The 50,901-nt window shown below is 36.1% G+C and overlaps 2 protein-coding genes across 2 annotated transcripts; one reads left to right on the forward strand and one right to left on the reverse strand.

The window, feature by feature from the left end:
• The first annotated feature begins 23,033 nt into the window (after positions 1 to 23,033).
• LOC135154603 (nucleolar and coiled-body phosphoprotein 1-like) lies at positions 23,034 to 30,376 on the forward strand. Its single transcript, XM_064101344.1, has 4 exons — positions 23,034 to 23,106; positions 23,694 to 25,774; positions 27,260 to 27,325; positions 29,199 to 30,376. Exons 1-4 carry the CDS (start codon positions 23,034 to 23,036, stop codon positions 29,214 to 29,216), a joined length of 2,238 nt encoding a protein of 745 aa, XP_063957414.1. The 3' UTR covers positions 29,217 to 30,376.
• A 5,368-nt stretch (positions 30,377 to 35,744) lies between these two features.
• On the reverse strand, positions 35,745 to 47,481 carry LOC129265097 (basal body-orientation factor 1-like). Its single transcript, XM_054903087.2, has 10 exons — positions 47,210 to 47,481; positions 44,887 to 45,124; positions 44,089 to 44,154; positions 43,590 to 43,733; positions 42,998 to 43,149; positions 40,803 to 41,016; positions 39,925 to 40,128; positions 39,006 to 39,226; positions 38,577 to 38,759; positions 35,745 to 38,047 (listed from the first exon to the last, which is right to left on the reverse strand). The coding sequence occupies exons 1-10, from the start codon at positions 47,266 to 47,268 to the stop codon at positions 37,924 to 37,926; spliced, it is 1,605 nt and encodes a 534-aa protein (XP_054759062.1). The 5' UTR covers positions 47,269 to 47,481; the 3' UTR covers positions 35,745 to 37,923.
• Between the last annotated feature and the right edge of the window lie 3,420 nt (positions 47,482 to 50,901).

Raw genomic sequence — 50,901 nt, forward strand, 5'->3', positions numbered from 1 at the left:
TCAATATGAGGTTTAAAAAATAACTTTGGTCTCCACAAAACTCAATGATGTTTTTAATAATCCAAGTAGATTGTTGAAAATAAAACATTGTTGAGAATGTAAACGTGATCATATTTATACTCTAGACACATGAGGTTTGAAGGGGTATAGGATATAGCATACTGTTTGGCTGTTGGTACATTGCAAATCTTACAGATTAAACAACTTCCTCAGTTTTTGCCTAACGCTCACAAGGTGTGGTATATACATTCTTTGAGTAAAGTCAGGCAATACACTTTTTTAATGTAGCAATTACTGTGTTACCAGGGTAGCAGCATGTTATGGCATCAAACTTTGATCAATCTTGCGGAGCGAGCTATTTTTTGCCTAATGCTGTATAATGAGACTAATACACACATTAATATTGCATAGGGAAACTGTGTTGTCATGGTAATCGCATATTACCATTATTAATACGTGTATGTACCTCTCATCAGGCCATTGGGTTAGGATGGGGGTATTAATAAATATTTCTAGTCCAAATTACACTGTTTATTTTAAATGATTGTAGATTGCCTTCTTTGTAACCATATTCAAATCAATTTAAACACCTTTATGCTGCAAGCTTTTATATTTCCTTGAAATGGTGGTGGTTGATTGTAAAACCATTATAGCTTTATTAGCTTTATTAATGATTATTTCTATTTTGATAGAATGGGAACCTTGAAAATCTAAAGGAAATATAAGGTATGGAAAAACTAGATTATGAAGAATGTGAAAACACAATCTGTCAACATTCTTCATACTTTTTATTTCTTACACATTATTTGTGTCAAATATTGATTGTTCAGCTATTTGATCATGATGGTGTTACATTGGGCAAACAGGTGGTTTCTATATGTGGGATTTTATTTTTAAATTCATATTAAATAAGGTGGAACGCTAATGTATTTTTAACCGAGAAACACAGTTAGCGTTGGAGGTATATAATTTCATTAAAGGTATGTCATACCCCTCCCTATTTTTATGTTGCATTTTTTCTTTCCAAGTTATCTTTTGGCACTATTTTCTTTCTCATCAGTCTTAGCTAGTGGTAATAATTTACAATTGCAGAATAAATGTGACCATAATTTTGTGAGATATTATTTTTGTGGTAATCATTTTACATCAGAACCATTCAATTGATTTAGATGAGCATGCCTCCTGCATCATATAGAATGTGATAGCTATTGATTTCTATGATGAGAAAAGTGTATGTGGTCATCCAAATTGAGATCAAGGTTATCACTTTTCTGGAAGCAGAGGAGGAAAAAGTCATGCTCAGAGGGAGTAATAGGTCTGTTCACACCTACACAAGAAAATACTCACAGGGTATGAAGACTTCAAACCTCATTTCTGGTAGGATGGGATAAAAATGATAGTATCTAATCATTGAAAAACTGTTTTGACATTATCTCCTTTTTGATACACGATTTCAATGGATCAATCAATAGATAGCTATAGATTTCATACGGTTAGACTTTATTTCCTCTATTAGTTTCACTAGTTTTGAAATGGCTGTTAAAAAAAAAAAATGAAGCATTTCTTATTGTCACAACTCTGTTGGAAGCCAAGTTTGTATTTTTTATATAATTCTTTGTAATACGTTTCATGCAACCTATCAATAAGCACCATCATAAAGTGAATATGAGCCCATAATATCAGATTTGGAAAACAAAATCAGCAAAATGTCACGTTTTATAACAAATCAATACAAATTTTTGAACTTTCAAACTGGCCTCTTCATTTTTCCCGGCGAAAGTTGACGGGTGATTTCACTTCCCCGGCGAAGAAAAATTTCTACCCTTTCGCACTGACTTCTCTTCCCCGGCGAAAGTTGACGGGTGATTTGCTCGGGCGGAAGTAAGTGCAGACCCGGTGTCAATGAAAGCGCACGCTTTTTTAAATTTGAATTTTAATCGTACTCTTCCCTTATCAATTGCAGATACCTAATTAATTTCATCAGTGAAGTTTTGGAGATGACGGCTGGGAAACACTTCTCAGCTGCTGCTGCTGCTGATCAGCTCACTCGGCACATGCATGCAGAATTAGAACTAACAAAAAGAAAATTGTAAACATCGCTTCTTACCGATTACAAAAAATTGTAAAAAAAATTAATTGCAACATATTCTAGAAATATTAGAAGCAAAACAAAAAATCAAAGTATTTTGATATTTTAAGCGCATTTTTAGCATGTAAAATAATGCTTTTATAATAAATATCGTTAGTGAAAAAAACAAACTGTATGTTCGAGGGAATAATCGAATCGCTCATAAAGCATGGCCTTCTACATTTATCCACGGAAATAATAGCTAGCTAGTGCGCAGAATCTCAGTTCAGGGAATTTTGGGGAGAAAAAAAATGACCTCTGACGTCATTAAAGAGAAGTTCTCTGGTTTGCTTTTATACTGGCTGTTTCACCGGCGAACTTCGCCGGCGAAATAGTTTCACCGGTGAAGTTCTCCACCTCTAGAGGTGGAGAAGTTCGCCAGGGAAGTTACCTTTCATACTGGACACTGTACTTTTCATACTGGATACTGTACCTTTCATACTGGACACTTTCCCCTTCGCTGGCAAACTTCACCGGCGAAGTTCTCTGGGGAAAAGCGCAGTATGAAAGGGGTATAAATGTAGTGAAGACACAGAAAGAGAGAACAATCATAGATAGTATAGATTGTTATAAATTATGTAGAGGCTGTGTAACAAGAGACAGTATTGACTTAAGTCAATGAACTCAAACATTCAAATGGTATCTACAGTACCCTGGTTTACAAAATTCAGTATGGTGCTGTTGTGTGAATGGGGCTAGTGTCTCGGTGCTGTCTACAAAATCATCCTCTTTTTCAGGTTTCATTAAGCTGTGTCACAGATATATGCTTATTGATCTAGGTCGGGTCTCAGATTTACTCCAGAAAAATCTCTGATTTGCCCTTTTATACTGCTTTGAAAGTAAAGATAAGCATTAGCTGTGTGACATTACAAGATTTTATGAAGCGGTTTGCCTGAGTATGGTTGAAGAGATAAATTCAATCAGATGGAAAAAAAGAATGAATAATGTGAAGGTCAGTGGAATATCAATGTTTGCTATCATGTTTGGAACTGAAAGGGTGCTAAACTATGGATTATCACATAGCTGCACTTAAAACCCTCTGCTTCAGACATGTATTGAATACAGTATTGATTAGTCAAAATTATTACAGACTACACCAAACAAGCATTTTCCAATAAGGACTTAATCATTATGATTTACACCAAAATTTGTACTGCACTTTTAATTTGTAAATCAAAAGTCATAGCTATCAAGACTAAAAGTTTATGAAAGGACCCCCACTTATGTGATGTTGTGACTATGTTAGAGGACAGGTCCCCTTTAAACCTTTCTACTGATGTCAGGCTGAGTAAGTCTGTTATGAGGATGAATAAAATCAATTTTAAAGATCTAGTTCACTTTTTGTAGTGATGTAATGATTCTGACAGTAACGTTATATTCCTTTTCATTTGAAACAGTATTCACAAAGACAATGCCTCATAAATTCTTCTTTTGTTCTATTAGATAAACTAGAACAACTAATATACAGTGGCCTAATTTTCATGATTCATTAGTTTTCATGTCCTGTTATGCTGCGTAGAATGAATAGATATCCTGGCAGAATTATTGTTTCATGGAGCAATAATGTATAGATACCATGGCATCACAATTGGAAGAAAGGCTTTATTCTTGCTATCTCAGTTGACTGGTTTGTTCATATTAGCATGTAAACACAAGAATTTCAAATGTTTAGGAATTATACACACTTATTGAATTCAATGGTTTTTAATTTGATTTTTTTTTTCGTATGGGCTACAGGTTTCAGATTTATTTAGTTTACTGGATTGATTGATTTCAATAGAGATATTTTTTTGGAGGATTGTTTTTATATTTCCAATAGGCACTAAAATTAAGTAAGAAGGGTAATTTCCAGTATTCTGATCTTGATTGATTACCTCAGTATAAATACATTCACAGATTGGACAATAATTTTTTTCTTATCCTTGCAATATACATATTCTTTCAATAATTAAAAACAAATCAAATATTTTTTTGTGATAGTTTAATCAGAAAAGTTCATCAGAGAATCTCCAGGATATAGGCCTAGTGATTCTCATGACTTGAGACAAATGATTAAAATACAGTACTGATATATATGTACTGTGTATTTGAATCTGATCTAGGGCAGGTCCAAGCTATTGTCCCCTCTGAAGCCAAAATTAAATCTTTGCCTAAATCTAACATATTGTATATCATTTTAAAGCTTATACTCTGAAGTTTTTTGCCCTATATTTTTTTTCTTCTGAAAACGCAAAGTTAATGAATGCCAAGGTCACGATTCCAAGAAATCATTAATTAGCGTGACGTACGGGACATCACATTTTTTGATCTGCAGATAATGCAAATTATATATTTGAAAATATATCTGTGGGGAGTTGTAGTGCTAAGTTAATGCAAACATTTGAGAGAAAAAGTTATTTTAAAAATTAATTAAGTTAATTATCTGGTGTCCAACAGGCAGTGCCCTGTACGTCACAATTTAGCATATGTTTTTTTAGATTCTAATTAAAGGAGAATGAAACCCTTGAAACCAGCTTAATCCATATCAAAGAGAAAAATCAAAGAAACATATTGTTGAAAGTTTGAGGAAGATTGAATGAATAATAAGAAAGTTATGAGCATTTGAATATTGAGATCACTAATGCCATGTAGATCCTCCCATTGGCAATGCGACCAAGATCTGTGATGTCACACATGTACGACTCCCTCATTACTTTAGTACTTATTTCACTTATATTCTCACTTTTATAGAGTCTATCACAAGGTGAGGTGTTCTCTTTATGAGAGGACAAGTACAGAGGTTTCACAATATTATATCTTTGATGAATCGTTTGTCATATGATTAGAATGAGCAAAAAGAGATGTTTTGGGGTATATTTTCAGTGTCCAAAAGGGGAGAGTTGTTCATCTGTGACATCATAGATCTTGGTCGCATTGCCAATGGGAGGATCTCCATAGCAATTAGTGATCTCGACATTCAAATGCTCATAACTCTTCTATTGCTAGTCCTATTTTACTCAAACTTTTGTTGATCTTATTCTTTGATTTTTCTGCTTTCACAAAAGCTAACTTGCTCCAAGAGTTTCATTCTCCTTTAAGGAAAAGTTGATAAGTTTTCTTCACACTTTGGATAGTTCTAATTTATATTACTATACATCAAAAAATTAAAGTGAATTTACTGAATCAATTACATGTTTAATTATATCAGCTAATTAAGCTTTGTGACGTACGGGACACACCATACTTTATACATAGGATTATCTCAACCCAGACAAAATACACGAGAGGCGAGTAAATGCATTTTCCGTGGAGTTTAATAAAAATTGTTTCTGAAAAGCATCTTCCAAATGATGTATACCAAAATGTAAAATGATGTGTTGTCAAATAAAGCCAACATAATATAATGCAACAATCAAAACATAATAATATAAACGTAAAGCCTCCTGAGATGTGTCATATGCGAAAAATTAAAGTTATTAAACCAATCTCCTCAATTGACAATTAAAACAGTCCATCCACATTCATGACAAAGACACCAGTTTGTCATGTTGGCCAAATGTGGGCAACGTAAAATTCCATCTGCAAAGCTACGAAGCAAAGATTCCCGTTTGCAACACGAGCTTATGCAGGAAAACTTTTAAAACAGAAACTAGTGCTCAGAAGCCCCACCAACGGCCCTGAACTAGAATGTGAACGAGGCAACGTTAATGTTCGGTCCGAAATGGAATTCGCTGGTGGCCTCATCCAAATCGGGTGACGAACCAAGCCCCGTTCACATTATAACATGAGGAGTGGAATATACGAAATTGGTCTAAATAAATGAAAAATATTATCTCAGGAAGCCCAAAATAAGTGAAGAATCATAATGTGATAGGAAAAGGCCGAGCTCCAGCAAGGGCGAAAACACCCCCCTGAACACCTGATGATAAATTAACTAAACTGGTAAACCAAAGTAAAATACAAAAAGGTATCCAAAATTAGGTGAACAGGTTGGATGGAATTACCTTGCGGCCCACTTTGGGTGTGCGACCAGGCTTAAGGCCCGAAGCTCACATTCAGGTTAGAATGAATAACATGAAACAAAACATCTTGACGTTGAAAATTAGTGGGGGTGACAAGGGGATGGAGGAGGGAAAAATACAGGAAGTATGTTGCACAAGACAGGTGAATTGAGATGGAAGATGCTTTCAAATCGACTCCACGAAGAAGAATGCTAACTTGTTAGAAATTGGCTTTTGCCCCCTCCCGAAATTACCACGTCAGCTAACGCGACGTAGCATTTTTAGCCACGCCTCCTTGTAATGTCCGAAAAATACCAAAATTCGCAACGCAACATTTTTTGGCCACGCCTCCTCGTGAAGTCCGACAAAATACCATATTTGGCATCGCAACATATCTCCGCCAGGGCAAAGGAATTCGCCTGACCAGGCCCTTTCCTTGTAAAACACCTGTTACGTACCGCTGGCGGGCTATGTTGTTGTCCAGCTAGTCTGACCTGAGATAACCTCTCATTAACTCGCTGCGCGCGTTAAGAGGTATTATCTCAACCCAGACAAAATACACGAGAGGCGAGTAAATGCATTTTCCGTGGAGTTTAATAAAAATTGTTTCTGAAAAGCATCTTCCAAATGATGTATACCAAAATGTAAAATGATGTGTTGTCAAATAAAGCCAACATAATATAATGCAACAATCAAAACATAATAATATAAACGTAAAGCCTCCTGAGATGTGTCATATGCGAAAAATTAAAGTTATTAAACCAATCTCCTCAATTGACAATTAAAACAGTCCATCCACATTCATGACAAAGACACCAGTTTGTCATGTTGGCCAAATGTGGGCAACGTAAAATTCCATCTGCAAAGCTACGAAGCAAAGATTCCCGTTTGCAACACGAGCTTATGCAGGAAAACTTTTAAAACAGAAACTAGTGCTCAGAAGCCCCACCAATGGCCCTGAACTAGAATGTGAACGAGGCAACGTTAATGTTCGGTCCGAAATGGAATTCGCTGGTGGCCTCATCCAAATCGGGTGACGAACCAAGCCCCGTTCACATTATAACATGAGGAGTGGAATATACGAAATTGGTCTAAATAAATGAAAAATATTATCTCAGGAAGCCCAAAATAAGTGAAGAATCATAATGTGTTGTGGCAAAAAATGGAATGCCGCCAAACGGGATGACTCATCGTCAGCCTGCCGCTACAACACAATATGATGCCAATAGTTCAAACCATGCTGTATTTACAAGGTCCACGCTAAGAAGCTGGGAAAAGGGGGGGTGCATTAAACGAACAGGGTTGCACAATTAAACCATCTAGGAGGATTCATGCTCATTCAGTCCACTTGCGAAGAGTCTAGTGCCCTAAGATAAAGGAGAGGCGGGGGGGGGGGGGGCGGGGCCTAGTAACTAAATAGTGAAGTTTGTAGTAAGGACATGAGATCTGATGATACCACGTGTGAGTTCTGGATAAGGTATTCAGGTCATAACATCTGCTCATAAAAAAGTTCCAACTGTTCGCGACGTCCGAGCCAGCGAGTCCTCGACGGAGGTAAAACAGCTGTTACTCTAGTGATTTCGCTCCGCGACAAAGAAATCAAGTGTTCTCCTGTTCGCGGATGTATTGAGTTTTAGGACCCGGCCACGTGCCGAGTAGTGAGGGCCCGCCCCCAACTAGAGCGGGACTGCCCGCGTCAGCGAAACGTGAATTGACCCCTTCCTCTTTTACGATTCCGTGGAATGCTGACACAACCCACGTTGAGACTCCAAATAACTGCACATGGAAGAGAGAAAAGGAAAGAAACTGCGGCACCAATTGTACATTCTAAAAAGGGGGGGGGTACATAGTTACCATAAACACGATAAGTGTAGCAAAGACCACAATCTACTAACAGTGGGCGAGCAATTCTGCCTGCGCCCATGGAACTATTAACGGGTAAGATAACCATTGCGTCACCATGGCAACAATCGAGAGAGAGAGAGAGAGAGTAAGGTTAATATTTACTGCTCGTTAGGGGTTGTCAAAAAACAAAAACAAATAAACATTAGGTCGATATTAAATTGTGCACAAACTGGTATTAAACATAGAAGGGTGATAAACATACTGGCAAAATTGCTTAAATTAAGGGGGGAGAGGTTGTCGAATATACAATCTGTGTGTGTTGGAAGCCCAGCGCCCCATATTTTGAATGCAAACATCGGGAACACCTGCCATGGCTGCAGAAGTTGCCGCCCCAATACGGAAAGAATGGGAAGAGAAATGAGCAACGGGTAGCCCGCAAAAACTAATGGCACGCTTTAAAACTTGGCCAAATTGGTGCCTCGTTAGGGGTGACGAGTCAAAGTGACGGAAAAAGGCAGAGCCGACCGAGCTCCGCAGAGCGAGGTAATCATTTACAGCGCGAAGTGGGCATAAATACGAAACAACATTCTGTGGAATTAAAATCGAGCATCCACGTCCAGTTTGATCTGTTTTAGACCTCGCAATCACAATGCGCAATTTTGCTTGATTACCCATCCCTTGAATAATAACATCTTTTTCTGATAAAGGAACGGGTTCATGTCTAGATCGAGACGTGAACTCCCCTACTCGAAGAAAACCAAAGAAAGCGATTAGAAAGGCAGCCCGAAACAATGCCAGATCATACGTATTAACGCATACGTGAGTCAATGAATTTAGGATGGATTTGAGAATAGGCAGGGTTATGGGACACCGGGTATCACGGCGAGCATTTTTCCGCCTGCACCCGTCTACCAGCCGCCGGATTACAAACGCGTCAGTCACATCAGGCCAACCCAATGTTTGCATCGTAAAAGCCAGGCCTGATATATATGTACTTATTGTTGCCCCCGCATACCCATTCCAGGAGAGATAAGCAATAAATTGAGCGACCTGCTCAACGTCAGGACGTATACTTATATCATAATGATATTGCAGCCGAAACTGCTTAAACACAGACCAAGCGTTCCTATAAGTATGATGAGTGCCGGGCGCCCGCGAAGAAAACAACAGATGCTCTCTCTCTATATGAAGCTGCTCCAAAGATGGGCGGGAAGCTTGCTGCCAGCCAGATCTGCGCCTGGTGCTAACCTGCGAAACCTGTCCATCTGAAAACGAGAGAGGGCATCAGCCTTTTCATTGCGAGAGCCTGGCACGTAACGTGCTTTGAACATAATATTATGTTTCAAACAAAGAACTACAAGCAAACGAACCAGTTTCATTACACTAGGACATTTCGAAGTTAAGGAATTAACAACATGAACAACTGATTGATTATCTGACCAAAATAAGACCTTAGAATTAGCTAGAAGAGCCCCCCACATACGTATACCGACTACTATTGGGAAAAGCTCTAGAAAAGCGATGGAATAATTCTTCTCCAGTATTTCAGCTGGCCATTTCCCTTGAGCCCACTTATCCTGGAAGGATATACCAAAGCCAATGCTACCCGCAGCGTCAGTAAAGAACTGAAAATGAGCATTAGTTACCCATGTTGAGTGTGAAAACATAACTGTGCCATTGAAATCAGACAGAAACGTAAGCCAGGCCTGCATGTCCTCTTTTGCGCCGCGTGAAAGCCTTATCCGGTGGTTTGGGTGCGGACCCCTTTAGTAAGATCGATAAGTCTCCTTAGGAAGGCTCTTCCGGGAGCCACGGCTTTACACACGAAATTAAGGCTGCCAATTAGCGACTGCAACTGCCGCAACGAGAGCTTATCTTTCTTAACAAAATCAATGAGCATTGCCTGTAACACGTTTACTTTCTCCTTGGGTACCCGAACTCTCTGCTCAGCCGCGTCGATTTCAAGCCCTAAAAATATGATAGTGGGAACGGGCCCCTCAGTCTTCTCCTCCGCTATCGGGACGCCAAAAACCTCGCACATCGCCTTAAAATGATACATCAAGGAACGACATTCCTGCCGTGTTGCGCCAACGAAAAAGAAATCATCCAAATAATGCAAAATTTGCTCTGAATTCGCAATTTCACGGCAACATGACTCAAGAAAAGTGCTAAAACGCTCAAAATGGGCACATGAAATTGAGCAGCCCATTGGCAAGCATTTATCAAAGTAATACGCGCCATCAATGCAAAACCCCAGAAGGTCAAAATCGGAGGGATTCACTGGTAGTAAGCGAAAAGCGGATTTTATATCGGTTTTTCCCATGAGAGCACTAGCTCCCAAGCGAGCAACGAGATCAACCGCCTTGTCAAATGAAGTGTAATTCACGGAACATAAATCGGAATCAATGTGGTCATTAACCGAAGCCCCCCGAGGAGAAGATAGATGCTGAATTAGACGGAATTCTCCCGGATTTCGCTTGGGGACGAGCCCTACCGGGGAGCAGCGAAAGTTATCGAAAGGCGGGTCTTGGAAAGGACCTGACATTCTCCCTAAACTAACTTCCTTACCAACTTTCTCCAACAGCATGTCCCTATGCTCCCTAGCTGATTTCAAATTACGCGAGAACACAGAGCGACGCTCGCCTGTGAAACCCAATGAAAAACCCAACCTAAAACCAGAAATCAGCAAAGCTGCATTATGTTGATTATGGTGCCGTCTAAGAAATGGGAGCATGCTGCCAAGTTTAATTGGAGTTGGAGCTAGGCTTCTGTTTGGTGATTGCAGCGGCAGAGTTGCAGGCGTGTGAGCCATGCGCTGCTGAGGAGCATTTTCCGCACCGGTGAGCATAACGACAGGCGGTGCGTTGGCATGACCCAGCGTTAAAGGCGAAACAGACTGGTGAGGAGCGGAAGGGGGCAGGCGCCAGGGGCCCGAATTGCCCCTTGTCTGTTGGCATATCCTGAGGATGGGAAACTACCCCGCCGAAACGACCGGTCGTATGGCCGAAAGGGCTGGTTACCCCCAAAAGACGAAAACGCTGCTCGACCGGGCGTCGAAGCTACTGTCAGCCATAGCTCGGTGTCTATGACAGCCCAGGAACGATGTGGATGACGGGCCTGACGTAACCGAAATTGAATGTCATAGGCCCGCCAATTGAAACCCCCAAAACGCACAATAGAGCGAACGATATCCATATACTTGAGGAGCTCGCGCGCACGCATACAGTGTCGCTCCAAGTATATAGAGGCGTAAATAATGAACGCAGATGTCCACTGTTCTATGCTGGCGATCACCGGAGCCTTGCTTTGGGGGCGAAGCATTAAAGCGGACCCGGTGGCACAAAGGCTGAAGGCCTGCAACTGGGAACTTTCCTCACTTAAGCTTTCCCTTTTTAGTAATCCACCTAACTCTACAAATTCACCTTTCCAAATCTTCTCCTTAACACTGGAAGGCACCTCCCCGCCCAAATCATCACACACACAGCTAAGCATATCTGGCTGCGCAGACAGCGTAGGAAAAGGAGGGCTGGGGGCTGGTGTAAAATTATCATGACTATTAATCCCCTCAACTACAGGGGCAGGAGGGATAGAAGGAGAAGCTTGGGATTGAATTTGAGGAATGACCGGCTCTTGTGGAGAAGTCACAAGAGGCCAGGAGCCCCCCATTGTCCCGAACTCACCGTTGGTTGTCGACGCCGAACTTCCAGCAGCTGGGCTCTGCGTAGAAGTAAAAACTTGGCCGACGTCTGTCTCGAGGTCGACAGGAGAAGGCTGGCTGGCGGCATCTCGGACCGAACGACGAGTAGACTTCCTCTGACTTAACTTTTTGCCTGGCTTAACCTTGGGCATGATTGAATAATGCAGGGGTGGCGAAATTGAAAGGTCCTTAGACTAGAGCAAACTGTGACTCCTAACAGCTCAAAAGTCCAACAAACGGATATAACACAAATATACAGGTATGTTCCCAGATAAAAGAATAAATTCTCAACTGCGAAGCGTTCTTTAAGATATATGAATGGGTAAGAAAGACAATTAGAAGGATCACAACTAAAGAGTTCAACGAACGAATAACAAAAATACAGGAAGTATGTTGCACAAGACAGGTGAATTGAGATGGAAGATGCTTTCAAATCGACTCCACGAAGAAGAATGCTAACTTGTTAGAAATTGGCTTTTGCCCCCTCCCGAAATTACCACGTCAGCTAACGCGACGTAGCATTTTTAGCCACGCCTCCTTGTAATGTCCGAAAAATACCAAAATTCGCAACGCAACATTTTTTGGCCACGCCTCCTCGTGAAGTCCGACAAAATACCATATTTGGCATCGCAACATATCTCCGCCAGGGCAAAGGAATTCGCCTGACTAGGCCCTTTCCTTGTAAAACACCTGTTACGTACCGCTGGCGGGCTATGTTGTTGTCCAGCTAGTCTGACCTGAGATAACCTCTCATTAACTCGCTTCGCGCGTTAAGAGGTATTTCTATGTAATTCTAATTAGGGTTATTTTTCAATTAGGAGCAAAGATAAAGTAAATTGAGATAAATGATATTAGTTCAGTGGTTGAATATTGTTAAAAGGCTGATAATAAAGTTATGAGCTTTTGTCTGGTCCCATACGTCACAGCGCATACTAATTAAAATATTACATCATAAATGGAATTGTAGATCATTAATTTTTTTACTGAATAAAGAGGGCACAACTGGCCTTCCAAAATCCATAAAAGATTCTCTGTTGTGCATTTATTTTACACAACTTTAAAGTCTCTAAATGTCCCATACGTCACAAGTCAAATAGCTTGGACCTGCCCTCTCTAGTAAATATCAAAGTTTAGAGTCCTTTTCAGATGAAATGAAAAATTAAATCTTTCACCCTTATGTTACAGAGTAGACTGATACTGATATAAAATAAGTAAACTTAATAATCTTAGTATCTTGAATTATATCAGGGACAGATGATTTGCATTTTACCCAGTTTTGTAAAAAACCACTTTTCAATATAAACTGTGCATTTAAACTTAAAAAGTCATAACATAATTTTCCATAATTTTCTATATTAAGAAGAATAGTGACATTACAAGAGAATGTGATAAATTTGATCTAAAATTCAAACTCAAGTTTCCAGATATTGTTACAGAAAATGACATGACATCCTTTAAGCAGTGTTAAGATTTAAGTTTTTATAAAGAGCCAGTATGATTCATATATATTGATTGATCTTTATAAAGCACTAACATACCAGTATTACAAGTAATATTAAAAAAAAACAGTACACAATTTTCAATTTTTTTATTTCATCAATATAGATATAAAGTGATTTCTGCTCATGCTTTTAGAGTCATTTTTGTTCTCTCTTCATCATACTATTGAAAAAAATCTTGAATAAAGATATAACAAGCCGGTCAAATATGTAGATTGTTCAAAAATTAGACCAAATATGCATCTACGATGCAATGTAGAATGGATAGATAGAAAGATATGTAAATGATATATATAAAAAAATGAAGAGATATGTGTAATGTTTTTAACCTTGTTTATGCAAACATTCTTTGTCCATTCTCATCCTGCAGTACCAGTATGTGTGATAAGTGAAAAATGCCTAATTTGATGTTATCTTGTTGCTTTATACTTATATTGATAAAAGCGTGTGATGTACTAAAGCTGACATTTCTAGGATGATATTTAGGTATATGTACATGTGTTGAAAGAAAACATGTTATATGTATAAATATAAATGTTGGGATATTCACTATTGATTGAATAGATGATAAACTATAAAAAAACAATCAGATTAGCAATTATTCATAGACAGATAAACACATAACCCAGATAACAAGTTGTTATCAGAATGTGTCATTAGAGCTGTTCAAACCCACCTGACAAGGAAAAATTGATATGTGATTAGCCAACCCAAAACCAACAATAAGTCGCCCAGAGATTTCATTGAGCTTGAAAAAACACATATAAAGATATTAAATGATTTGAAACTCAAATTTGAAGAAATTCAACAAGAGCTTCAAACAATAAGGAGACAACAATGTTTCAAGTTCAGGGTTCACTGAAGCATGAGTGTGCATATAGTCCACAAAAATTGGTGTTAAAAACTATTCTATCTTGTCTTTTTTTAATAATCAACTTTACGATTTCATTTTTTTGACTGCAAGAAGAAGAATTACTCTTTCTGGGCCCTATTGCATAAAAGTTAGTATTATGGTAACTACCATGGTAACAAAAGTGACCCAACAGCCAATCAAAATCAAGAATTTCATGAAAGATACAATTGGATGGCAAAGATACCATAATAGTAACTTTTATGCAATGGGGCCCAAATAAGCAAATTTTTTAGCTTTTGCTTTTGAAGGCCACAGATTACTATTTTCACTACAGAGAACCTTATTGATGGTTTTAGTGTGGCTGGTCACAAATGTAAGATAAAATAAATCATTCAGACCTCAAAATAACAAATTTAATTATTGTAATTGTGCATTCAGACCTGTCTGAACCCAGAAAACGATCTTGTTTATGAATTCTGTTTTTGTCTCACCTGCGAAGCAGAGTGAGACTATAGGCGCCGCTTTTCCGACGGCAGCGGCGTCAACACCAAATCTTAACCGAAAGTTAAGTTTTTGAAATGACAGCATAACTTAGAAAGTATATAGACCTAGTTCATGAAACTTGGCCATAAGGTTAATCAAGTATTACTGAACATCCTGTGCAAGTTTCAGGTCACATGATCAAGGTCAAAGGTCATTTAGGGTCAATGAACTTTGGCCAAATTAGGGTATTTGTTGAATTACAGCCATGAATTTGAAAGTGTGTTGGTCTAGTTCATAAAACTTGGACATAATAGTAATCAAGTATCACTGAACATCCTGTGCGAGTTTCAGGTCACATGATCAAGGTCAAAGGTCATGTAAGGTCAAAGAATTTTGGCCACGTTGGGGGTATTTGTTGAATTGCCATCATATCTCTATAAGTGTATTGGTCTAGTTAATAAAACGTGGAAATAAGAGTAACCAAGTATCACTGAACATCTTGTGCGAGTTATAGTAGTTTTCAAAATCAGCACTGCTGCTATATTGAATCGCGTGATGCAGGTGAGACGGCCAGAGGCATTCCACTTGTTTGTCCTACCAATTCTAGGTCCAATGCTCTCAATCATGCAAGGGGGGGTGCATCAATGTGTTGGATAAATACTATTTAAGCCTTGTCTTAGGATATCATCTTTGACTTTTTTTCCATTATTATATAATTGTATTGCTCTACCAATCATTTTATAAATAAATCATTTCATAATTCTTTCTTTTTTGGGAATTTATCATCTCATAGTCAAAAGTTTTGTAACTTCATTATTTTTTTTTTACAAAGGACACTGCCCGAAGTCTTTTCATTTCTGATACAAAAGTACAGGTCTTGAAGATAAACAGGACATGTATACTTGTCAGTTAACTTTTGAAGTTGTAATGTAGATGATGTTTGAGGGATGATGATAATATATAGTTGTCTCCTTCAATGATTCATGCTCCAGATAACCTAAACAGAATTCATCTTGGATGTAGGCCTATTCCCTTTTCTCTTTTATCTTAATGCATAATCCATGCTCTAAAGCTTTCTAGTCTGACTATCCATAGCGACGATCTCTTTGTTCTTCCCTCCATGCGTGACAATAGGCTGGAAGCCCTCTCGTAACTTATTCTTCACATCAACAACAACAAAAACAAATCCATGGCCAAAACAATCGTACCAGCTCAAGCAGAGATATAAGAGAAGGAAGGGGGAAAGAAAGGCGAGGAAATAGGTCAGAGACAGTTGAAATTGGGTCAGACTGTCGCTTGGCCTACATCTCTCCACGCATCATCTCATCATCGTCCCTTCCCTCTGCTACTCTTGAGATCTTAATGCATCCGCAATAACGCACCAATTTGCAAATGAGTTGAATTTTTCCCTGTCACGCTTGAGAGAAAGACAATCAGAATTTGGGAAGAGAGGGATGCCTCTGGAGAGTTTTTTCCGAGTGGGACGGCTATTTGTTAAAGTCTTTTTCCACAATTCTGTCTCTCTCAACATGGACAATATTGGCTTGGTTATTGGCGATCTTGCTTCAGGCGGTCGATGATGGGCAAAGGAGCTGTTAAGAGATGACAAAATGTGTGAAAATAGATATTATGATTGGCTGGTATCATGTGGGGTATATCTTGTTGACTTGATTGGTTTAGTGAACTAAGATCCACCTTGGGGATGGGGTATTACCTCATGAGTTTAATTGTTACTTTGTTATTTGGTATAAGGTTAGGGAAGCTAATCATCTGGAGATGATATCAAGCTGAGGGGACAGAAATAGAGGAAACACTATTTTAAAGAGGACAAACTCTTATACCCCTTTCATAAACCCATCCTCCAATTATCCGCCTAAGAGTAATGCGGATAATTCAATAAAAATTGCATTCAAAAACTCCGAAAATAATCCGCACTATTTTTTACGAGCGCCCGACCTGAAAAAGGCGGATAATTGTCATGGCAACTGCACACACCCCCTCCGATGGGGTTGTGTTGGAAAAGGGTGACCTTGTGACCGCACCATGGCAATTATCTGCATTACTTTGGAAATGCGTTCATAAAGTCAAAATCTGGTCCTGATGCCGCTATTATGCGGATAATTGCAGCATCGAAATAATGCGGATAACTCTGGTCCCGCTCCGATTTTACGACCAAATTATAATATAAAACCATAATTGGGTTTATGAAAGGGGTATTAGAGCCCTCATAAAATATAGAGTCTTTGAAATAAAGCAAATAGATTGCTAACATTTGAGATTCTTAACGTTTAAAAAAAGAAATTTTGATTGAAAAACGGGTGTTCATGATATAAGTTATTTTTCTAAAACGGTTGAATAATCCCGAAAGAACAGGAACAAAAAATAAGATGTATTCAACTATTCATGTACTTATTTACATCTCATGAATATTGCCTTTTGTTGAATAATGTTGGACCTTGTACACTTTAATTATATCATATGAAATAATAGTATGAATTGTCTCCCCTAACGGCCCTAAGTTTTGAAATTTTCAAGTATTCTTAACTTTTTATGTTAAAATTAATCGAGAATCTTCATATTTTCGTCATAGAGAATTGTTTTATTAAAAGTAAATATCCTGACCAGAAATATGATTGATACAGTTTAGTAGATTACAGTAGTGGAAGAATGTGAGTCATCCATGCACGTTATTTAAAGCGAATTTTATCATTTATTGCCTATCAGATTTATAAATTATTTTTTTCTTCTTGAGATTAATTATTTTCAATGTATTAATTTATTGTCACACAATGTTAAGAGTTATTGATAAAACATTTGTTTTGCGAAAGATGCAGTCTAGAATAAAAAAAAAAAAAAAAAATTTTTCATGGTCTGGTAAACGATAATTTTCTTGATTTTGGTATAAAACCACTTTTCATACATGGAATGGGATAAATATTTCAAGATACAATGTCTGTGTATAGCATTTCAAAACAATGGCTATATCTTTAAGATAAGTGTTCAGGAGAGCCTTTATTAAGAAAATCATAAAATATATAATAAAATTTTCAAAATTACACAACGCTTCAATGAATGGGCAAAGATGTGGTCACTAAATAATTACATATTTGCTTCAACACCTTTCACCTACCTTTTGCTGCACTCAACCCAAGTGAAGAAAAAAAAGATGGCTTAATCAATAGGGTACATTCCCTGAAAGCACTGAATGTTGAAAGGTGGCTGAAACCTTGGTTGTGATATTTCATAGTAATATCCAATAGTATTTGAAAATGCATTAAAAAACATAACAGTATAATTTTATGAAAATGATGATCACGAAAATGAAATTGTTTTTAGTAGTTAAAAATTAAATTTATTATAAAACTAGATGGATTCTCAGAAGTCAAATTTACTCCTCTGTTATTGCACTGTGGGGGGCATCATGGTCTAGTGGTTATACTCATCTTTCAATCTGAGGGATGTGGGTTCAATTCCCAGCCATGGTGTGTTTTCTTTCAGCAAGAAATTTACCCACATTGTGCTGCACTCGACCCAGGTGATGTCAATGGGTATCTGGTAGGACAAAATTCCTTGAGTGCCAGAGCGCCTTTAGGCAGCACGGCTATAGCCGGGGTAATAATAATGGAAACATTATTGTAATGCACAGTTGAGTGTATATACATATAGAAATTGCGCAGTATAAATGAACAATTACTATTATTATCGCACCAAATTGCGCACTTCTAAAAAAAAGCTGTCATTATCTCATGAGATATGACTCCCATACAGGGGCTGTGGAATGGTTTTGAAAGCAGGGTTGGGAGAGGGACTTTTATGGGGGGGGGGGGCTGACCATGCATAAAATCACAACCAGATGAAATAATTACGTTTTTGTACTTTTATCAAAAAGGGGGGATCTTCGGCCAAGTCATTCCAAAATTCCAAAGACTTTAGAAATTTAACCTTCTGCCTTCTAGCTTGGCACTTGGTATTTAGAATGGAAAAGGGTTATGCAGGGCTAGCTAGTAGAGCAATTTTATAGCTGAAGTGGCTACCTTGGGTAAATATAACATTGTTATTATCATTTAAGGACGTTCCCCAGTTATGTTTGTGCGCATCCCCATCTGCGCATATTTTTTTCCAGTCATCTGTACTCTTAACAGCAAATCTTGATGTGTTATTTTTACAAAGCTATTAGCTGAAAATATTCTTATGGGCCAACCTTTTAAACGTCCTACCTCTTCAGAATACTTTACTCTGCAATGCTGCGAAGTATGAGGAATATGACTTTGAATTTGATTAAATGGGATAGAGGTGTAGATTTTTTCTTTATGTAGATTCAAGCCTTTTGACACTTTTTTGTGTTCTTAAAAACACACATGAACCCCCAATTTTTATGGTCATACCTCTTTAGTATACCTTCTTCTACATGTATGCAAAATTTGGTAAAAATGACTTGGGTTTTGAATGAATGGCAGCATTTATTGTACTTCTTAAATTTGTGATATAAATTTCATATTTTTTAGATACGTTTTTGTAGTCTTTCACACCTTATTTTCAAAATTGAAGATGCTGCTACTCTTTAACAAGCAAATGAATAGCAATATGTATCAGCGGGTTCTTTTTCTTAAGTATACAAGTATAATGTTCATTTTGATGAAATTTAGAAGGATTTTGACTGATTTCTCGAAACCGTTCAAATGGGGGAACCTCAAAGCTCGTTAGAAAAATATCAAGCACATGAACCTTTTAATTTGTGCATATTTGGAATATTTAAGTGCTGAAGTATCTGTGCAAAATTTGGTGAACATGACATGGATTTCATTTTAACTGTGGAACATACTTAAAAGGGATCATTTTGAAGCTAAATGTCAGGGATTAGTGAGAAGTTTTAATGATTGGATTCAAAATTATGAATAGTAAAATATGAAGTTTGTTTCAACAAGAAAGTATTTTGAATTGTTAAAAATCTGAGACTATTAAACCCTGTGTATCTGGCTTGTAGTGACCTCTTACTTGGTATCTTACCTTTTTCCATTTGTTTATTCTTTGTTGTATTTATGCATTTCAAAAGCTTCAAGAGAAATGGGGACAGGAAATTATAGATGATTGCCTCTTGCCGCTTAAACCAAACCCATTACAAATCAATCAAAGCCTTTTTCTTGGTTGAATTCAGGTTAATGTGAAAATCTTCAGAGTGCAGCTCTGCTTTATTTGAAGAAAATCTTGATATATCGCCACAATTTCCACCAAATATCTCTGGTTACCACCAATGTTATACCACCCTCTGTACCCTAACTGTTCTCAAAAGATTTGTTTATAGAAATCCATACCAGGCAATGCACGCTCTACTTCTCTCACAAGATGAAGACTATTATTTTTTGTACTCTTGACAATCCCCAGGGGGGAAATAAACCCCATTTCTTGACAAATCTTGCTTGAAAAATTTGTAACTCCTACCCAAGGTATGAAAATTCATAAGATCCCAGATCTGAGCAAGTAGAATCTATCAGTGATCATTCATACCCGGTTCCTCCTCTCTCTGTCGCACTCTTAATTTTGATTGCTCTGAGGGCTTTTTACATTTTGTTCTCTTTCTGCTTTCACTAATTTGCGTTAGATGGGGCACCAACAAGTGCAGTGACTTGTGACTTGCCGATATGCCCTGGGGCGCATCCGCTTTTCCGTGATGTAAGAAATGGAGAAGGGAAAAAGCGCTTTCTTTCAGGTCTGTGCTAAGCTGACCCAATTTTGGTTGTCTAACGATCCTTGTATTGCTCCCTGGCCTGTGGTTGTTATCAGTCTTATTTACTCATCTAAACCTCATGGGCATGCTTAGTTAATTTAGCTGGGCGTATACAGATGATACCAGCTATCTTGATACAGGGCTGAAGAGACATGGAGGTGCAAGTCATCACCCCATGAAACATTGGCCCCTAGGCAGAAGAAAGTTACAGAAATATTACGTCTTACATCTGCATCTATTGACTTAAGAATGGTGGTCGTGGAGGGGGGGTGTAAACATCACTTTTTAAGTGTTTTGCAAAATGGGTCAAGTGATGTGTCTAATTATCACCATTGCTAATAAATCTGTCAAGATGTTATCTCTGAAGGCACAGGAGGGTTTTCTTTGGGAGAATGTGTTAAGTATTCAACTATAAAAAAAAAATGTGCCACACCTGAATATTTCATGTAATATTAGTCATTGTCCCTGTTCTTTTAATTTATTCATAATTAAAGAAATAGTTAACGGATTGCCTTTTGTATAGTACAGCATTCTTATGACATGGACCTGCATAATTCAGTTTTATTCATTATTCTTTTTGGTGCATTTTCTGATACCAATTTCTTCATGCTGATGCAAGAACACCATATTTTTGCACATCGCTTGCTCGCAAAAACGCCCTTAGCAGCATGCACATCATTGCGTAAGGGCATAACTGCACCGATGTGGGTATAAAAATGTATTTCTAAGGGCGTTCTTGCACCAACACAATTTCACAATGATTTGCTGCATTGTGCTATAGTATACCTTGTTTGTATCATCTCATCAAATTGCTATTCTTCTCCCTAAAACATTGCCCCCATATAACTATTTGTGTTTGTTTTATGAAAGAATAAGAAACCCATTTGTGATATCAGTTACCGATATTGACAACATTATATGATTTGTTTTCAGTGATATGCTCACTACTCAGCATTCTTCAGTCATTTCTACAAATTCAATTAATATATAGCTTGAGTTATTTGAAAAATACAACCAACCTCTTTATCTTATGATTGTTTGGTAACCTGTAACAAATTAAAATGATGAAATGAGTGAAACCAGTGATTTTTTTAAATTACTGGTTAATAAGTTAATTGATTTATATCTGAAATATGAGCACACATGCTATATTTTTAATATAGATATGTGCAAAAAATCAATAAACTTCTTAATCTCACTTCTCTAGTCATCTGCATATAATATTCAGTAAGTCAATATTGATGCCTGACATTAAATTTCTTTGATGACATACATTGGAATGATAAATGTTATAGTACATATTCATTTTTTATGATACTCGTATTGACATAGGTTATTATTAGTAGTAGAAATATTAGTAGTAGCAGTAGCAGCTTTTAAGGTAATGGAATGTAAAATAAGCATTCAGTCAAAGACACTTAAGTATAAATTTATTATAAGATGACAATCTTCTTTTAATGAGATGGAGTGTAATTATAACTTATATTAAACTTGAATTAGAATTATCAATCAAGGAGTGCAATATGATTAAATGAATACTTATTGTGAATTGTGACTTTGATATTAAGAAACATAGTTGATGCATGTATTATGTTTGTTCTTTAAATAAATATTTAATGAACATAAAAGTGGTATTTTTGATTGGCAAGCTTCTTGAAAAAAAATCACTACTGACTCTGTAAAAAAAAAATCATTTTCGTCCCTAGTGCAATTAAAACTATCTGACTTGTGAAACCCTGTTTGATAAACCAGTTTACATGGCACTTTTATTTCTTTAAAAAGCTTTTGTTCTTCTCCATTTCCGTTTTCAAATTGAGAAATAGGACAAGTTATCAGTGTTGTGGTTTTGGAAACGATTTAACAAATAGTGGCAAAGTTTACAAGTTCTACAAAAGCTCGTATTTCACCCTCCATTAACGATTGCTCCAGTAAAGAGTAGTTTACCTTCTTCTTGAAGTAACCACAAACATACTGTGTATTTGGTTTGATGAGATGTAAGGAACCTGTGGTCATTTTCCCTTTGCCCACCAAATTGAAATAAATCTATTTAAAACAAAGTTAAAATTTGTTTTTATTTAAGTTAGTTTGGTGTTCTGAGATTGAATTTTAACAATATTTTGATTGATTTCTTTTTGTATTCTATATCAATTCACACATTCATTACTCTATCAAAATGTTAGAAATTACTTGTAATCATTTTATGTGATGTGGAGACAGAGAGGGATTTATAGACCCCACCTCATTTACATTATTTTAGAGAGTTGGGCAGTATTTATTTGTTTTCGTTTGCCCTCTTTGTTTTCTTCTTCAAGTATTTCATCTGTATATGACAAATTATGTTAGCTTGTTTTAAGAATTAGATCACTCCTGATGGAAATTTGTAGTTGATGTATAAAATTGTGTCATCCTGAGTTTATTTTCTTTGTATTACCTGTTGTTTCAGGCCTATTTGCTATTAACGCAGATTAGAACAGATAATTTAACACAATGTTGATCTACATTTATTTTTTTATGTATGGCTTAGTGTGAAAGAACAATTACATGTGTCAAATGACCTAGTTTACATTCGTTTCATGACTCATCTTAGGTGGGATAAATTCATCATTAGATGATCAGTAATCGATGTCCACCATCCCTGAACCATCCAATCACTCATGAATAAGTCATTAAAAGATAGATACGGCTTGATGGCATACTAACAGTACACATTTATGTAGGCTTCATCCTCAAAGAAAAATAAGTGTGTTAGTGTTCTAATTAAAATGATGGCCGTTGCCTACCATTAATATGCATTGTAGTGTTCTCAGTCTCTTTAATGCCACCATGCTCATGAATTGTGAAGCCGCCACTTACATTTGTAGACGGTCGCTGTCGTGTGCCCTCAAGCACATCGGAGGTATCTGAAATGGCGATTAATTTGTCAAGCCAGCTCACGCGATTCCCTCGGGGTTGTCACAAGGAATTTTGTTTGATGTTCTTTTGTTGGACAACACCTCTCTGGCCTCATTTACTTGCTGTCTTTTTTGTCTCCTATATTCATCATCTCACAATTAGCTTTGTTTCTCCTTCCAATTTGACATGTTTTTTTTCAAGTGTGTATTCCTTTGTTTTTTGTCATAGTTTTAAAATTGAAGGCTGAACATCCAAAGTGTTACATTCATTTTGACAAGAATAAACACAAACACAAAAGCTAATATTTTTTATTTATAAGTCAAAATTTATTTCTAAGTCTGGTGGCTCTCTTGTAAGCTGTATGAGCAAATTTTTTAAGATTTAATTTCAAACAATAATTGTTTGTAAATTCAGACTTGGATAAGAGTCCTTGGATCCTTTGAATCATCAGATATGAACCAATATATGTGCAGATAAATTAATGTAACAATCATGTATTGATGAATGTGATGAAAGTTATGTACCAATGAACAGTCTTTATTGTTAAGTTACTTACAGTTTTCCTTCTTTACTTCTTCTCATAAATTGCAGGTTCTGAAGCAAGTAGCACATACCCTGCTGTAGACATGACACCTTCCATGTACACCCATGCTCCTGCAGGTACCCTTGATTCAAAGAACAAACACCTGACAAGCCTTGAACTCCTGCACCATGGAACTAGAGACACCAACACCACCAAACAGAAGGTCATTCATGTGGTAGCACCATTTGAACCAAGCAAGTCTGAGGATATGAAGAATGCTGGTATTAAAGCAGAGCCAAAATCAGAACCTGGTGAAGATGTTGAGCATGGTGAGCAGATGAGTGATATTCAGTTACCTGAAGCTTTTCGGGAAACAATCAAGAATCCAATTGCAAGATCAGTTCCTGAATTGATGGAACAAGGGGTTGCTGTGGATTCAAAGGCCTCAGATTGCCATCTTCCTCACAAACCTTTACCCTCAAAACACACTTTAAAACAATCCATGCAGTCCTTGAAAGTCAAGCAAAATTCTGTAGTCAGCCAACAGGTTGTTGAGGTTGAATCTGACTCAAAGCCATGTCATGCAAATGGAAAAGGAGAATATAAGTCTGAACCAAGGAAGCATATAGTAACTCCTCCAAAGGATTATTTTTCACATCAGCAGACATTGAAAGAATCCAAAGACTCAGCTGGGAGATCAGAGTTGAAAATCTCAGGGAAAACAGCATCTGCTCCAGATGTTAAGACAACTTGCGCATCAGGGAGTACAGGAAAAGCAGATCACCAATTCAGGTACCTAAACCAACAAAAGAAGGAAGCAGTGACACACAAGAGTAAATCACTCGGAATCAACATGAAAAGACTTCGCAAATCACCTGTCAAGAAGCTTGTTGAGGAAATTCCAGTCAGTTACTCCAAAAGGAAATATGGAAAGAGGAGAAAAAAATCTGATGCATCCAGTAATGAGAAGAAAAGTGATATTTCTTTGGCCAGCAAGGGTATGTTGATATGTGATGACAAGAAATCAGTTCATCCAAGAAAGGATGTCACTCTGATGGTTGACAAAGATCAACAGAAAAGGATACCAATGGAATCAAATAATCTGAAAGGGAATCATTCAACATCATCAACATCAAGTACAGGTCATAAACACTCAAAGCATGAGGATGGAACAAGCATTTATGAGATTATAATCACACCTGAAAAGAAAAAGAAACATAGAAGTAGGAAGAGGAGTCTTCAAATTATAGATGATAGTGTCATCAAAAGAACTAGGACAAAACGTACAACATCAGAAATGATTGAAATGAAAGTAGTGGATGATTCTCAAGGAAGTACAGAGAAATGTAGTTTAGAATCCTTGAACTCTCCTAGCTCCAGTATGAAACAATCAGAGGCTGGGTTATCATCATCTGAATCCTCAACAGAGCAAACATCTTTGCAATCTAAGATGCACTTTCTTTCAAGGTTACAGGTAGCAGGAGATAACAAATCAGTCAAGCTTTCTCTGTCATCTTTGTCAGGGACACCAACCTCTTCATCATCAACAAAGTCTTCATTACAGAGTTTTATGAGACGGTCTTTAGAAAGTAGCCCATTACCAGAACAGCTTACTAAAACTGCATTAACATCATCAGAGAGAAAGACTGATGCTAAAATTGTTCATGAACATTCGATTGGAAGAAACAAACTAATGCAAAGGGATATTCCTTTGCTTTCATCATCATCACCATCACCATCATCAGCAACATCGTCATCACCAGATTTGATACCTTCATCATTATACCCATTATCATCATCAAATAGTCATCCTTCTCAGCTTGTAACCAAGCAAACTTCTCCAGCTTTACAAATCAAGAAATTATTTGGAGGATCATCATCCAGAGACTCGTCCACACCTCAAGAATCAGTAACAGTAGCTCCAAGGCAACAAAGAAAACATTCTTCTCAGCAACGAGTAAAAGCATCTTCCATCCAACATAGGAAACCATCTCCCAAAGAACAAAGGACAGCTTCCCACATGCAACAGAGAAAATCAACCACCATGAAATGGAGGAGAGTATCACCCAAGCAAGAGAGGAAAGCATCTCCCAAGGTACCAAAGAAATTATCTCCCATGAAACAGAGGAAAGTGTCTTCCAATGTGCAGGTAATTAATATATTACATCCATGCTGTAATTCTAATAGGGATGTATAACATCCTTAGTAGGACCAAAGAACAAAGACTTGATAAGGTCTAACCTGCAATGTTAACCATAGACTACTCAATTATCTATAAACTAGATTATCAGATATACTATTAACTAGAATCCCTCTATTCTTATTAACATTTCCTTCACTTGAACATGCTCTGCTAAATGAGAAAGACATTATGAAAATCTTTAGCAAGTCCATTCGTACAGTCCTTCATTGGGAACTTTACTTTGTTCTTCTCACAAAAGGTTCAGCAACTCAAGTTTGGAAATAATTTCTTAATGCTCCTTTATCATATGTAAATATGGTGTCATTGGAAAGCATGGTTGTAACCCATTAAAATAAAGATAAAGATGCAACCATGTTATAAATAGAATATTGCACAATTGATTGTTTTCTGTAATGAATTCAAGGACAGACCGAGTTTGAATGATATTGATGTATTGATGTGTGATGTCCACATGTGTATTTTCATTTACAAAGTTAAGTTTGGTTGGAATAATGTTGAACCCTGTCATTTTAGAAAAATGTTAGGATGTAAACATGAAATTGGTATGACTAGAAAACTTTATTATTTCCCTTTACAATGAGGTATCATTTGTTTTGATTACAGAAGTATAGAACATCATAGTAAACACAAGTATAATTTTTAATTTAAATAATGGATTTATTGTTTTCTTTAGTCAGCCCACCTGTGTGCTTTGAAACACCTGTATTAAGTGCCCTATAAATGTTATTATTATTATTAAGAGGAGTAATTACCTTTTCCAGAGGGCCAACCCTAATTTTGTTAAATACAGGTATGGGAATGTGCAATTAGTGTGACTTGGGCCCCATAACATTCAGCTTGGCCACCGACCATTACAATCAATCATAGATATCAGCCCCACAAGCAATCCCTAAGCTTTATGTTACAGGCCAAGGGTGGTGTTTCACAAATCATACTCCATTGGTGTGACATATGATTGCATCACTACATTGGTCAGATCACACTGATGGGGCACACACTACTGTGTTATATCAATGAGCATACATGGTTAATATTATGTTTGCGGTGACACTTAATCACATCTTTTATTCTGATTTAAATGTTTGTGAAACTGCCCCTCGTTTTGTACACACAGTAATGACAGAGAGTCTAATGAGTCTCTGAATCATCTCTAACTGCTATTAACTGCTATTTAGAAGTTGCAAATCCCTAATACTAAAAATGAATTTTCAATGTAAATATTAGTACTATTGTCACCAGGAAAATAAAATCACTTGAAAGTTCAGGAAAAACTTCTTGGGCTATTAGAGAACCTCATTAGATGGATTTAACTTAACAAACAGCTTTATAAAACAAGGCCTTCCTGATCTAATTACCAATTTGTCTTCTTTATTTTATTCTATTTTTATTTTTTTATTTGCAATGTTCATCAATTTCAATCCTAATCTCCAGGGCCAGATAATAGATATCAAAGCAACAGAGGCTGAAAGACAGGATTCTCCATCTGATGATGATGATGTAAGTTTAGACTGCATTCCTGTATCTCTATCATCTTATGCAATGTTTTTAATCCAGCTCATTCTACTCATTTTTAAGGCATTTTTGTTTCCATTCTTTTCTTTGATATTTTTTTATTTGTACATTTCTTCCAAATATTTATAACTTGTTTACTTTGACTGGAAATTGATTTGATTTACAAACAAATGAAGGCAGTATAATAGCTGTAACCCTCCCCCCTTAAAAAAAGCTTCAATATAAAATTATTAATTGATTCTCCCTCGGTACCATCACACCCCACCCCCACTCTCTCTCTCTCTCTCTCCCTCTGTCTCTCTTTGTAAAAATGTTCTCTCTATCCCTTTATCTATAGACCTTAAATTCACACTTCACTTTCCAAGATAATACTTCAATTTATTTGAATATATTCCAGTTTTCACCGATTTCACTCTGAAAATACAATCTAAATCTAGGCCAAGCAAAATGAGGATTGATCTGTGAGGTTATTACTGTACTTTAAAACTGACCATGATATCCCTTCTTTCCTTTCTTCTTGCCGTTTTTTTTCTCTGGAAATTGAGCCAAAATGTAGGCCACTGCCCCAGTTTTTTTTCTCATTCAAGACAGTATCATAAAAAAATGCAACAATTGTGATGGATTATACAACCGCGAGCCATTTGGAAGAATAGCGATTTCAGTGAATGTTATGAGAAGGTTATATTTCTGCAGTCTCTTAGGTGAAATGTGGGAGTGTTTCCCCTCACCGTGTAATCCAGACTGAAAGACAATATTGATCCAAAATGTACTATGAGCTTTGCTACCTAAGCAGGGGGGTGTTTCACAAAGATTGAAGTATGATATTTAAGTCGCACTTAAATGTCTCATTGCGCGCGGTATAAAAGGCATGACCGCATTGGTCAGATCATGCCAAGAGGATGCGCACTACAGTAGTATCAAAGGTTGGCAGGTATGTCTACTGCGTATTGATTAATAAGATTGCATGTTTCATATCGTGTAGGGGTCGGCATTTAAGTGTGACTTAAGTCATACTTAAATCTTTGTGAAACTCCCCCCTGATCATACTTTTATCTTGTCCAATCCAGGATACACAATTCATGACTCTTTATGTCCTCCTGCAACTTCTTACATTGTGTTAAAAAGTCAATAATCACATTTCTGAAAATAAGATATCTCTCTTTGAATACCTAAATGTATGGTGGGTTTGATTCTCTGTGGGGGCAGGGGGGCATAAAGCTATTTGTAAGGTTAAGTAGCACTTTACAAATGAATATAAAATGCCAGAATATGGCCCTAAAGTTTTCCTGTCTTGATAAATCATAACTCTCTTCTAAATATTTCGCCTTTTTTTAGGGGTAAGGCTAGTTTTTAGATTAAGCAAGTTACTATTTTGTACAGATGAATTTCAATTGCCAAATAAATATACACTGCCAAAAGCTTTCTAGACTTGATAAAATATGGCTATGTTTCAATTGATTTTGTCTTGAATTATGGTACACAATTTGCATACCAAAATGAATGTTGACAGGAAGAATGCTAATCATACTTTTTATTTGGGAAAAAAATGCATATTTCACTTTTTAACTTAACTCCTGTAGCTGATGTAAGGTAATTCTTTAAGATTTGTGACCTATGTTGCCATGTTATAGGAACCCCTATACTGAAAAATTATTATGTGAACAGATGCTTTCATAATTAGTGTTTTTATTTTACATGAACCACTGATTTAATGTAAAGGGAGGGAAATCTGAGTTTAGTTTTTATTAAGAAGAAATGTGTGTGCCTTTTTGAAATTTAAACAAAGCATTCATTAATTGTTGTAATTCTCAATATTCTATTTTCCTTTTTTCCTTTCTTTTGTCTAATTTCACTGTAGGAGATATTACTTCTGTGATACTACAAGGAGCTCTTCTCAAGAGGCAAGACTGTTTGGACTAAGATAAATCATCTTTACATGTACATGTATATCTTTATGACCTTATCCATTGCTTTCCCCAAAATAGAAAATCCTTTGATACAATCAAGAGAATTTTGTGCATACTGTATCTACCTTCATTTATTTGATCAGACCAAATACTAATAGTCATGACACAACTTTTATAAAGAAATTGATTTATAGATTAGACTTTAGGAGATGAGTTAATCATGAATAAAAGCTCAGGGGCTGTATCCTGAAAATTGTCTAAGCAAGAATATATTCTTGGATCTTCAGAGTTACAATGAAATAGGTATTCTGAAAATTCATCTTTACTCTTCTATCGTTTCTTCTAGCTTTCACTGAGCATGCATGTTGTCAGAAATGAAAATATGCATAAAGCTATAAACGGCGCATATGAAGCCAATTTACCATGTATTTTTACTCTGCTAAATATTCTTTTTTTTTTGTGAGATACTAGGTATGTCAGTCTTACATCATGGGTTAGGAATCATGCTGGTTGTTTCAAGATGTTAGAAAATGGCATCATTTTCAATTGTCTCCCCAAAATAAACCAGTCAATATTAGTATTACCTATTAGTTGTACTCATTTAAAACTCATGTCTAATGTAATTATTTTTTGGTAGCAATAACAAGTATCTGTTATTCAGGCTTCATAATTTTCTGAGAAACCAATTTTGACTTGAAATTGTTTCAATGCTCCTATACTTTTAACATGTAAACTCAACCTCTCATTACATACAGTGGTTCATGGGTAAATCTGGAAGCTTGGCCAATATTGCAAATTCTGCCATTTGAGGTGATGTGTACAATGCATCTTTTATTTTGTAGCTAAAATGCATTTTTATTGGTAAATAATAATGATAATTTAATTTTAATCAGACTTTAACCATATTGTTTTTTTGCCCATTGTTTTGAAATATTTACTACAAAGCTATAGATGGGTGGCAGTACTTTCTTACACAACCTCTATGAATTTTGACATGATTTAACATGTCCCTTTTTGAAAATTGTACATGGAATTGAATTATTGTAACTATGCAATTTTTAATTTTATTTTCCTATTTTGTAGCCTAATGTAAAAAGATTGTGCATTAAAATTAAAGGCATTTCCCAAATTCAATGAGTGATATTGTCCTTTAACCATGTAGGCCTAATGTGTGTCTGTGTAGTTTGAATGTTATAGATGGGGGTCATTTTATGGAGTTGGTATGAATTGTGACATTTCAGCACAACTCAATATCAATTACTAGTATACTACAGTGCGTATCAAAAAAAAGTTTACACTTTGAAAAAGCCCTGTGGGTAATTTTTTCACATACATTCTTGGGTTTAGGTCTCATCTATCCAATGAGAGTAAAAGTTTTGACAGAATGTTACACTTGAGTGAGCACTGTCCATTTTTGTAAAGCTCGCAGAAATCTGTTTGCGCAGAAATGCTCATTTTCACGCTGTGTCAAGGGGAAAATCAATCTTACCCTGCGAAACATTTCTCATACATTTCCCTTGCACTTTTAGTCAATTGAAATAAAACGGATATATTCAAGCAATTCGTAACAATTTTGCCACCCAAATTTAGATTTCAACACTTTGTAAGCACAACCTTCACCCTTTTTGAGCCAGCTGGATCTGAGGACATAACTGAATCTGAACAAAAGTCTATATCAAACATCTCCAGCATTTTTTCACTAAGTTGTTATCATTTAAAGTGGTTTTACATTTCATTTTTCATTTAATACTTGTTTCTCCTCACTTTTCCCAAGCTTGACAATGATTAACACATTAAAAATCCACCCTAAGCCATTTCATGTAATCACAGCTCAGTGTAAAGCAAATCTCGTCACAATGGCCTCGGTGTTTGGGGGAGTGGGGTGGGGCACAGTGCACTCTTTCAAAGTGTTTTAGGCAAGGAAACAAGTTAAAAAAGGTAAAAGATATCTTCAAATCAATTTTACTAGCTAAATTACACGTATTCTTCATGATTAAGGTCTACTTTTATTCGCATAACTATTTCAAAGTTCTGCGCAAATAATTTTTCACTAACTTTTCAAAAGTAAGTGGTGCTCACTCAAGTAGAAATATTTTTTGACAGTTATATCCTCATTTGCTTAAATGGATCTGTACCAATGTTAAAATGTGGAAAAATCTTCAGGATCTTACAAATGTATAATTTTACAGGAATTTTTCTAAGTGTAAACTTTTTTTTGATACGCACTGTATACATACATGTATGGTTTGAGGCTTTATGTTTGCATGAAGACCATACATTTTACTGGATATTTGGGGTCATTTAGACTAATCGTTTATGAAGTTATTGAGCAGAGTATCATGCTGTCAGAGGGACATAGTGTCTGTGTAGCATTGGGATGTTCACATTTTTTCTTAAAAGTCAAATTATTGCAATTAGACTGACCAAAACCTGAAACAATATGCACATTTACTTGTTGAGTCTGGTAGCTAAATACCTCAGATTTCCTTTGCATAGTTTTTTTTTTTTTAAAGAAAATTAGAAAATTGTCACTATGCTACTTGTTGTCCACCAAATGTGACAGTTCCCAATGGTACATGAACACTGACAATTTTTTAATTTTGTTTTAAAACTATGCATAGTAAATCTTTTAGGACTAAGTATTCCGATGCTACATGGACAGGACACCATGTACATTAAACAGCATTATGCACTGTTTTGCAATGAAAAATTAAGCTAAATGACCCCAAATTTCCAGTAAAATATATGGTCTTAATCCATATGTATAGCCTACAAACAATAATTGTAATTAGTATTGAGTTAAGATGAAATGCCACACTTTGTGCCCCAACTTTATCGAAAGGCTCAAGTGCATTTGATGTATTTAACAATTTGATGTGAATTTGATAGAGAAAACCAACCAGACATGGTCATTTTAAATTTCATAAAAATCTGAAATAATTAGAGTCATAGCATTTTTAAGTTTTCCTTAGTTTCACAAAAAAGGGTTATATGTACAACATGGCAGTATTTAAATGAGAAGTGATGTCATCATACACTAAACATTTCTATACTTCAATACATGAAATGTGACATTGTTTCCTCCAATAATGTCAAATAGTAAAGATCTGGGCAAAGTATTCTGAAAATTGTCTTAAGAGAAATATTCTTGTATCTTTAGAGTTACAATAAAAATCCGTATTCTGAAAACTCTTGTATCTTTTCTTGTAACTTTCACTAAGCGCTTATGACGTCAGAGTTACAATGATGCGTAAAGTTAAAAACGGCGCATAATTATCCTTTTGCACAAGATAACATATCGAGATAAAAGGTATTCTGAAAATTATCTTATCTTTGCGTTCTGTTAACTTCCTTGCAAAATACAAGAAAATTTACAAGAGGTAGGGGGCTCTTGTAACTTAATGTTGAATGCGACATTTCTCGGTCAACAATAATAATTTCTTGCTGCATCCCGCAAGAACATTATGTTTTACAAAAGGAGAAATTCCAAATTTTTTCAGAGAAAATATGACTGAGAAAACCACGTGTATTTTAGCACAGTAGCGTACAACCATCAGCGTCGGTGGCGCAAAGGAAATTACGCTGCATGTCAACAATGCGCTTAGTTATTTTTTTAGAAAGGACGCTTCTATTGGTATAAAAAGTTAAATGATTGGTTGATGATAAAATATTAGGCATGTCAGAGATAAAATAGGGGACGTCCTTACAGAGAGAAGACAATTTTCAGAATACCGATTTAAGAAAATTTTAGCGAGCTGTTATCTTGCTGAGTTACAAGAAAAGTTAAGACAATTTTATGAATACCACCCCCGTTTTCCGTGAATATGTAAAGTGGATATATCATTGTAATTAAATAAAACTATTTTATATATTTTCAAATCTCTAAAAATTGAGATTGTTGAAACCTTCATGTAATAAAAACAAAAAGGTTAGTGAGTGTGACCATATTAGCCCTTAAATGTATACAGCCTATTATATTGTGCATATTATTATGTTGTGTAACATTAACTGTAATTTAGAAATGAAAAATGTCGTAGTTTACCTCCTATTCTTGTGACACTTGTCCGTGTTTTACTCATTTGATTCATCTCAAAAGTTTCAAATCAACAACATGCAACTCCAAATGTTTTCCTCTGTCAGCAGTGTCTCTTTTAACTTAACTATATATATACACAACAAAAAAAGTAAGTCCCCCCTAAATCAAATTGCTGTAACTTTTGAACGGAATTATTTTGAGATATGATATTTCATAGGTGGTTTTCTACACTCATTAAGCAACTCCTAGGGAAAAATGAGATTGATCGGTTGAGTCATGCATGAGTAATTAAAGATTGAATTAAAAATGACCATTTTTGAAAGTCGTTTTTCAGATTTTGCAAATACAAAGTTGGGCAAAAGTTACTGTTAGGTGAATTTTATGGTGTTAATGCCATTTTACTATCCATCATTTAGCCACTCCACACACAATTTTGATATCGTATGTTCATGGTTGAGTGAGCACAATATTACAGGGGCTGCAGAAGCGGGGTAAGGGGGGGGGGGCTGGGGACCCCCCACTTTTTTCCAAACGCATGTAAAAAAAAAATGTAAAAATGGCCATACGATTGTGTTTTTTGCATGGCCAGCCCCCCCCCCCCCCCACTTTTGGCTACGTCCCTCCCCCATACTTTGAAAACCGTTCCGCGGCCCCTGTATTGTGACGTATCATCATATGGGGTTTGGTAGTATCCTCTACAACTTGTTAGGTCATATTAACATTTGAAAATGTTGGTGGCTCCCCCGATTATAGGCCCCTCCCCCATTTTTAAATTCTGGATCCACCCCTGATTTGTCCATAAATTAAACTCATCATGGGAAATTGTTAGGAAAAGAATACATTTATGCAGTATAAAGAGTATTCATTCCTAAGTTTTCGAATGTGCTCGCTCAACCATGAAAATGTTAGAAGTTCGGAAAGTGTGTGGTGATAGAAATGATGGATGATAAAAACAACAGCAATTAAAGTCACATTTGAAACCAAATTTGCCCCCAATATTCACCTTATTACCCTTTAAAATGAGTCTGTGACATTGAAAATACCCATTTTCCCACTTTGATGCGTGCTCACTCATCCATAAATGAACAAATCGATTTCATTTTTGCACAGAATTCTGCCCATAGGTTGATAAACATTGCTGCCAAATGACATTGCTAAAGACAGCCTTGAAAAAAAGTTCCACCATATTGAATAAGGGGTTACTTATTCTTAAACATATGCATCCATAATGTACACAAGTCTATGAGAGATGAAGTCAAAATTTTAACAAATATGAAATAAGGGTTTGTTTCATGGACGGCTTTTGTTACTTCTGCCGACAGTTATTTCATGAAACTTCGCACATGGCTTCAGAGTAACACTATCCCAAAGGTGCGCACACCAAAATAACAATTCGATACGGCACAGAGTGGGGCCAAGGCCTTGAACTTTCTTCTCATTTGCATAATTTTCGAATATCGTGTGCTCACTGATGCATTAAACATCGGGATTTTCATAAAAATCAAATCAAATGAACCATGCAAGGAGGTTTGTGACAGATATCCATAGTTACAAATTGCATTTTTTCCAATAACGTAAAAAAGAGCTAATCACATTCCACATGTTCATTCAAGCGTGAATGTTTAATTAAGCGCCTTTGAATCATTGAAGCATGTTAATTGGTCATGAACATAACGAACAAGTTGATAAAAGATCAGTTTCAATTCCCAAAATGAAACAATACTTGCCTATGATATTTGAAAATCGTATTTTGTTTTCAATAAATGTTCATTGAATCGTGAAATAATGAATATTGATGAAGATACTCTTCCAAAAAATTATTGTCATCATATTCTATCATTTTTATTGATAAAAATGTGTAAAAACTCAAATTACAGCAAATTTGGACTTGTGTTTATTCAACCGTGAAATTTAGCCAAAAAAGTTGTATCGTCTTTTAGAAAGTACCTTTTACAAGCCTTCTGACTATTTTTTATGATGAGAATGCAGAATCAGTTCCATTAAAATGGAATCAAAGTCATGATATTTGGCTTGTGACTTTCGAAAAGTGACATTTTTGCCTTCTGACGGTGCTCACTGAAGCATGACGTAAAATATGTCCACAACATTTACTCAGATGGTAGCTTATAAAATTTCCTACACGCTCATGTAAAAATATATCAAAAACTCACATTGGTTCGGAAATTATTGATGATTGTTCAAGGGGGGACTTACTTTTTTTGTTGTGTATATATTTTTTAAAATTGTATTAGAATTCATTTTCTAGGGGGTGAGGATGGGGGTTCTCTTTGATATATCATGGGATGATAAATATGATTTTTCAAAATGCACATATTATACACCTTTGTATATCAAATATCCCCTTTTGCATTCTCTTTTTAACCTTCTCATTTACTCTTCATTATTAAAGCACACTTGTAATTCACATAAGAATATGATGACCTTAATGCTCAGTGCAATGTTCACAGAATATACACAAGATTTAATATATAGAAGCTTATGTCAGCTTATTATAGAATGTCTAATTACAAGAAATTTACAAGATAGTCATATGTACAGAATATGAACAATTCTTTACAATGAATATGTTACTGATCATTTTTTTTAAAGGCTTGTTTTTCAGATATAGGTAAAAGCTAGGTAAAGATGGTTTTCAAATAAGATCTAATTCCATCAGATATTTACTCACTGTAGGGTTACATAAATTATACCCAAATACAAAATGCCCCTTTTAATGGAAATAGTAGAAGATGCCATGATTAAATTAACAGGTGTAAAAATCAATTATATTTCATTTCAAAAGAAAACTTTATTTCTTTTCACTTGTTCTACAACTTGTCCTGCACAAAGGCAGCTACATCTGATTGCAAAGGTTAGGTTTGTTCCTTGACTTTGGAAGAAAAATCCCTTTACATTTATACTTGTTGGCAAATTATCTGAATACAACGAAACCCTCCATCCAAAGTTTCAGTAAGTAACCAGTTTATTTGTATGATAGCATTATCAATAGGGGGTACAACCAACCACTATGGTTGTCCTATAAATGAAATTCAATTTCAATCAAGCTTTCCATTGTATCATAAATAACTAATATTTCTTGCTGCATGTGGACAGACACTCGTAGACATGTATGAGCTGTGTACGTCTTACCAAGAGATGTGATTGACTCTAAATTGAGATTGATATCAATTGTAAGATCAATTATAATTTGAGATCATCTTGAATTAATAGATGAGAGGAGTATTTTTAAAAAGCATGGTACAATTCTATGAATGCCTGAAGAGCTTTAGTTGCTAAGGTCAAAGCCTTCTGGACACTCTTCCGTTCATAGGCTCATAAAAAATAAGTGCACAATACAACAAGAGTACATGTATATTATTTCTATCTTGTTAAGCCTAAAATATTTTCCAAAATCGGTCTGCGATCAAGTTTTGGAAAAATAAATGATTCAATATTATGAGCATTCAACCAAAATTATACTGCCTGAAGTTCTCAAAGGTTATACAAATCTCTGGCCTATTGCAAACAAAAAGTCAGTTGTGAATCATATTGACATTATAGCAGACTTGGAATCTGCTTAAAATTAGGCCAATTTGGACTAATACTATAAACCTTACTTACTGAAGATTAACAAAACTTTTATTTCAGTATTTCTGCTTGATTTGAAAGTAATTCCAATTTGTTCGAAAATTTAATTGCAGACTGGTCATGTAGAGTGCAGTGGCATACAGGTATCTGAAAATCCAAAATTATTATGAAACTTGACTTTTGCACAGAAAATTTAATTAGATTAATACTCATCTCATTAATGAAAAAAAATCACTTTGAATAGATACTAATAGATATTTTCATGAACAATATTATTAGCTTGAGGAAAATCACAATATCATTTACCACATTTCACTATTGCATATTCAGAATAAAGAACAAGTTGACTGTTTTATTTTTGATACATCAATCTATTTTTCCTGCTTCTTTTAAATATTTCTAGCTAATGATAAAAAAGCTGTTTGTTCATAGAGATTGCAAACATACATGAAAATGATATAAATATAGGCCTACTCAATCATACTCAATTTTGAATAGTTACTGAACACATTTATACATATTAGGATTATGTATATAATTCAGAATGACAGAGGACTGTAGTAAACATCACATTGCATTTTCAAATTTATTCAATAGACACAAAAGGTAAGGAAGAATCTGTATTTGCCAGTTAGATATTCTCATAGACAGAACAGTTATTTGAATGAAAACTGAAAGTTCTGGAATGTCTTTCTCTTTCAGTTATGAAAATGGAAAGCACTGATACTCGGATAATTGCGTACTAGATGTTCTATCACAGATAGAACATCAAAGGCACTATTCACAAAATGAAGTGAAGATCATCTACAAAGCTGTATGAACACATGCGATATTACCATCATACCCATTCATTTACCCTTTACAACATAAATAGGATGGAATCATATTTTCATTTTGAAGTACAAGGTTTGCAAAATCATTAAGAGGCAACGTTCATATCACTGACTGACTTGAAGGGATATCAAAAAGCCTTGTTCTCCACCATGTATGACTATGTAAGGTTAAATTCAAAGAGGGCAAATTCTGCTCAAGGTGAATGACAGAGGCACTCTTCACATAGCTACAATGGATGTAGACTGATGAACAGCTGGTAGCTGTGTGGACGGGTCTACCTCAGCTTGAGTGAGGAACGTCTGGTCTTTATCATCACTCTCAGGAGGGGCCTCAATGGCAAGACTGAAAGATAACAAGAAATACAACATGATTTAGCAAGATGGATGGTGGAGAAATAAAATGGACATGGGAGGTGGGATACAACTGAAATTTATTTAAAAATGATTAAAATTATCAAAATCATTGTGGCGTCATGGTGTATTGGTCCCATCTTGTTTTTTAATCAGATGGTTGCAGGTTTCATCCCACTCCAGCCACCCCTTCAGCAAGAAATTTATCCACATTGTGCTGCACTCAGCTCAGGTGTGGTGAATTGGTATCCACTAAGATTTATTCCTATTTAAGAAATAAATCTTAGTGGATACCAATTCAATAAAAAACATTTAGTTTTAGCACCTCTGGTGGCTCAGCTATAGTCACGTAATGCTACAATACCATGTATCAAAGCACAAGTTTTATTTAAGATGCAGATTCCCCCAAAAAAGAACTTGAATGTCTGGTGGAACAAGTCGGTATTGAGAGAAGATTTGAAATGCTCTGAATTGTTATTGGTCTATAGACCACTTTCTAAGTGATAGAATTGTCTACGTACGCGGTCATGTTCTTGTTTGGAACAGATACTTGTGGTCTCTTTTGTGATGGTGATGGTTTCAGGTCTAGGACTGGCTTCTGACCAGTCTTGGCTCCATTCATCTTAGCAAAGAGTAACCTTAGAATCCGTTCTCTCTGCTCCCATGTAAGCTCACTGATGTCTAACTTGGTTCCTAATCCAGACCTATTATGAAGAAGAACATGCTTAGGTGCTTCAGACCATACATAAAGAGTATAGAATATATAAGTGTAGATTGTGAATCATATGGTGTGCTCATTGCCCAAATACACTCACAACTGCATTATGGTATACGGTTACCATTCAGTACCAATGTATGTATGGGAAAGGGATGTGTAAAGGGCTAACTGCCAACATATATCTTGTGTTTCTTTATGTGTATAGGTTTGAAGACAGCATTGATTATCTTACCATGTCTCTGCAGCTTTGAGATCTGAAAAGACACTGTTGGTGCTATTATCTGTTTGATTGAAAGTCCTGATACGTGGATAGTCTTTCTTTCCAGAGTGAGCTTCTATCATCCTCTTCTGATATGCTGCTGCTGCATCACGTAGATACTTGGCTTGGTTTGCTACAATCTCTTTCTTCACCATCTCAAGGGAGTCCAGGAAAAACTGCTCCATTTCAGTTCTCTGCAAAATAGGAAAAAAATATATTAAAAACAAGAAAAACATTGAAAAAACATGTATAAAGACTGCTTAAGTGATACCCCAATAGATGCCTACAGAAGCAGTGATCTTTAAATATTTCTTTTAAAATAACATGGTCCATTTAAGAAGTCATGTTCAAGTGACGAGGGAGGTTTATTGTCTTTACATATAAGTGGTCACTAGTTGACAAAGGAGGGGCTGTTTCAAAAAACTACTTGTAAGTTACAACTTTATGAAAGACTTGAACATGGAAAACCAAAATGAGTTTCTCCCTCAATTTGTTGAAAATACCTTAAGTTGACATACACATATGCAGATGTTGATTAATTTTTGTGTATTTAGACATATTAGTGCAAAGTATATCATTTACCACAATTCAATTAATTCATTTGAAATACATTCAAACTTAATTATGTAACATCAGGAAAACCTTTGTGTTGACATTTCATACCTCAGATGTTCATGAAGTAACGTGTAAAGATTCTTGTACAATCAGCTTTATAAAACACATCCTAGTCTCACTGTGAATTACATTAAATTATTTGATTTTATAATATTACACAATGACAGAAAGAACTTAACTACCAAAAGCAAATGCAGCTTGATTTTCAAATAATCGGGGGGGGGGGGGGGGGGCGGTTGTTGATTTTTTTAATTATAAAGTATAAGACATAGCCAACCTGATCAAGAATTGTCTTGGCTAACTTCTTGACTTTATTCATCTCCTTTGTCTGCATATCAACGGTCCTCATGAGTTTAGCTATTTCAACCTTACTAGATTCTGCCTCTATGCCAGCCAATTGCTGACTAGATTTCTGCTCTCTCTCAAACTCTTTTACAACATGGCTCAATGACGTCTCTAAACTCTGAACTTTCTCCTGAAGCTGTGAAAATTAATCAGGTTTTTGAAAAATGTTAAAATATATGTTATGTACTCTTACAATAAACATATTCATTTGTGAAATTCTATTAAAGTGAAGAGCACCAGAAAAATTATAACAAATAACAAGAAAAGGGTTATAAGGGAAACTCCCCATGCACTTGTAGATCACCATCTAAACAAATCAAATTTTACACATATAATAGACAGATACAGGTGTCTATTGCTGTCCCATGACAAAAGTCAGTAACTTTGTAAAATGAGTTTCTAAGTAAATGAAGAAAATGTGTCACTGTTTTAAATGAAATAATAATAGATTTACTTACTTTTGAGATGTCTATATTTCAGATTGAGGACTTTGCGACTGTAGATTCTTGAGCATCATGTATAGCATACAGAAAATATCCCAAATCAGGAAGGTCAATTTTGAAAAACAAATATAGTTGCTCCCTTTTGTCAAGGGACAGGAGAACATATATCTTGATTATACAAACCCCAAATATTAATTTGACATCCCAGAAAAAAATGACGCTTTAATTTTAGAAATATCTAATCAAGTATTTTTACAGGAAATCATTATTAGCTCATCATTACCAATGCTTACATGATAGTTATAATCATGAATCTGCCCTAGGTAATGAAATAAAGGCAATATAAATAACTAATATAAATGCTTACCTCATTGATTTGTTTCTTCTGTTTCTTGCTACTAATAACTTTCTCTTGTATGAGTTGATCTTGAAGCTCTCTATCTCCCTTGATCTGACTATTCTCCTTTAATAACTTTTCTTTCTCTGCTCTCAATTCATCAGCTTCCTTCACATGATAGTTCAGTGCTTCAGTCAAACGAACGTTTTCCTTGTAAACTGAACGTGTGGTTTCATCAAGGTTGCTATACAAGATAAAGATATTCAACATTAGTTCAAATGTATAAGAATTAATGTTTGATCATGCTTGCACCATGATTCTTTCAAATTTGATAAACTTAGAATTAATATTTGATTACCCTTATGTCTGTGTTTCATGAACTACATGTGTAGATCCATAAACGTTTTAAGTTATGATGCAAATTCAATAAATGCCCCCAACACGGCCAAAGTTCATTGACCCTACATGTAAATGACCTTTGATTTTGGTCATGTGACCTGAAACACGCACAAGATATCCAGGGATACAAGGTTACTCTTATGTCTCAAGTTTCATGAACTAGATCTATAAACTTTTAAAGTTATGATGACAATTCCACAAATAACCCCAACATGGTCGGTTTGTTGACCCTAAGTGACCTTTGACCTTGATCATGTGACCTAAAACTCAGGCAGGATGTTCAGTAATACTTGATTACCCTAATTTCCAAGTTTCATGAATAAGGTCCATATACTTTTGAAGTTCTGCTATGCAGGCGAGACAAAAATGAAGCATTAGAAAATGTAGATAAGAAAATGGTAAAAAGAAAAAAACAAGGCAAACGCCAAGCCTTGTCTCGCCTGCATATTGCAGTCATGAAGAGACTGCATGTCAAATCTGAAGGGTAACATTTAAGAAACTTTGACAGCTTTTCTATTGTACCATTGGCAAATTTGTGTGAATATAAATGGTGCCAAGAACTATAGCTCATTAAATAAATAACAACAGTTTTTAAAGAATAAACAAGTAAAATACAAAATCTGGTTCAGGTATAGAGTACTGAGTTCTGAAGTAAAATGTTAGTGTTAAAAAGTATAAAATTATAAAGTTCATGTCACTAGAGGAACAAAGTAGTGTGAAAGTTCATTGACCTTTGACCGTAATCAAATTCAACTCACATTCGAACCTGACCTGCACCTTGAAGAGATGGACCTCTGTTACGAGTTTGGCGATCCCACCTCGAAGCTATAGAAAGTTATTGTGTGTACAAAATAGCACAGTGCCAGTCATGGAAAGTTCATTGACCTTTGACCTTAATCAAATTCAACTCACATTTGAACTTGACCAGCACCTTCAAGAGATGGACCTCTTGTATGAATTTGGCAATCCTACCTCGAAGATATAAAAAGTTATTATGTGTACAACACAGCACAGTGCCAGTCATGGAAAGTTCATTGACCTTCGACCTTATTCAAATTCGGGTCACATTTGAACTTGACCTGCACCTTCAAGAGATGGACCTCTGTTATGAATATGGCGATCTCACCTCGAAGCTATAGAAAGTTATTGTGTGTACAACACAGCACAGTGCCAGTCATGGAAAGTTCATTGACCTTTGACCTTATTCACATTCGACTAATATTCGAACTTGACCTGTGCCTTCAGGAGATGGACCTCTGGTATGAATTTGGTGATCCCACCTCAAAGCTATAGAAAGTTATTGTGTGTACAACACAGCACAGTGCCAGTCATGGAAAGTTCATTGACATTTGACCTTATTCACATTCGACTAATATTCGAACTTGACCTGTGCATTCAGGAGATGGACCTCTGGTATGAATTTGGCGATCCCAACTCGAAGCTATAGAAAGTTATTGTGTGTACAACACAGCACAGTGCCAGTCATGGAAAGTTCATTGACCTTTGACCTTTGACCTTATTCAAATTCGACTCATATTCGAACTTGACCTGTGCCTTCAAGAGATGGACCTCTGGTATGAATTTGGTGATCCCACCTCGAAGCTATAGAAAGTTATTGGGTGTACAACACAATTGTTGACGACGACGACACCGACGCCGGAAATAGTGATACCTATGTCTCGCTCCACTACGCAGGCGAGACCAAAACCTAAACTTCTCTAAGATACTAGTCTCTAGAACTGCTGCTAAAAAAATACATTCTTCTTGATACAAATAAAATACCTGCATTTCAAGGGAAGTACATGTATGTTCAAAATAAAACCTACCTTATAGCCTCGGTGTGAGCTCTCTCAGCAAGCTCAGCAATCTTCTGACTAGCCTCCTGCTGAAGACGAATCTTCTCTTCAAAGAATTTATGTTCCATCCTCTGTAACTGTTGTTGATGCTCCTTGTTTGTTAGGAACATCTCTTCTTTGATCTACAACGCATAACATTAACAATGGCAGAAAATTCACATAAGTTAGACTGTTTTAGTAGAAGAGTATATTAGTGAAAGACAGACTGTCTCAAGAATTGTCTTTAGAAAGAAAAAGACAATGAGACATTGCTTACAATCACAAAAGAATTGAAAATCACAAGGGAAGAAGTGTTGTGAAAGTTGGATGTTATAACATGTACCATGAATTGTAGGTCTTGCCTTCTAAACAAACGTGACAGATCATGCATTCTTGTTCTTTTGGTGTAACGGTAATAATTAAGTAGTCCAATACATGAGAGGTACCATGCTTCTTGAAAAAAATTATCTTCCTACAAGTGGAATTTAAATTAAGTACAACCCTACAAGATATCTTTTGAAATGCAATTAAACATACAAAAATAATATTCAGTTACATAACTAAAAGAGGCTGCCATATTTACCTCATCTAGTTCTTTCTGCATTTGTCCCCTCTTTCTTCTGAATTCTTTAACAAGCTTGAGCTCACTCTGCATCATCTTTACTTCTTCAGTTTTATCTGTAAGAGCCTGCTCTAACTGATGAAATCTTTCAGTGAAGTCCTCGATCTGAAAAAGAAATGTTTTCCTCTAATTTGGGTTTCAATACCATTGAATATTGTATGAACTACAATGTCCCATGCATATATTCAATATATTCCTAAAGTTTGAAGATCAAAGCCCCCCCCCCCCCCCCCCCAAAAAAAAAAAAAAAAAAAAAAATCAATAATTTTCATTGAAAAAAAATTTCATATTTCAAACACTGCAGTGCTCTGATGGACCAACTGATCATTAAAATATAATCTGTTACAAACTATCATTGCCCAAATTCTTACAAATAGTGAAAGATGGACAAATCTCTAATTTGCTTCTGGATAAATTTTGATTATTCTGCCAACTCCACTGAATCATCTCAGATACTCACAATTTGTTGTTTCTCTTTCCTTGATTCTCTTCGTGTGTCTTTCAACTGCTTCTGTAACTTTGAAATCTAGGTTAAATCAGAAATAAAGAAAAATATGATACATCCTAAACAAAATGTGTTGTGTAATATTGCAAGATAAGATAAGTCTGTATGACCAATTTCTATCATTACCAGTATATATTCACTCTAACAATCTTAGAGGATTCTTATGATGTTAGAATTATGATAATTATAATAATATTTATATAGCGCAATAACTATCTATTGCACTGCAAGAGCTCCCTAGATGCTGCACCAGAATCAATAGGTTTTAAATTTCAGATTGAAATCGTTTAGAGTTGTTGAATTCCTAAATGTCAAGGCGAAGTTTGTTCTGTAATTGTGGGGCTGTTATAAGAAATCACTCATCTCCTTTTGTTGCTATCGTCTTGTGTGGGGGTAATTGCATTGTGAGTGTGTCTTGTGTGCTATGAAGGTGATGGTTATGAGATCAGAAGTTTAATTTTAAGAGTTCTGAGTCTGAGATATGTATTGGGACCTGGCTGTTAAGACAAGTAAAGACAATAATTAGGATCTTTAAATGTGATTCTTTGCCGAACAAGTAACCATTATATCTATTGACGAATCATTTTGAAAAAAATTCTTAAGTTCTTGAGTATCAAGTATTTCTATGTTTCTTAAGCACAATAAGTTTGAAAAAGAAAAATGGATTATGATTTATAAAAGCAGCAAACAAATCAAACTGTTCCATGGAGAACTACATTACAAGCCTTCTTCTGCAATGCCTTCACAACTTACCAAATCCTCCTTTGTTTGATCTTCTTTCTTCAGATAGGTTATGACTTCAATGGTATCCCTTTCAGAGATCTGCATGTTTTTCTGTAGGGACTCATTCTGCAGCGCCAGCCTCTTGGCCTCTTCACGGAACTCTTGCCTTGCATTTTCTGTAGCTACCAGCCTAGACTCCCAGAGTTTAGTATTGGCTTTTTCTAAGGCTCCATCAGAGAACTTCTTTGCATCCTTCGCTGCCTTCTTTCTGTAAAACATAATTAACGATGACTCTCTTGATATATGGCAAGGGGTGCTTAAAGCTACACACCACTAATTGCGTATCAATTTCAATGGCAGAATGCGCACTCTCTATACTGTATGTATGCAGATCTTAGGAACTGTGACAGCAGTGTGACGAAAAAAATCCTATCTAGATTTTCTACAGAGGCTGCAGGCCATGCATTTTGAACTTGAGTTGAGCTATTTGCGTTACGTCACCCACATTGAATTATAGCACACCTATTGGTATAATAAGTAGAAAGCCTCTGGCAGTCTTGCCTGCATTACACAATTTAAATATAGCAACAGTGCTGACTTTTAAAACAGCTATTGAATAATCATTCACAAAAGAAAACACTCATATGATAATGAAATACCATGTCCATTGACCCAGCATGACCTTTGACAATAATCATGTGACCTAAGACGTGTGCAAAACATACTTGATAAACCTATGTCTATGATTCACGAACTAATTGTGTAGATCAATAAACTTTCAAAGTTATGATGCCAATTCGATGAATACCCCCAACACGGCCAAAGTTCATTGACCTTATTTTTACATATGGTACATGGTTACCCTTATGTCCAAATTTCATGAAATAGATCCATATACTTTTAAAGTTATGATGACAATTCCACAAAAAATCTCAACAAACACACAAATAAGGGTTTGCAATTTATCTCTAAATCCTTATTTAAAATGACATAAGCTTGTCCTTAACTTAAGTCTAACTCTACCTCGGACGAAGTTCGTGCAGGCTCCACTCCACTTCACTACCGCTACACTACGCTCCTTATTCCACTGATTCTTGGAATAGTTTCCCAAACTCTTAGAATATTTCTGGTATTTTCTGAGCCATCCAATATGATATAAATATTTATGCTGTTTGGCCTGCGACCGCTCGCATGCGATGTTTTGAAATCGGCCGTTAATAATACGTGTGAGGAATTAGATACTGGCCCAAAATCACCAATTTTGAGGATAACCGGAGGATGGACACGGAGTGAAATAAAAAATTAAATAAGGGTGTAGAGCTAGAGTAAGAAATTAAGCTATTTTTCTATCTGGTTATATTTTTTTTCTATAATTTTTACAATAAACCACTTTTTGATCCCACCTTTGTCACTCGGAATATCCGATCGAGTTCACTGTCCCGAATTTCGGGTAGGTGTAGCGGTAGTGAAGTGGAGCCTGCACGAACTTCGCCCGAGCTAGTTACTGTCAACAGAAGACCCTTTAGGCTTTATTCTCTTTCCATAGGCCTACATCCCAAACATTGTCATTAGGCCTAGTTAAAAATCAATTCAGATCACATTTTTTCAGCAGCCTGAATTTCCCGAAAAAATGCCTAAATCAGCCTGTTTTATGATAATGCTGACACTTTTCAGTGTGGCTTCAGACACACTACTTCCTAACCCAGAGAGCTCCCGCCCGCGCAGCAGCGGGCGGGAGCCCAGAAGCTTACCGTGTATTTGACCATATTCACCGGACTAGGGTGATTTATGGTCTAAATATTTCTCCAAATGAATTGTGAAAACAGAAAGTATACAATTACCACGATTATATGGATGAAGGTCTAACGAGTGGCAGTTTCCTGACATCTGAGAATAGACTGGAACCTCAAAAAAACGAAAAGTTCTCTCCTCTACCCCAGTCTCGATCGGCCATTTTGTTACGATTTTTAACAAAAATGGCCGATCGAAACGGGGGTAGAAGGAGAGAACTTTTCGTTTTTTTGAGGTTCCAGTCTGTTCCCAGATGTCAGGAAACTGCCACTCGTTAGACCTTCATCCATATAATCGTGGTAATTGTATACTTTCGGTTTTAACAATTCATTTGGAGAAATATTTAGACCATAAATCACCCTAGTCCGGTGAATATGGTAAAATACACGGTAAGCTTCTGGGCTCCCGCCCGCGCAGCGGGCGGGAGCTCTCTGGGTTAACTACTTCCGAAATGCCGCGGCCGGGGGGAAAAAAGCACATTATTGAATAGATGGGACTGTGGGTTAAAATAAGCACAGAAAGTCCTCGATGTTTGCCGTGTATTAGATTGCAGCTTACTCACCCTTTCTTTCCTTTTCCCTTTCCTTTCCCCTTTCCTCCTTTCTTTGTCTTTTTCGGCATAATGTTTGTTACTTCAAAAGAAAAATGACAAAATTCCTGGATAATTGACTATTCCATCGTCGCTTCGCTAACAATTATTTCGCTTCCATTATACACCTCTTCAATAATATCGTTCGCAACATATTAGCTCCGTACGTCGTCATTGCTTTAAAGGAGCAGCGAAATGTCCGTGTATAAGCAACCCGCGCCGTCGCTTGGCAACTTGTAAGAAGTGAGGATATACCTCATTCGCAGGCAATCCACAGCTTCAGGCCGACTACGTGCATAGGCGGATCGGGGGGGGCGGGGGGGGGCAGGGGGCCCGGGCCCCCTATTGACGAGCCAAAATAAGGGGGAGGGGGTAAGAAAGAAAAGAAGGGAAAAGAATGGAGAAAAAAAGAAGGGGGAAACATAAGAGGAGGAAGACGAGTGAATAAAATTAAATGAGGGGAATACTTGGAAAATTTTGAAAAGTCTTTCATGTCACTATACAGTGCGTCCCAGAAAAAACGAAACCGAGATTAAGCGATGATTTATCATAATTTAATCACAAATACAATAGACAAATGACCTACCAATGTAAAGCTTAGAATCTCCTCTTTCATCTGATATTACTTAGATTATTCCTCATTAACGCATGAGTGAGCAAAAACAATTTGAATAAAGGATACCAAAAACTCATTTGGAGGGGGTATCTGAATTTCAAAAAGAAAATCACATGCCTAAAAAGTTCAATATCTGCTCTTTTATTTGATACCTATAATCACAAAAAATGGTCAAGAAGTAAAAAAGTTATGTTCCCTCGAAACAACGCTTGTATTTCCATAATTTCATTAAATAAACGTGTTTCACCGGTTTCCCCACAGAAGCTATCACATGGTTAACGAAAGACTTAATGCATGGCTGATCTTCAACAAAATGGAGTGTCGAGTGAGTTTGAACGCAAGCCTGTAAAACCTCTTCATTATATGATAATATCCCTATTCAGGTCAGATTGTCAAAACGTATCAGCTAGCGCTGCGCGCTCGCATTTTGATTGGTGAGTTATGTTTATCTCAATATTAATTCTATAACAAACTATTTTAAATCCCCATTTCATGACAATTTATCAAACTATCTAATGTCCTTAGAATGTCCCGGTCCAAAACTCAACTTGCATATCACTGCGATCCATATCCATCTCACAATTTTCCTAAAAAGTGCTTGAAATACAAAGCTTAACTTTACCCTTTCTCAGATCGGAATATCAAATAGTTTAAGCTTGCGCTTCGCCCTCGCTTTATTGATTTTTATAATGAAAAAGGTTTTGAGAATGCCCAGATTCCGGGTCGATTTCTAAAACATATCAAAAATTTTCTGCTCGCGCTTTGCGCTTGCATTATTAATGTAGGAAGATTTCCAATTACTCATTCTTTTCATGATCTACAAAAAGTGCTTAGAACTTCCATTCTTCAGGTAGAAATGTAAAAATGAATAGAGTGTCCCGTTTTTAGGTCTAAATCTCAAATTTTTCAGCTTCGCGCTCGCATCGATTGTTTAGTTATAACTTGTCCTTTTCACGATTACAAAAAGTGCTTAGAATTTCTTTCTTCAAGTAGAAATGTCTAAATTTTCAGCTCGCGCGTTATTTGATTGTTGGAATATGCAACGTCTTCATGCAACGTCTTGCTAAATGCAAGCAGTCCCTTTTTTATCAGATCAAAACGTATACTGCTCGCGCTTCACGCTCGCACTAATTATTTAGTTTAATACACACCTTGTTCAGAATCACAAACATTGCCCAGAATGTTCAAATTTGAGGACAAAATACATGAAATTTTTTTAAATAGCTTGCGCTTCGCGCTCATACTATTCAAATAAGGCTTATAGATTATTATATATTTATGTTGATTTGTAAGGATAAAGCTAAGAAGTGACTATCATGACTACCCCTTCAAAGAAACAAAAAAAAGTCAACTTCGAACGGCCTATCGGGGAAAATGTGGCTGAAAAAAATCCTGGGCCCCCTATTGGCGAATGCTGGATTTGCCCCTGTACAAGTCCAAACTCATGGAAAGGGCTTTTCAATTCATTGCTGGTATTCATGGGCGTACAGATGGGGGAGGGGGCTCTTCCCCCCCAAAAAAAAAAAAAAAAAAAATAAAAAAAATCACGACCAAGAAAAAATAGGAAAGGGATACAGATGAAATATTACATCATTTTCCGAATATTATATGTCAAAATCTATCACAAATTGGATTTTTGTAATAAAAATGTCAACATTTTTGCTCGCTCGCTTGCAACTTACTAATTTTATCAATATCAAGCCCCCTCAAATTGTTGGGCTCATTACGCCACTGCTGGTATGAAACGGTTTCTCTTGACCCCCCCCCCCCCCGAAAATGTTCATGTAGTCTTTTATCTCAGACCCACTTACCAAAATCACAAATAATGTTAGAGTGAAGCGCCAACGTGTAGCTCCTCAGATTTGTGCTCTTGTAATTGTGATGTTTATGATATGTTCCTGGTGATTATGAACGATATAGATTTATACTGATCTTTCATATCACCTTTGGATGTTTTTCATGTATATATATATATATATATATACATAGGCGGATCCAGGGGGCCCGAGGGGCCCGCCCCCCCCCCCCCCCTATTGGCGAAGCAAAACAAAAGAAAAAAGGAAAGAAAGAAAAAAAAAGGAAAAGAGTGGAGAAAAAAAGAAGACGAGGAAGACGAGTGAATAAAAAATATTGAAATAAGGGGAAAACTTGGAAAATAAAAAGAATCTTTCATGTCACTGTATAAAATTTTCGCTCGCGCTTCGCGCTCACATTGCCTGTTAGGTGATTTACATAACTTGTTCAATATTGAGATTAAATACCAAGTTTGGAAGTCAATATACAAAACATATTTTATCTCGGAAATCGAACTTTCATTATTTTGTGTGATTTACAAATTGATTTTTATAAAGTGCTATGTAAAAAAATCAGTATTATGGCTGAATATTAACTTTTTCTACTCGCGCTCGCAAATTTTGATTTATCAGGTACTTATTATTTTCGTGTATTCCATAAAGTTTTCAAAATATCCCTTTTCAGGTCTGATTGTCAAAACGTATCAGCTAGCGCTGCATGCTCGCATTTTGATTGGCGAGTTATGTTTGTGTCAGTATTGATTACACAACAAACTACTTAAAATCACCTTTTCATGACAGTTTATCAAAAAATTTGGCTTGCGATTTGCACTCGCATTAATTCCGCTCCCTCATTATGCATTAATAAATTAGATATCAAATAAATTGTCCCTTTTGTTTCATCTCGCGCTTAGCAAGAGGAATAGAAAAATAGTCATCATTTTCATATGATGACATGTCCTGAGGATGTCCCGGTCCTATGTCAAAACTAAAAAAAAATAATAATGATGAAAAATATCAGCCCTTTATTATATGCAATCCATATCCACCTCACAATTTTCCTACAAAGTGCTTGAAATATAGAGCTGAAATTGACCCTTTTATAGATCGGAATATCAAATATTTAATGTTCGCGCTTCGCGCTCGCTTTGATTTTCATGATAAAAGATGTATTTAGAATGCCTAGATTCTTGGATTAAATCTGAAACACACGCGTGCATCTGCTTGCGCTTTGTGCTCGCATTATTAATGTAGGA

This window comes from Lytechinus pictus, chromosome 7, assembly GCF_037042905.1.
Source record: "Lytechinus pictus isolate F3 Inbred chromosome 7, Lp3.0, whole genome shotgun sequence".
In the NCBI taxonomy this organism is placed as follows: Eukaryota; Metazoa; Echinodermata; class Echinoidea; order Temnopleuroida; family Toxopneustidae; genus Lytechinus; species Lytechinus pictus.

Excerpts from the sequence above, each read along its gene's own strand:
- LOC135154603 (XM_064101344.1), top strand. The coding sequence starts at position 23,034 with ATGCTCATGAATTGTGAAGCCGCCACTTACATTTGTAGACGGTCGCTG. Across the intron at positions 23,107-23,693 it reads TGCCCTCAAGCACATCGGAG|GTTCTGAAGCAAGTAGCACA; the intron begins GTATCTGAAATG and ends CATAAATTGCAG. Across the intron at positions 25,775-27,259 it reads AAGTGTCTTCCAATGTGCAG|GGCCAGATAATAGATATCAA; the intron begins GTAATTAATATA and ends CCTAATCTCCAG.
- LOC129265097 (XM_054903087.2), bottom strand. The coding sequence starts at position 47,268 with ATGCCGAAAAAGACAAAGAAAGGAGGAAAGGGGAAAGGAAAGGGAAAA. Across the intron at positions 44,155-44,886 it reads ATCAAACAAAGGAGGATTTG|ATTTCAAAGTTACAGAAGCA; the intron begins GTAAGTTGTGAA and ends GATTTAACCTAG. Across the intron at positions 40,129-40,802 it reads AGAAGAAACAAATCAATGAG|CTTCAGGAGAAAGTTCAGAG; the intron begins GTAAGCATTTAT and ends TAATTTTCACAG.